Source organism: Thalia democratica, chromosome 9 (assembly GCF_965202585.1).
Source record: "Thalia democratica chromosome 9, ktThaDemo2.hap1.1, whole genome shotgun sequence".
In the NCBI taxonomy this organism is placed as follows: Eukaryota; Metazoa; Chordata; class Thaliacea; order Salpida; family Salpidae; genus Thalia; species Thalia democratica.
In genome coordinates this window covers 28120822-28192910 of record NC_139173.1, presented here as the reverse complement: position 1 = coordinate 28192910, position 72089 = coordinate 28120822, and the positions used below count along the sequence as shown (strand labels likewise).

Sequence of the window (72089 nt, the reverse complement as noted above, 5' to 3'; positions counted from 1 at the left end):
TAAACTTCTAAATTTTTAGCGGTTGTAAATTCTTAAGTTGCTTGCTTTTTTTATCATAAACTAAACACATATATGAAAAAAAACAATTCATTCAGCAAATTACATTACAAATATTTAATAAACTTAAAGTTAAAAAATATATAAAACAGTTTATTTTAACAAAATTTGATTTTTATACAGTCAGTTTTAATCTCAAGTCGATTAAAATTTTCCAACGTTTTTTTAACATCACATTTTATATTTGATAATAAACAATGAACTTTACCGCAAGATCAACAACAACAGCATCCGAGACAATCCTACGACCGGTTTCGTCCTTTTATATTTGTTTAGACATTTCAAATAAAAGTTAGCCACAACCCAAGAGAGCATGGACATTTTAAAATGAAAACTTTATGGATCTACTTATCATGCAAAACAAACAAACAAAAAGTTTTTTTTTGAAACATATCATTCTCAATAGCTTTTAAAGACCGTCTACATACCTTTATCATTAGACTAGTGTACCCTTTAAATGAGGTTTAATCTATTGTACTTAAACCAGCATTACAAAAATTTTTGCATACCTCATTATTACTCCAATTAACATAAGACATTTATTCTGCATGATTTAAATTATACTTGCCTTATACAAACTTTAGATTTAAAGTTAAAACAACTACCTATACGCGTTCCACTTATGGAATTCTTTAAAATATTTTTGAACTCAATAAACTTCTACTGTGCTAGTAGTATGAAAGCACTTGTGGTCGTTTTAAGTAATTTTTAACATTTTTTTGCCTTATGACAAAAAATCATATACAAAACACTGTTACTTTAAAATTTAAATTAGTTTTTAAACAAAACCTGTGTGTTTACTTTTAGTTAGTTCAAAACTAAACTTTGCTATATCGTTTTGTTTTAAATTCTTGAATTAGTTCTTTAATGAATTCTTTATAAGCTTTACAAACTAAACTAAGACTTTAAAAAAAAAAAGTTTCTTTTAATTAGATTAGATCCAATTTATAAATCAAAGTTTAAGATAACAATTTATGCTTTTTGTGGCAGAAATCTTGACAAAACAAAACAAAGTTTTTATGTTATTTTAGTTTTGTTGATTATCATAAGTTAGAAAATATATGCATACTGAAAATTAAACAATCATAAACAACTATTGTCATTCCGTTTAACTGTAATATCAGGTATTAGTTAGTTTATGTAAGAAAAAATGCACTTATACTTTCACAGTAAAACGAAAACAAACAACAGCAAGATACAGAATATCTCAAAACTTTTATATTATACTGTCAAGAAATTAACAATACTTTGATTGTGTGTAAAACATTTATAGGTAGTGAAAGTTAATAAAAACTTTTTAATTAACGTTCAAGGTTATAATAAAGTTTATTCATTAACAAAAAAGCAGCATAGGGAACTATTTATTAAAACTTAATATAAATTAAAAATATTCAATAAAGGCTATTGCAATTTACAATCGTTTCGGTTTTGTCACGTCGACATTAGGCATTGTGGTCGGTCTGGTGGTTTGGTCAGGCATTTTCGTGACTCCTACAGTTGAAATGTCACTAGTTGTACTTACAGTACCTGAAGCAGTAGTTTCTTCAATTGAACTGTCATTTGAGACAGGTTGAGTTGTGACTGCTTCAGTTGAATTGTCGCTTGAGACAGGTTGAGTTGTAACTTCTACAGTTGATATGTCACTTGTGACAGGTGAAGTTGTAACTGCTTCAGTTGAACTGTCGCTTGTTACAGGTGAAGTTGTGACACCAACAATTGCATCATTTGTAGCGTCATTAGGCCTTCTTGTTAATCCAACACTGAGCCCAACAACAAGAGATACCAACAAAATAGTCGTGGCTCCAATTATAATTTTCTTCCTTTTCTCCATTTATTTTGATAAATATTAATTTGTCTGTTTCCAATAAATAAAACTTTATTTTTCAAAGTTATAGTTAATGTTTGTGAAAGTTCAAAAGTTTAACATTTAATAAAGGTTAATTTAAATCAGTATTATTCAAAACCTTTTTATATTTTTATAAGTTTTGAAGAAACATTTCATACATTAAAAAAATTAAGTTAGGTTATACATTTTTTCAAAAGAAAAACACAAGTATTTAATAAAAGTAATCGTTTGAGTTATTAAGTACTTAAATTTATATTTATCTTTATATTTATAAACTAGTTTTAAATTTTTTATTTGTTTTTTATTTATTTAATATTACAACTTTATAGTAATTCATAAATTAGTTTACTTATTCTTTTTTAATATTAATCATTTTAAATTAAATAAATTGTATTAAACAATAAATTTTACAATAGAATATCAAAATGTATTACTTTATATTTGTTTTAAGAACTAGTTTAATAGGTTTAATACAAATCTGTCAACTATGCACAATTTAACTTTTTTTTTAATAACTAAGCTACCTAACATCTAAGAGAGTTGTTTTTAACTGACAGTAAAGTTTATATAAATTTATTTATATACCGTTTCAGTTTAACACAGCTTAAAAGTGATTTTTTCGTATAGGAAATTTTTTCTTACCACCAATTACGTGTCACGAAAAAGGAAAAAAAAATCAAGTTCATTCTGTCCTGCAGTAAACTATTTAAAGACGAAGTGTATTAATAATTTTCCAGTGAGCAACACAAAGCTTTATTCGCTGCTAATTTTCTCAAAATAGACCGCAAACGGGTGCCACTAAGTTGACTGTGAATGGAAACCTATAATTAGCGCCGCAAAAAGAGAAATCTGAGTGATTATTAAGCTGATGAATATTCACTTTCAGACATATTTTGAGTGTTTTATTTGTTTTTTTTACAGTCATAGTACAATTTTTAAGCTCTTCGTGTGCTTTATCTTTTGAGAAAATGAACGTCAACTTGAGTCATTGCCAGCTAATTTTTTTGTTCGTAATTCAACCGTACATTTGTCTAACTGACCTTTTGTAAATCAACTCTGAATGTATTTTTCTAACCTTTTTCAAAATTAGTATTATTGTTTATTTGAACGATTTTCTAGCTAAATACTTTTTCAATAAGTTTGACTTTAAAAAATTATCAATTTTTTAGCTAAAACACCATTTTTATAAGTTTTTGCGCGATTATTACTCTTTGTTTGATTGCTTAAACAAATTTTAAAGCAAAGTTATTATCAACTAAACTAAACTGTTTTTATGTTTCAGTTGTTCTCATCGCTTTCAATATACTCCAACTTTTTAGTTTAGCTTAAATTTTAGTAATGTTATTTTATATCTAATAAGGTCTTATTCTAAACTTTGATTTTGTTAAACATAAAGACAAACAAATTTTTATGTATGTAGTTCAATTTGAAACTAATCAAGTTTTTAACCAGATTTTTAGCACCACAGATGCTATGTATGAAAATTAAGTTTTTCAATTTTTTACACCGTCTAACATCAACTAGAACTAACTTCCATAACTGATAGTAAACCTTAATAAACACGACTTATATACAATTTATTTTAGTTCTGTTTCTATAAATAGAGCTTTTAATTGTCAGGTTCGCACAAGAATTAAATACATTTAAAATTTCGAAAACTTCTCAAAAATTAGAACTACTTTCTTTTAAGGTAACCCATTTAATTTTTTTTTAATCTTCTTGGGAACTTTTTTTTAGAAAAAGCGAATATAAATTTATATCGGTAAAATTTTCTCTATAAAGCTTTTGTGAATAGTTTGGCTGTGAAAGTGATTTCTTTGAAAACAACAAGCCCCAAGCATGTTTTACCAAGTATATGCAAGAACACCTATTATTCTATAATTAGCAGCACGAAAATACGGTAGTGACAATCGTGTAAAAATAAACAAAAGATTATGTACAAAAATAGCTGGGCGGTTCTGTTCGGCGAAGGTCTTATACGTCATAAAACCTTAAAAAGAAAGTCTTTTTAATTGACAAAAACGTTTATGTTTAGTTTCTTTTTACTATATATATTTCTTTAAGACTATATTTATTTATGTTTTGTAAAGTAAACAACAATGTACAGTTTTTAATTTTTTTCATAAAAACATATACCTATATGCGCGAAAAATTGTCGTCAAGTTTTTAATCTGAGTATAAAGTTATTTTTGAATTTACAAGTGCAGTTTTTTAAAAGAATATGAGCTATATTTGAAAAAATTAATTAATTTTAACTTTTTTTCTCTTAAATAAACAAAATAAAACTTTTTTTTCTCATAGTTGTTTTTTATCTACTTATCATAGTAAATCTAAAACTGAGAAGCTTTTTATTGTGCTGATTTAGGAATTTTGATTTACTACGCTTTGTTCACTAAATTGCTTTAACAAAATATTTCGTAATAGTTTACGAAAACGACTATTTAAATAAGTAATTTCAAACAAGCCTTGATTAGTATTGTTTATTAAACGATAAAAAAATGTTTGGTCTAAGGACCTGGTGTACAAAGGAACATTTCGGTTAACGAGTCGTACACCACATACTTATAAAGCTTCTTACGAGCTATTACACATAGTTTTTTATCATTTAAATACTTAATTCTCTAGTAATAAAATAATCAATTAAACGAAATGATTAAGTAGCTATATCATGCTTAACTTTTTTATTTTAAAGCTTAACATTTATTTATTTAATTTATTTAGAAAAAGCATATCTATTACTTTGCTTTATGCTACTAATAAGTCTTGAATATGTATCAAAACTTTTAAACATACTTTTTAGGTCGTTTTTTTGGGTTCTAGTAATTGCTATCACAACTATACGTAAATGTAAAGTTTTAGAAAAATTTACTCTTTTTTGTACAAATTTTTGTCTCTACCTTTCTTTTTCAAATTATTTTTTTCAAGTTTTTGGTTGTTTTTATTAAAAAAAGTCATATTGTGCTTCTAATTTTTAGTTTCAAAAGTTTACAAAGGTTATTTTCGTGTTTTAAGAAATTTTTTTTTTTCTTTAGAATCTGTTTTGATTAAAACAAACTAAAGTTATTTAAAATAACTTTCACGCTATTTCAAATAAATTTCATGCTATTTTCATCAGTGGGTACATAGCAGTAAATTAAAGATAAACTTAACTTACATAATTTACTAATACGTTTGAAACTTATAATAAATACTGTAAAAAGATTCCACATGCAAAAATATTTAAGATAAGTAATAACAACTAATAACAACCTTACCTACTTTATTTGTAACATTTTTCTTGGAATTTGAGAATGTTTTTATACCGTAAAATTAAAACTAAAATTTATATCTAAAGTTTAAATACCCAATTTATGTTAAACATAGTTGTTGTAAGTATTGAAAAAAAAGTTATTGAAATTCTATACTGAAGCATTTTTTATATTTAATATGATTACTTAAAGTCTTATTTTTTATAAATTTTGGCTACAGTTAAATACAAGACTTCTTTTTTATAATAAAAACATTTTTTAAATATAACAAGCTGTAATGTACAGCGTACAATAGTATTTTAGGTTAAAAAAGCATCTGTACTGGTTCATTTGACCCAAACTTACTTGTCTTTCGGTTATGATTAAATTATAGTTTTAAAATATTTTTATTTATGAACTGAAAAAAAGTGCTAATCTCTAACATTTGTAAGCATTATTTTAGAATTTCGCATAAGAAACTAAATAAAGCTAAAATAAATTTAAAACCTAAAGCTAGTTTTTAAAAATAGTTTGAGTACAAGTTAAATAAACTTCAAACGTTTGGTTGGTCTTTTGCTAAAATCATATATAGTAAATGTAAGTAGTTTTTTTCATTAGTACATTAAAAAATAATAGTACGTTTATAAAGTAAAAACTTTCAGATTCAAAACCTCGACTGTTCATATAGAATAGTTTGGGTGTTTTCCAAAGTTAAGTACTTTAACAATTAAATCTAATATATGCTTGCATTGATTATTTTAACCAAGTTTTAATAGAATATTATATGTCTTTCTAATCTAGTTGTAGAAAAGAAATAGATATTCTTAGCAAAAGCAACCATAGTGACTTGTTTATAAACGAAATCAAAACTTAGTGAAATATAAACAAAAGATCAATATTGTTATTGAAAGTACATCAACAAAAGTAAAAGTTTACACTAAATGTTTATACTGCTTTTTTTATTTGCTAAAGATTTAAACAAAAAAGTATGAAAGTTTAAAGTTTTTATCTGTAGTTTCAGTAAGAAACTAAAGTAAAAGTAAAAACATTTTTATCAAAGATTTTAAACTATAAATTACAATTGTTGTGTAAAAATAACAAAATACATTGTTAACATGCTTCTTTAATGTAAAATTGTGCACAAATAATTTAAATATTTTTTATTATTTCTTATTGAACGAAAAAAAAAGCGCTCAAAAATTTAGGTCTAAGGACCTGGTGTACAAAGGAACCTTTCGGTTATCGAGTCCTACACCACCTTAAGTCAAAAGTTATATCATAAAAAGAAGTTTTTGAGATTTTTTAAAGTAAAATAAAAAGATTAATAAAATATTAAACAACTAAATGTCTTCTACGTTTGTTTTATTCCTATAAAAAATTATTACTATTCTCTTTATACAAAACTAATTTAAATTTTGTAATTAGTAGTAGTTTTTACTTCAGTAAAGCCGAATGAGTAATACTACTCTAGTATTGCATATTTAGAAATATAGAACTAAAAGTTTTCAATTTACATGATTTTTTAAGACACCTTTTATGATTAATAAAAAAACAAATAAGAAAAACTTTCACCTTTGACTTTTAAAAAACCAAAGTCAAATATATTCTGTAAAAGTTACAGTTATGTACAAAATTTAGAAAGAAAAAACTTAGCTTCAAATAATTAGACAAAAATATTCAACAAAATCAATAAATTATTTCAACCAGATAAAATTTTAACTTACTTATAATTATTAGACGTAAATTATTCTAATTAATTACTAAAAAGAGTTAAAACTAACGTAGTTACAAAAATAAAGTTAAGCTTTTGTACAAACAAAATATTCAATTAGTTAGCAACCTTTACTTAAAACACGTTTTTGTTTTTTAAGTACCTTTTCTTAATATTATAAAATCTTACTTAAAACAAAAGTTAAAAGTATAAAAATAGCAGTTAAAATGGTGAACGAAAAGTAAGAGTTGCTGATTATAAAATTTAACTTGTACTTTTCATAATTGTCGTTCTTGTAAAAACTCATCTGCGTTTTTGTGGCCAGGAGTCGTAATTTGTTCCATCTGTTAATAAAAAATATATTTTAATTTTTTTTTTTATTATAAACCAATAATATTTTCTTTTGTAACGTCTTTCAGCTTTTAAACTTTTTATTTTCTAATATTCATTTGTAATATTATTTAAATTGTTGAATAGCATGAAGTATACACAAATAGATTATTTAGAATTTTAGAATTTTAAGTTTAAACTTTAACAAAAAACTAACATACTTTACAAAAAATAAGTACAGTTTATTTTTAGTTCAACATACAACTTTAATTATATTTCAAATATGCATTTAGCTTGTTAATAAGAATCACTTAAGCAACAAACATATCTAATTTGTTCTTGTATTACAAATAGTCGCCACAAAGTATTGTTAAAAAAAGTGTTTTTGATTCGAATTGTTTAAAGCATTTTAACGTTAGAATTTGTTTTATTTTATTTTAAGCCATATCTAAAATAATTAGTTTTGGTGGAAAACAAGAAATACTTTTACACACTATGTTACAAACTTAGTTTTAATTAATTTAATTTATTATCTTTTACAAACCCTCCCTTATTTTCTATCCACTTGAAGACGCCCTCGGTTTTGCACATGTAAACGCAACTATCTATTATGGGGGTGACCAGGTCGAAATTCCCCTGTTTCGTAACTTCCAACGACAGGTCTGTTATCAAGTTTCAACAATACAAATTTACATTGTTGCTTACAAATGTTGTAGCTCAAAATAAGTAAAAGTTTTTTTAAATGAAACCTCATACTTGAAAATACAAAGTATACAGATAGGAACATGATAAATGTTCAAATGATAATATTTAATAAAACAAACTAATATCAAGATGAAGTTTATTCTTATTATTATTATTATATAACATTAATATATATCCTATCTCGGTCTAGTTTAAAAATTGTTTTGTGATTAAAATAGGTAACAATTTATAACAAGAAAAATAAATGAGTTGTAATAAAAAAAAGCTTACAAACTTTTAGTACGTGAAATATTGATACGTGCATAGAATTTTTTTCTATGGTCAATCAAGTGCAGTTGCTTTTAAATTTTAAAAACACCAGCCTTATTTAAGGCAACAATACTTCTATCAAAAACTTAATAAATAAAAACTAGCAAACGTATGTACGGCAACGTTTTAATAACTGAGTATTGAAAAAAGTTGCAGAAAAAATATACGGTTACTAGTAGAAACGAAGAAATTTAAAAGCTCGGTACCAACTGACTTCGAAGCGAAAGCAAAGAACAGCGTTTGATTTTAATCATTTAAATAAACTTAGTGTTCAGGAGTTTTATTAATTTACAATTTTAAAAAATATGTATTTACATTCAATTTTACTGACTGATAGTAACGGCGACAATGGCGCATATTCTTCCCCACGTAATCTCGATGAACCGCTTCTGGTCCGGATGATCGAACTTGAGCTTCTTCATCGACTTCTTTCTCTTCAGCATCCTCCTTTCTTCGTCGTTTCGCGCACTGTCCTCGGGTTTATCCTCACTGTTCTGTGTTTTTAACAAAAATTTTACCGCTTGGTGGCTCTGCGAAACCGTAAAATTTTAATTGTATTAACTAAAATTTGTAATCACAAAAACTGTAAAACAGTCTTCTTAGGTTTTTCTTCGCTTTTCTGTAAGAAAATATAGTGCTACAACAAAATGTATATAACCGCTAGGTAGCTCTAAAGAACCGTAAAACTAAGATTTGTTTGAAGATATTACTGTAAAAGTGTAAACCATAAAAGTTATATGTAAGCAAACATTTTTAGTACGTTATTTTTTAATATAGTCAGTAACCAAAGAGTTACATATACTAAATTTGTTTTACAAAACAAAATTTATAAAAACTTAAAGTGTTTTGTAGAAAAATTTCGCCTTTACAAATATTAAGTTGTAAAAAGATAACCGCTAGGTGGCTTAAATAGACCATAAAATGAGCACAGCAACATAAACTTCAAATGCAAACTAATTGACATGCTAGTTACAAACACATTTAGTAAGAAAAATGTTACATAAATTTAGCTTATTTTACACAAAAAAGTACTATAGAAAATTTTTTAAGCTATCAATAGTTTATTAGTAAGCAAGTTAGACTTTATGAATGAATGTTTCAAAAAGTACAAACAACCGCGTGGTGAAGCTAAACTACTATTTTTAAATATTTTTGTAAATTTTGGTTAGTAAAATTCCTTGTATAACTTTATTGTATAAAGTGCTCAAAGTTAAATAATCAAAAAAAAAATTTTTTTTTCTGTTTTTAAAACAAATCTATTCAACTTCTTATACTCTTACATACTATAAGCTTATAATAAGCTGATTTAAAAAGATATAATTTTTTCAATAACTTACTTTAGTCAAATCTGTCATCAATATTTCTGAACACAGTTCGCACATTGTTTTCCTGCAAAGCTCTTCCGATTTCAATGTTACTCCGAGCTGTAAATAAAATTCTACACTGTTTTAATTAGAAAACATTACATTTAGTTTTATTGAAACCCAGGTAAAAACTGTTTAAAAAAAAATTCAACTCTTACTGTAAGCATTTAACTAGGAATGGGTTATTTTTCTAGACAGTGAACTAGATTTAACAAAAAATTATTTCGCGTAAGATTAAAAACACTTTAAAAGCAAAGTGTAATGAAGCTATCATTATATAAGTTTTAATATTTTCTAAGAATAGAAATAAAAGCACAATTTAAAAAACAATACAATTTTTTTTTTCTTTTGTTGTAAACAAGTTTTTTACAAGCTAAAAAACGCGTTGCGAGCTAGAAATATCTGTTTGGCAGACCGGAAATTAAGCTTAATCAAATACTGAATAAATAAAAATTACTTAAAAGCTAAACTGAAAAAGTTTTGAACATTTCAATCGATAAGAAATGCATTAGTAGGCAATGACATTTAATAGTTTAGATAAACCTAATGAGGCTTGAAAAGTAAGTTAAATATTTTTTCGCGAATTTAGTAAAACTTATCACTATTAAGATTAGGTCAACGACACTTTTGTTTAGATAACTACTTTTAAATAATTTTCACATTTAAGTTATTAAAAAGCTGTATGTAAATGTAATTGAATCAGTTGAACTTTAGAAAGATATATTACTCAGGAATTTGCTTATATTTAGCAGATGCATTTTTTATAAAAAAATAAACAAAAAGTAGTCTAAATGCTTTAAAAAAAATTGATACTAAGTATGCTTTTTTGAATATTCCTTACTTTTTGCAAGCCTAGCCCAAAATTATTACAAGTTTTTAAAATCTTCAAACAAAACAAACAAAACGTTCCAAATAAAGATTATTAACACAATATATCTTCTTACTTGTTTAGATATGTTGGTGTAAACAGATTCATGTTTGACTTCAATTTTCTGAAGAACGAACATCAAATCTCGCATCAACCACCTTTCTATCTTCTCCTTCGGTTTCTCCAACTCTTTTCTCATTACACTGTTGTTAAAAATGTTAGAAATCAATTACTTTTATCACAACCTATGTTTAAATTAAGACTATTTTATTAAAAATAAGTATTAGCAATGATCACTTTAGTTGTTAAAACTTTTTTAAACTGTCAATTAATTCACACAGATAGCGCATATTTTAGAACATTTTGTTCGCAATTTCAAACAGTTAGCTTGTTAAATAAACTTCAACTTTGTTTTTCCAACATTGCAACTTTTAAGAACTGTAAAGTGTAAAAGTTCTGCCAAACGACTAAATTTACAAACAACAAACTTAAACTACAATTTAACCTCTGTAAGCCGATATTGCATCTCTTCAGTCTGTACAGAGTGTAATACCTGCATAGTTGACCCAGTTGATTCTCTATTTTCAGCTCTAAGTCGCTAGATCCTTTCCGCCTAGAAAAAATATATTTGCAACTTGAATTTTTTATCAAAAAAAATGCTCACAAGCTAATGCAAATTATATTTGTGTTTATAGTAAAAAATTTCTTATGATTTTAATTTAAACGTAGTTTTAGTGTGCTTGCAATACAACAAGTAACAAATACTGTGACAACAAAAGTATCTACGATGCAATTATCTCTTTCTTTAACTTCAGTTTTTTTTAGTTTTGCATGCAGTACTTACTTTAAAAAAAAATATTGTAACAAAATCAATAAAAGCTACATGTAACACATTATACCAGCAACATTGTTCTTAACTAAACAATTAATCAAGATGTAAAAATAAAAACTAAACATGATTTATGTGTATTTAACAGTTAAAAATATAATATATCATGTTACTGCGAATTCTAAGAAAACTTTCATTAGACTGCCTTCATTTTAAGAACGGAAGTAATAAAGTTTAATTGGAACCTTTTTACTTGCAAGTAATAACCAGCTTAAACTAATAGCTTTTTTTTTTATCTAAACTTGACAACAGGGTTATTGGTATTAAAGAATTGTTTTTAAATTTTAACTAAAAAGTTTAAGACAATATCTACAATAATGCAATATCATCAATAACCTTGTTTTTATAAATTTTGTTATATTTAAAAAATTATTTTCGGTTAGTAAAAAAATTATTAAACTAAAGTGAAATTAAAGTACATTTAATGCTTGAGGTTTTTTTTGATTTAAGCTTTTAGAACTGATGCTATTTCTACTGTACATAAAAAAGTAAAAGTACTTCTAAATAATAAACTAATATAGGTTATATAAGTTCTGTTTACCATATCTTACTAGTTTTTCATTTTATCCAACTCTTAACAATACTATAAACCTAGAGACTTTAAATAAACCTGCCTCCTTGAAAGCCGCAAGTACTTTATTTTTATTTTATCCTAATAACAAACTAAACTTAGTTGCAAACTAAATGTGCAAGCTTTATACCCATTTTTTCAAATAAACGTATGTTAAAAAACATGTTGACCGTAAGAGACACAATTTTTAAAATCACCGTACGTTTATAAAAAAATCTCAAAGAAAGCTCACAGGAAGCTGAAGTTAATAAATTTTACATAATCAAATTTTAACATACCTTATCTGGGAACGGGTCTAAATTGCACGAAGAAAAAATTGCACGAGGGGACTAAATTGAACGGGAATAAAATTGCGCGAGTGCAAAAAATTGCACGAAGTTAAATTTGCACCAAGCCAAATTTGCACGAGGGCACTAAATTGCACGAGGGAACAAAATTGTACGAAGACCATTTTGCACCAAGGGTCAGTTTTCCACGAGTAACATTTTTGCACGAGAGTAAAAAAATACAGAAAAAGTAAAAAATATATAAATAAAAACAAAAAAAAATATTTAAAAAAAAGAGAAAAAAAAGTTACTGGCCGAGGGTAAGGGTTAGGGGTATCAGTGGTAGTAAAAATAAAAATATAAAAACAACTAATAAAAATTATTATTAAAACAAAAAAGAAAAATATTTAAAAAAAAGCTACCAACCGAGGGTAAGGGTTAGGGGTAACAGTGATAGTAAAAAAAAGTTAAAAATATGAAAAATAAAAAAGATTAAAATAAATACAGAAATTTAAAGCAAACAACATAACAAATTTAACCCGTGCAAAAATGTCTCCGTGCAAAGTACCTTTGTGCAATTTTGTCTTCTCTTGCAATTTTACACGCTCGTGCAAATTATACAGTCACCCACCTGATCTAGCTCAAAGATTAGTACAACATAAATAGGGCGCAGATTTTTTAAATACAAAAATAATTTTGCTGACAAAGTACGTCAAGCGTATAAATCACAGAAGCTGAAACTATTAATTCACCTTACGGGGAGTTGTAGCCCCCCAGCGGAGAAATGAACCGTCGACCTCCTCCCGGTCCTTCCCCTCGGAACGGCTCCACCTAGCGGACGGAACTTGCTCTCCTTCTTGAAACTTGCCAGCCCTGGATTTATGTTTAGTAGCTTGCTGATGTCGGGGGCGGAGTTTTTCCTCTTCAGCCTGGGAGCCGTCGGCAGAGGCGCCAGAGTGTTCTCCTTCTCGGTATCTTCCCCGTCTTGGTCTTCCTTCGTCTCGGTTTTAACGTTCTTCACCTTCTTCATGACGATGTCGGCCATACGGACACTTTTCTGCCGCCCGATTTGCTTAAGTGGTCGGTTTTTCGCCTCCCTTATTGGGTTTAGTTGGTCCATTTTTGTTTTTTGTGTGTTTGAAGTAATTTATTTAAGAAAAAAGTTTTTTATTTTTGTATATTTGAGCAAACCTAAAGTATTTTTTCTGTCTTTAGGAAAGTTTATATGCACAAAAAAAACTTAGATTTTTATAGATATCCATACTTTGTCAACTTTACAATTAAATTAACTTAATAATTTTGATATTCTATACCAAGTGAATATAAATTCGTATTTATTGAACATTCTTAATTTAATGAAATTAAAATCAATAAAACAAAGTAAATTTAATTAATTAAAGTTATATTACATTACAACTGTTTGTTTTTTTTTTTTTGTAAATAAATATGTATCTTTAACTTCAAGAAAGTTACACTTTAGGCTGTGGAAACTCTGAAACAATATTTAAAAAACATTATCAAAACGCTTTTTTTTAAGAAGTGAGTGTTGAAAAAAGCTGTAATAAAAGTTTTCATTACTTTTTTCAAATCTTAAAGTACTTTGAACACATTTTAAAAAATTAAATGTTTTTGCTTTTATGAACGCATTATTATTTTATTCATTTACTCTAAGTATTTGTAAGACATAACCAACAAACATGGTAAAAAACTACCTCTTTGCTAACTCTTTTTTTAACTGTTTCAAAAGTACATAAGTAGATTTCAAAGAACAAAAACATAAAAAAGTAAACTAGTTACTTTTGTAAGTCAATGAATGTTTGTTGTAAACATTTTAAAGTTTTAAGTTTTTATATAACTTGTTTTTTCCGTAACTTACATAACAAATCGCATGATTTTTTTCACTCCTTGAAGTTTTTTGTTTTTATGCAAAAGCGTTTTTAATAAAAAATGATTTTCAATTTCAAAGAAACGCCAGTCAAAATAATATACGTAAACAGTCTTTGAAGTAATCTAAACACATGCGAATCGATATTACGCTAAAAAATCAATTATATGTATTGTTTCATAAGTAAACGTATTCCCGGGGGAATTTGATTAAGAAAATGTTTATATTTTTTATAAACATAACATAAAAATATATTTAAATTTTTTTTTTTTGTATTCTAGCTCTGAAGATCCTTTTAGGGTGAGTATAAATCTGTTGAACAAATTTTTGACTTAAAAAAATATTTTATATTTCCCTTTATTTCTACGTTTCTAATTTTTTATGAATGTTCAAAATGTTATTTCTTAAAGAGATCCGAAAGAATCAATTTTGTTAGAGTATAACAATAACAACAATTTACGAAGTACTTGCATTATTGAAAATGACATACTTTTTTCTAAGTAAAAAAACTATGAGACTAGTGTTAAGTTTCAATACTCAAAAAGCTTCATAGAAGTTTGTTTTTATTTTATTTATTTAATCATTGACCTGTTTTAAACTGTTTTCAAATTATATCGTTCTGAACATTACACGTAGTTACTTTAAGTTATATTACGTTACACATTTTTAAAGAGCTATAATTGAAGCTTAACAATTAACGTTTATCAACTAACACTTTATATGATTATTATATCTTCTAACTATTGTTAGTTAGAAATACGTTGTAATTGTTATTAACTAATAATTGTTTACTTGTACCTATAGTTTGTTTTTAAGAAATATACATACAATTTTTTTTTTATCTCATATTTTTTTGAAGTACTTATTTTTTCAGAACTACTTTACTAGTTTAACACAAAAAACGTCGGTTTCAATAAAGCAAGTAGTTTGCAAATTTTTGTTACTGTAGATTTAATTCTAATTTTTATCGGTAAAATTATATTTAGTTATAGATAAATTAGAAGCTTTTTTATCTTTCAAAGGGAAACTCGAAGTGATTAATTGCACAGTATGAAGTCTTATAGTTTAAATAATTTTATTTATTTTATATATTTAGTTAAACATTTATAACTTTTATTTAATTTTTGCAACATTATTTAATAAAAAACTTAAACTATAAATGGTTTGTTATATAATCTTTATTTAAAAACTAAGTTTATTATTAGGTTTTGTGCGAAACTTAAAACTTCTAATAAACTATTATTTGTAAAACTTGAAAAAGTGTATTTTTTGCATAAAAACTAAACTTTTTTAATTTGTAAACTTTATACTTATGAATAAAAATTTGAGCTGTCCTTGTACACAAACAAAAACTGAATAAACACTTATGAAACAAAATCTTAAAACGGTTTGTTTTCATAAAAGTTTTATATAATGTATAATATTTCTGCACCAGCTAAAACTTCACCACTTAAATCAAACTTTTGAGAGAATTTCTTTTGTTTGTAAGTAACAAATATTTTTTAGAGAATTTTTATACTTTCATTCATTTTAATGCAAAAGGTTTCTTTTTCTACTTTATAAAAACCAAATCGTGTTTTAAATTGTAACTTTTTTTTGTCATTAGTTTAAATAATGCTACAATTAAAATACCAATCTGTTTAAACTTACATGAGTTTTTTAAATGAATAATTGTAAAAATTGTGTTGTAGTTTTGTTTATCTTTGTTTGTATTTATAAATATTCTTTTAATTTAAGATTGTACTTTTAACATTGTTCAGAGTATTACTTGCAAACAACCTAGTGCTTTTTCAACTGTGAAAATACAACTGTGTGGAAATAAATTTTATTTATGATGCTTAACTTATCTCGTATTTTAAGTGGCTTTTAAGTAAAGCAATGAAAAGAAAACTAGTTGATATCTGCTGAGCGATCGGTGCTCGTTTTAAATGTTGACACTGAAATCGATAAATCGAACAGTAAAGTACATAACGTCTTAAGTGTCGCCTTTCAAGTCGAACCTTTCAAAACTAGTTCAACAAAAATTACTTTTTACGTAAAGTAAGTTAAGCTTTTGGGTTGTTGTGTTATTACGAAATTTTTATCTCTTTTTCAACAAAAAACTAAACTTAAATGTAAAACTACTTTTAACGTCTCAAATACTAGCTATATCTCTTAGGTAATTCAAATTTAACTTTTCAAGTGTATAATAATTGTACTTTTTCTCTGTAACAAATACTTAAAACCTCTCGAATTTTATTTTTAGTTTAAATAATTCTTTTTTTAATTTGTAAAAATAAAACATTCCTGTTTCTTTAATATAACTATTTTTCTTATAAAGCACTGTACTTTTTACTATTTGAAAATCAAAAAAGAACAAAAAATTAAAAACTTTTCAAACACATGCTAAAACTAGATTAGGTGTATTTCAAAATGAAGTTTACGAGTTTGTTTATGACCATACTATGTTACGCTACATCACATCAAGGTAAACAATTGAAAAGTTTATTGGAAACATTTTATTGTTTGTTTGAAAAATTTATGAGTGCTCATTGGTTCTTTAACTTTAACAACAAATGCCTGCCAAATTTAAATACGAAAAAAGCTTCGTGCACATTCTAAATTATCTTATAAGCATTTTTAGAAGAACTGGTAAAACTCAGTATATATATATAAAGTTTGTAAGAAGTTTCTTTTTTAAGTTTACTTTTTTTTTGCATTCTCTATCACCTTATCAAAAACAAAAATTTATAAATAGCTAACTGACTTTTATCACATAAAGTATATAAATTGTTTAATAAATTTTGAATAATTTCTATTTTTTTTGTTTTTTATTTTGCTAATGTTTACCTGCATAGTGTTTTAAATGTTCACTATTTTTTCTTTTAAACAAAAATAAAAAACAACTGCATCTTCAAATAAAGCTTGTTCACTTTAAAAATTGTTTTTTGACAAACATGTACAAACTTCAGATAAAAAACTGTTCACTTCCACTAAAAAATTGCTGTGAAAGAAATATTTAATATAGAGCAACGTTATCAATAGTGCGTAGTGTGAGAAATTATTGAAGCTTATATAAGCGCCAGCATTATGGCAATATTGTTGGCTAAATAGGAAAAAGGAAATTTAACAATTTCATATAAGCACTTTTATTCACTGTTTTTATTTTTCATTTTTTCGTTGCCGTATCATTCAGATTTTGTTTATAACTTTTTCAGAATAGTTATTTTTATGTCTACTATGGTGTTTTAAAATATATATTAATCTTTTGTAAACAGCTAGTGTAAAATTTATATTTAGTTTGTAAACAAATTAAAAATTTTAATTTTAATTCACATGAAATAATTTGTGCTCAGTTATAAAAATTGCTGAACTTTTGTTAATTGTATGATCATGTATGTTTTGAAATGATGAATTTAAATTTATCATTAGGTTTGGGGAAACACATTTTTACTAAGTTACTGAATTTTTTTACAAGTAAAAAATAAATAAACATATAAAAAGTTACATCTTATCTATAAATTTCTATGGCTTCTCACTATAAGCATAACTGATATCAAAATTTTAAAACTTTATAAGATAGAACTACTGTATTTAAAAAGTTTAATTTATTTTAACATTTTGAATTTTATAATATAACAATGTAAAAAAGCGGAAATAAATATGATTAATGCATTTTTTATTTAAAATAGCGTCTGCATAAAGAATACACAAAAAACTAAAAAAACAGAAAACATTTGCTACGCAGAATTTGGTAATTTATGTAAAATAGAAAAAGTATAATTTATTTCAGTTAAAGTTAGTTATGGCTAATTATCTTTTAAAACAAATTGTGTGGTAAATAGTAAGTTTATTTACTTTTAATGGCTAATATAAACACAAGTACATTACATAAATTGACAATTTTAAGCAGACATTATTAGTTATAGTAATTAATTGATACATTCATACTAATTAAGGAAATCAATCAAAATAATTGACTAAATAAAAATTCAATGCTCAGTTAAAGTTTATGATGAATTAGTGGTGAAACATAATACTCTCATTTCATTTTCTAGATATCAGTTTGGCTGTATTTCACACGCAAGCGCATCTTTCGGAAGTTTGAATTTGTCTCATAATAACTTTGTTATTACACCTAATCGGTACTGATATCTGCAAAAAAAAATATTTTAGTTAAAATTGCTTTTAAAATATTTATGTAAAATGACAAACAATTCTAACTAAAATTATAGAAGTTTTGTTTTAGTTCCATGTATGGTACTTGTTAGAATTCCAAAAGGATTTGGGTAATCTTAAAAAAGCCAACTTTAAAGGTATTAAGTCACCTGTTATTTTAGGCGACTCTGTGATGTATTGAATAATTTTCATTGCCAAGCTCTTTTAAACATTATTTGTTGTTATACCGTGTTAAAGAACCAGTTGAAACCTTTTAAATGAGTTCAATCCAATTTAAGCTGTGTGTTTAGCTAAAGGATAAATCAACTCAACCATTACATATTTAAACTTTGTCAGTTTTTAAAAAATTCTGTTTTTGAACCTTAAAGGATAAAAGTGTTTATCTAACTTTTGGTACAACTTTTTTTATTTTTTTATAAACAGACCTTACAATTTTGTAAAATTTATCTAAAGGAAAACTAAACCTTTATAACAGTTTTTATAAATTTTTCAAATACTTTTGACAACTGAATACCAATGGCTAAAAGTGAATCAGAGTAAAAGTCATTACTGTTTTTCATATATGCTTAGTTTTTTACAAAATAATTGTTTCTTTAACATAACAAGACAAGATCTTACATTTCGGTTAAGTTGATTTAAAAATGTGAGTTTTTTTTGGAATAAAAAAACTATATAAAAATTTTTTTTTGTTAAAAATTTATTTTGTTTACATCAATATTATTATTAAAATGGAAATTAATTCGGTAGTCCTTTTTAAGTCACGGGCCGGACAAAGTTTTCATTGATTCGTGATACTTATGTAATTTAATATTGAAAAGTTTAAACGTCTTCAACTAAAAACTTCAATATAATAATCTTGTAATTTAATTAGTACTTACAAACAAATTTATAACATGTTTGTAAGCTTTTTAAAAAATTATTTTAGCTTGCTTAGCACAATTTTTAAACTCAAATCAAGGAAGTTTTTGATCCTAATTTATTTAGACATAACTAATGCCACTAAACTTCAATATACACTAAAATAACTTTATTTTTTTGTGTAAGACAAGCTTAGAATAGCATGAGCTAAATAAATGAAAGAGATTAAAACAAATCATTTACTAGAACTAAAAAAATATATTTCAGTCAGAATCAAATTACTTATTAGGTTAAAATTAAAAAATTCAAAGAAAAAACTGTTTAAAATTACTATTAGTACTTTATTTTTAAATCTAATACAAAAACAAAGTTTACATGAAAAACTTACAGTTTTATGTTTTCTTGATTTACATCGCCTGGCTTCTGATTTGTAAAAGAACAAATTGTGTCTATAAAAAAATATTTGCACTAAAAACATTTTATACTAAAACTAACGTATCTACATAAGTATGCTTACAACTAAATTCAGACAAAAAACAATTTCGTTTTAAACACTTATTTCAAAATAAGTTTTTTTTTTCAAATTAAGCTACTATTCTTTAATTGTAATCATTGCAATAAAGACAAACTTTGGTTTATAGTTTGAGTGTTTTTTTTTAGTTCGGGCTTTTTTTGAAAAAATCATATTTTCTTAAGTTAGTGTGGGCGCAAACTAGTAAACATAAGTAAGTTTTTTTATACATTTTTTTAAGTAAAAAATTTTTCAACAATAATTAAGTAACTAAGTTATAATAACAGTATATTTATTATAAATTATTTACATAAAATTTATTAGGATTACATATTTTTGATTTTTGTTATCATTTGAAAAAACTGTTTTATTTTTTTAAAACTAGTGGCATAGAGATTAGACTGCTAGGCTAGTACATAATATAAAATATAGTTTCTTATGCACTAAACTACAAATTAAAGCTGACAACTGCTATAGTCCATAGATAAGAGCTAAGATAATTTTTATAATATACAAATTATATGCTTTTTTAAATATAACTTTTGTTTTGTACAACTTTCAAAACTTAAAATGAAATTTTTATTTCTGTTACATTGTCGTAAAACCAGGCTCAAGGTAAATTTTCAGTTTAAAATAGAATATTTTGTTTAGTAATTTGTTTACAATTTTTTAAATACTTTAATAGATAATAGCTAAAAAATATTTTGAACGCAAAAAAAAAGTCTATACAATCAAAAGCGTTCTTTTGGTTTTAAGTTTATCGTTTTATTTTAGCAAAACATCAGGCTAGATTAAAAAATATATAAACGTTATTTTTCAACAACTATTTTTTAAATAATCTTTTTAACTTCTTCCTATCACATTTTTAAAAAACTGTATTATCACATTATCTAAAGTTAGGTTTCATGATGATGTTATAAACTTAACTTAAACAAATCAAGTTTTTGTAACAATAAACTAACCTAGAGTTGAAATAATATCTCAGGTAGTTCGTACAACACCCAGAACAGATGTTTATTCGCATCAGCGTTTCGTGGCAACCGTGCAAACTGATCCTCTCATAGTGAACTGTTAAAATAAATCATTAACAAAAACTGTGCTGAGCTGTTTCAGTAGAAAAAAGTGTCTTTTTTTTTTACTCTAACAAAGGTTGGAAAAAAGCAGCCCACAAATCAAAACCTCTGGCCCGCGACGTAGTTTTAAGCTTTAAAGCAACTTTTTATAAAAAATATCTAAAAATTGATTCTTATTTTAATTGTAAATTAACTTTAGTGCTTGAAAAATTATCATTTCATTAAAGTTTTATTTTCAAAAATTTTGTTTTTAGTTTTTGATATAAGTTTTCAAAATAAGGGTGGCCCGCGAAACACTTTTTGTAGAAAGTTTGTCCCTTTTACATATAAAAAACTGCAATATGCATAATGATTAGTAAGTACTAAAACAAAAATTTCTTATATAACTTCGTAAATTTATATAAAGAGCTATAAAATTATATTTTGGATTTTATTGTTTCATTTTTGCCTTGTTTTCTTAGAATTTATTGAAAGTTTTACTTTACTAATGCACATTTATATCTTTTTATTTTCATATCTAACTGTTTTAATTATTTTTTATTACTATACTTTTACATTTAACATACTTTTAAATGCTAATTCGTAATTTTTGCACAAAAATTATAAACTAATTACCTTATGTAAGTTTTTATCTACAAAACAAAATACTTGATAAAAAAAAAAGTTAAATTGAAAAGAATATTAAAGGCAGAAAAATTTTGATACTTTTTTCTTCATTGTTTTTTTAGTTTCGTCATCTAATCGAAATTCTATAAAAATTTAATTTATGTTATTAGTTACAAACTAACTGTCGTTTTCTTACTAAAATTATTGCAGACGATGTTTTATACGGATCTAAAAAAGTTACAATAAATATGTAAAGATAAACTAATATACCTTTCAATCCACAAAATAGTATATTTGAAGACGAAATTGTTGTGAACACTATTATCAAAAAACAAAACCTCAAACATTTTCTCATTGTTAGCATCTAGTTTTTCTTTCATGTTTTTATGCATCACAGTACACGAAACTTGCTCTGTTTAACCGAAAAGATAAAGTTATTCTCGTTAATGAACAAAAAGCGTCATGTAGAATCAATGACGTTAAAAATACATGCGTCATCAAAAATCAATTCGTTCTATTTAAATAACTATAATAAAGCTTTTTCTTAAAGTTAGGTGTCTTCTTTATTAATTTTTATTAAGAATATAGGTTAATCATTGAAAAAATAAGCAAATATTTTAACTTATTTTCTTACCATATTTTCTTATCTTAAAACTCATTGAAACTGTTCACTGTTATATCAGATTATACTTTAGACAAGTTTAATATAAAAACTTATGGGATTTATGTTTTATTTTACTACTTTATACATACCATTATACAAATTCTAAAGCTCTTTATTTTAGTTTTAGGGAAACAGCAAAACAAAAGTTATGTTTTATTTTATAGAACAATTGGGTTTGAATTTAACAAGAAGAAACAAATGTTATCTATATTCCTGTTTAGGAATAAAATAAAGTTTGTGTATTATTGGTACTAATAAAATTTAACGAACACTGGCTTTATTAGTATAACAAGTAGTGTTTAAATTAGCTTAGTTTAAGCAGTTTAGTATTGCATTTGTTTATTTATCAAACATAAAAAAAATAAACTTGATGTTTTTTTTTAATAAGTTATTAGTTATTACTTAAAATAATTATCAATCACTTCGTACACAACGTTTTCATATATTTTATTCGCCGTATTTTTTAATTTCGTGTTGGTTTAAACAAACAAAGTGTTTTAAAGTATCAATTCTGAGTTAAAAAACGTTTATACTGCAAAGCTTTGTAGCTTGTGGTCATTAAGTTTGTTTTCAAAACCGATAAAGAGTAAATTGCTTTGAATACACGTAATAACAAATTTTTTGATTACTATTAAGTTAATAATTAATATTGATGCTATTAATGTACTAAGCTGCTATTATCAGCATTATTATTTAGTTGTTGTAACTATCTTCACGAAGTTCTTAGTGTTCTTAGTAATAAAATGAAGTAAGCAATCTATTCTGTATATTGTTTTCATTTAGCTAAAGAAAATTTTTGTTAATTTTTGTAATGTTTCTTTTATACTGCTAGGCACATTTGAATTTTTGTTTAAATTAAAATATTTTTGCTTTTTTGCATAAAACAATTTATCATATAGTGTGCACTTTATTGCATATTTCTTAAAAAGCTTGTCTATAAATAGCCAAGCAACTACCTTTATATTGGTTTATTTTTACAAGTTTATACTAACTTCTTACATGAAACTTAAAAACGTACTCTATAAAATTGTTACAAATTCGCAATATAAAATAAAATTGTTCGTTAAAATGTAATTTTAAAGAAGCAATTTTTTTTATGGTTATTACCTGGGGCGTAGCGTGGGGAGGGACACTGGCGCATGCGTGCCACTCAAAAAAAGAAAAGAAGAAAACAAAATAATATAATATCTTTATCCTTTATAGTTTATTTTTTGTGCTTAATTTGCCTTTTTTCAATTATGTTTATCTAGTATTCAAAAAGTTAAACGAAATTTTGAATACCAACTAGTGACAAGTTAGGAAAATTGCCCAATATACTGATTCGGTGCGTAATTGCAAATGCGCTCCGATGTTGATGAAAAACTCCATAAGGAAAAAATTTATTACTTCATTAACTTCATAAGAATTCAGACTCAAAAAGCACGCAATTAATGTAATGCACCGCTGTAGTATAACCTTATGGAAGATTTTTCTACAAAAAGTTTACAAAAATACGTCACGCTTAAAGAAAAATTAAACAATTTTACAAGTTTTTTTTTATGCTACAATAAATGTTAAGACTACTGCTAGTTTTTGTTTTTGTACAAATGCAAGAAAAAGCGTGTCGGCCTATGAGAAATAAACTTTGTTTGCGATTTTTATTTTAAACAAATACAATCAGATAAATTAAATTTAAAAAGTATACATTTAACTATTTTACAAAGTTGTAATTAATTGTAATAACAGTTATAAATTTGGTCTATTTTAACTTCTGTGTAACTTAATTAAATTATGTGCAATGAGGTGTTGTTATCACTGTTGTATTGTATATTAAAGAGACTGATATATTGTTCGTAAATAAAACAGATACTTTCGTTTTATTGAATATATTCATTTCTAAAGATATAAAGTTTACTGTAAGTAGTAAAAACAACTTTTATTTAGTAAGTTTACATTTAGGCAAGTATAAGTAATTCTTAAAAAATTATACTTTTTTTTTAAATTAAATAATTTTGTAATATAAAAGTATTTTTTAAAACAGTAACTTCAAATTTGATTTACTTAATGAATTTATTTAAATTATATTACTTATAAAAAGATCTTTTTATCGCTAATTACAAAAGTTTTAATTTAGAGGATTTTTCGAGAAAAAAAATTGCGCACCCCCTGACCAAAATACCACTCTACGCCACTGGTTAATACCACATTTATAGTATTTGGTTTAAAGCCGTAGTTTACTAATCAACAACGTAATCACGTTCGTTCATTATTTACATTACTATAGAAATTAATATAAATGTTCTGAATAATGGTTACAGCTATTGTTTTTGTTCCTTGACACAGTTTTTAAATTTTTTTCAACTAATTTCTAAAAAATCAATGCTAACATTATATATTTATATATAAAACTTAACCATGATGTTTCGAAAGTTAATGAGTAATAAAAATAGGAAGTTAATTTTATTAACAAATTTGACGCAAACCTTATTTTTAATACAAAACATAATATTCTATATATAAATTTATTTACATTTAACTGCTGGACTTTACTACCTTTTTTAGGAATTCAAAAAAAACTTTACTTAAAACGTAACTAGTTTTATTAAATTAAATCTAAGACATGAAAAAAGATATTTTAACTAGAGAAGAGTTTTTTTTTTTTTGTTATTGCTTCAAATATTCTATATACAAAAATTTTCGAAAACTATAGATACTTCATTTATTTAGAAAACTAAAAAATTTTATTGCATCATAAGAAGCTATTTTTTTCTAAATTTAAGCTAATTTTTATTAATATCATAAAGCTTAATATAAAATATTGAACACAATTTATTAAACCCAAAATATTTAAAGAAAGTAAAACTAAAAACAAACGAACAACAAGTTAAAATATACAACCTTATTAACATACTAAACACTTTAATTTATTTCTTTTTCATAACTTAAAACTTATTTACCTTTTAAGAATGTCATACAAAAATTACTAGGGACGAAAATGATATATACAACAAAGTTAAAAACAAAACAAAGTAAATGTAAATTTAGGTTAATAACAAATCCAGTTATGGTTTGTCGAACTACTTCATATTTTTTTTAAATGAATAAAACTTTTAATAGTTGAAATAAGTTTAACAAATCAAAATAAAGTAATGCAAAAAGAGCAAAACTATTTTCTTATTCGACCTTTTGTACAAATAATAAACTTTTGTATTATAATATTGCTCTTATTAAATGACTGTAAAAATGAAAATCATGAAACACACTGTTTAACTTTAATAATTAATAGTGTATAATTTAATAAAAAAATGTTAAAATAAACTAAGTACAATTAGATAAAACCAAAACATAAAACGAAAGTATAAACTTACAAAAAGATTCTCATCGTATACTTTACCTAGTTACTCAACTAAAAACTATCTTAACTGTTTCTAACAATATTTAAATGCTTAACAGCTAAATACAAACAATTACATGATAAAATCTTAAAAAATTTGAAAATCAATTTTCAATTGAAAACAACTTACAACATTTATGAACAGCTGCTTCAACAAGTTTATAAAGAACTTACTTGAAGCAGGGGCTTCTCCGGTTACCTTCTCATTATTTCATCATACTGACCAGTTTGTTTGTAGTACTCTATCTGCTCCGGAGCCCAGAACAAATCTCTGGGAAGCCTTTCTCTCGGAGCGGGCAGTTGATCGGGAGAAAGGGGCTTCGCGTTTTTCCTCTCTCTTCCGGGAAATTTTTTGGGAGCAGATATTTCGGGACGATCATTGGGAGAAAGGGGCTTTGCGTTTTTCCTCTCGGTTCCGGGAAGTTTTTTGGGAGCAGACAACTTTGGACTATTGTTGGGAAAAAGAAGTTTTGCAGTTTTCCTCTTGTTTTCTTCTTGCAGCTCATCTTCGTAGAACTGTCGGCAAGCTGAGGTAGTTTCCAGTACGTCCACCGAATGACGAGTGAGGAAAAACGACATCAAAAATATCACCACCAACTCGAAGCGGTGAAAGTTTTCAAAAAGGGGATTCACCCCTCGTAAAACAGGTTGGTCGGAGAAAATTTTCAAAATCCAGTAAGAAAGGAAGGTAGTGAGAACCGGAACGCAGAACCTCATGAGAGGGTAGAAGACGCCATCTAGTGTTCGAACCTGCTTGCTGCGAATCCTCTTCACACATCTGCCGAACGCCTCTTTGTAGTTTTCTCCAAACAGCACGTTCGGTATTATGACGTCAGTGCCGATCCTGTACGTGTACAAAAAATCAGGGACTTTCCACAAGCTAAAACCCATTTTCTTCCAAGGCACGTAGTTCGCCACCTCGAAAACCAAACAGAACGGAGCGGTGAGTGCGTGCTTGAACGGCGAGTCGAAAAAAATATCGAACAATATCGCATCCGGGTCCGACTCGGTATGTTTGCGCGCCAGCCTCGGCTGCATGATTTTATGGTAAACGCGTCTGGTGATGACGTAGTTGTGATGCAACCTAAAGGAGTGAGCGAACAGGAACGCGGCGGATACCGTGGAAACCGCGTTCAGTAAGCACAAAACTTTTAGAACTTTGGTTGACAAAAAATTTCCCGCGGTTTGTGCTAAAATGTGATGATAGTTGTAAAACAGCATGGCTATTGGAACCCACACGCAAGCGTTGACAAGCGACAAAACGTAAGCCCGCAACAGCGTTTTAGCGAGTTGGAAGATCTCAGAAGCCACCTTGAAAGTTTTATCCGCTTCTTTTGCAGTGGGTTTCTCCTTGAAGTACGTCACAGCCAGAAAAATATAATGAGCGTTCGCCATCAACCAAAAATAAGACACCAAACAGACAAAGGCGATTTGACCGTTTGAAAAATAGGGTGCGATCAAGGGGGTGTCCCCGTTGAAAAACAAATCCGACCACTTTTTCTCGTAACAATAAGCTGACAGGTTGGAGCAGGCAAAGTACAAACTGGCGAACGTGGAAACGGTCAGTGACGTCACAATCATCGCTGCTTTCGATTTTCTCCCGCGCGACACCAAGCTGTGCGACACAATTCCGAAGGTGACGAAAATGACGGCGAGCGTGCAGAAGATTTGGCACGGGTGGGAGGAGAAAACGACCGCAATTTGCTCGAGAACCTGGTAAATTTTGTCGTCTTCAGGAGCGGAACAGGCACCTTCCTCTTTGAACCTTCCTAAGAAGTTCTGGTTATGAAAAAAAATTGAGTTTAGTTAAACCAAAAAAAGTGCAGAGAAAGTTTTTAATAAGGAAAAGTTAAAATTATAAAACAAAGCTATATGTAATTGTTATAAACAAAAAATTTATTTCAAGTTGGCAGCATAAAACATATGTTGCTCATTATATACTATTGATCTTTATTAGAGCTGTAGTTTGAATCTTTTGCTCTAAATATTCAACTTTTAAAGACAACACCTTATTATATGATAAAAATTTAAAACTACCTTAAAAAAAAAGTGTATGATGAACAGGGGCGTCGCGTGGGGTGTTGCACTGCCGCAACTGCACCATCTTAAAATTTTGTAAGAAAAATAGTAAGTATCTATAACGTTTTCGTTATTTTTTAGAACGAAATCTCTTTTAAAACTCCAATTTTGAAAACGACCATTTTGCCCACTTCACTGCCGCAAACTCTTAGCTGACTGCCACAAATGAACTCAAAAAAGCAAAATTTCTTCAAGTATTACCGCAAAATCAATATCTTGCGGTAAGTAAACTAAGTTGAAAATTCCCTAAAACAGGACCAGCTTAAGTATCATCTACAACATAAAAACATGTAAACATAAAAAAAAAACAAAGCTAAGCTACTGAAAAGGATTAAACTTGAGTTTATGTACCCACATGATTTTTTTAAATATAACAGATCACTTCTATTAAAACTGGACAATAAAAGAACAAAAGTTGTCATAAATTAAAGATTTTGAAAAAAAAGATAAAAGCCTTAAGTCACTAAAGTCTAAGAATTTTGATTTTTTATTTTAATCTGCATACTTAACTTAACTACAACTGATTATTTTTATCATAAAGTTAATAAAATATTTTAATAAAATTATATTTAAATGTAAACTTTAAGTTCTGAAAAAACAAATTAAGAAGTTTGTTATAAACTTCCAGTTCACTCATACAGAAAAATAATTTAAATTTATATTAAATGAAATTTAGTATTATTAAACAGTCACATATTTAAAAAAAAGTAATTAGCCTTAACTTAGAAACTTTGATTACTTAAAGTAGTTTAATATTTTAGGAAAATTTATTCTATTATATATGACTTTTGGTTTAATTTTTTCATCAACAAAGAAAAAATTTTAGATAAAATTGTTGAAATATTGTTCCCTTGCCTCATAATCAGGATAACTTAGAAATGTTAAAAACTCAAGATGACAACAGATAAATTAAAACAGACCAAATAATAAAAATATTCAGGCTGACTAAAGCAGTTTTAGTTTTTTACTCTGAAAATAACAAGCTTACTTATAATTAAAAAATAAGTGTTTTACCCCTATGGCCACATGAAAACTAACTAACCAATTTTTTACTGCTATAATGGTTACATATTTATAACTTATCTTTAAAATTCTTGAAAAGTGTTCAACAGCCTCACCAACTAAACTTTAAAAAATTGAGCTCCTGAGAAAAACACTGTCATCAAAATTAAAAAAAATATTAAAATCAAATAAAGAAAAGATACCTATAAAAAACATATTAAAAAACTAAACCTCCAACAAAAAGGCATTAAAATTAGAAAAAAAGTTAATAAAATCTTAATGTTTGTGAAAAGAATTGTGCAAAATAGTGAGGGTAAGGGGGGGGGGGGGAGGGTGAATAGGCACTTATTTACATGTTGTTCTTATTTTAACTTTTTCAGAAAGCTAATAAGTACTCTTTAATTAACTTGAAATTTCCAATTAAACTTTTAGTTACATCTGGTCAAAGCCAGAGAGTACAATGATTTATTATACAAGGAGCAAACTTTTTAATTTTACTGAAAAAACAATTTTACTGAAAACCTATATTCTCTATCATTCTTAAAGCAAATGTTATTAAACTTTTTCATCCTATGTTTTATAAAATTTTATACTTTTGTTGAAGAGAAGTTTTAAATTTTTAAGTATCAATATATATTTTTATATATACAAAAAAAATACTTTTGTTATAACTTTTTTTTTCTTAGTGTTTTAAATTTCTATTTTAGCAAATTGTTTTGTTTTATAAAAGAATCATGTAAAGACTTTGAGGCCAACTTATAAAAAATTTGTAAAATTTCTTTTTTAAGTAATGTAAGTTATTCTTTGGAAAAAAAAACTTGTACACAACATTTTATTTTTTTGTAGACATTTTAGTTTATTGCCAAGTGAAATTAGATTTTTTTTAAGTTAAATATTAGTAAAATAGTTATTAATAGTTTAATGTTTTATTACTCCAATATTTTTTAACTAAAGTTTAGGCTAAAAGAAATATTATTGCATTTGCTGTATTTTCTTATTATAATATTAGTCTGTTTAATCTAAATTGTAAGTTAGAGACTTCGTAAAATTTATTCATGAGCTTGCTTGTTTTACTTTTGTGTTTTTTACTTAGTATTCAAGCTGTTTTTTTTCAAACATCAACAGTTTTAATTAGTTATAAGTTGATACTCGTTTATTGTTTTCAATATTCATCAGTAAATAAGCAATTATTTTCTACTTAGTAAAACATATTTTACTTTAAATAAACTTGCAGTTTGTAAATAACTTTTTTTTTGGTTGTAGACTTTTTAATTTCCTTGCCAAGTCTAATAAAACATTAATTTTTTTGTTAAGTTAAATATTAATAAAATAACCATTCTTAGTATGATGTTTAATCAAACATTTTTTAAATAAAGTTGAGGCAAAATAAAGAACTATTAAAGTTGCTGTATTTTTCAATATAATAAAAATTTGTTTTGTCTAAATTTTTTCTACTGTTTAATATTTTCTTTTTCTTAATAATTAATACTGATAAGTAAGCTAACATTTTTTGAGTCTTTTAAATTACTTTTTTTTTTTTTTTTTTCTATATTTGCTTTAATTTTTTAAAGTGTTTACCTTTTTTTTAATGTTATTTTCTTAATATTTTTTTTTTGAAAAATAAATATTCATTTTTAAATAAAATTTCCGAAGTTACATTAGCAATTTAATGTAATTGTTATAGAAAAAAGTCTAAAAAAGAGTTTTAAAGTAGGGTTTTTTTTTTTTAATTCTGCACCACCGAAAAAAAATACCACGCGACGCCACTGATGATGAACATTTAAGGTGCACAATAGCAATGGACAAACTTGTGTAAACGTAAAATTGGTCAGTTTAGTAAAACAATTATCAACTTTACATCATTGCGATAACTTAACATTTTAATAAGAAAAATCTTAAAAAACAATATGATTTGTTAAAACACTTTCATGGTACTTTAAACATACTTAACTCACATGAAAGAAATAGATAACGAAAATAACGGAATAAATACCAACAGAAAAACAAATCATATGTGTGCTGACAGCTTTTAAACAAGTAATAAAAATAACTGAAAGTGGTAATAAAAAAATAAACAATAACATCATAAATATACAGTTTTAGGGTTTATTCATAATAACGCAGATAACCGCACAACTTTAAATAATATTTTTTTTCTAAGTCTTAATTCAAAATCTACTTTATGCCAAAGAAGAATAAATGTAAGATTAAATGCTCAGATTAATATTTAAAATCAAAAGTAAAATCGAAAAAAAAGTTTAGGGAATTCCTAAATAAACTTTATTTTTAACTAAAAGGCAGTAAACAAAATAACATAAAAGTTAAGTAAATGATATGTATGGTTCTTCTATATAGCACATATTAAAAATTAGCACAAGTAGAAATATTTGAAAGACTAAGTAAGATACTCAACACAAAACAAATTTTGAAAAAATTAGGTAGTACTGACATTTAAACCAAGGAGAATACCAAGAAAAACTTTTCAACAAGAAGCTATAAGAAAATTCAACTATTATTTATGATTTATTTCAAAAAGTTAAAACTTTCCAAATAAAAATTTAAAGTGTACTAAGTTATATTAGCTTCAATAATTATTCTATTATATCTAACTGTTTATAATTTTACTTTTAAACTGAGTTCCTCACTCGAAAACTTAATTTGAAATTTCCAGTTATACATATAACAAAAAGATATATTTTTTGTTTAATTTATAGTCATGTGAACAATATTAAAAGATTAAATAAAAATGATAAAGTCACTGTGAGAAATTTTAGTTTAAAATATAAAACAGGTAGTCTTGGGAATTTTTTTTTTCATTTAGAATATAAAATAAGAGTTTAGATAAGTACAAAGCTTAGCATGTATAGTATTACTAAACAAAATTGATTTTAGAAACACTTTTTAACTGCATGTTGCAAATAATTAATTATTAAACATGAGAGTTTTTCTCAATACAACCTGTTTTAATCTTGTTATATTCAAACACATAAGTTATCATCAAACTTAGTTTATTACTCAACTGCTTGATAATTAAATCGCTAATTGAAAAGTAAATTATGTTTTTAAAAATACGAATCAAATTTAACTAGACTTATCATTTACATCATACAAAGCAACAAACAACTCACACTTTCTTTGTAGAAAGAAGCTTCTTCTGCTGAGAAGCGATCTTCCAACATTCCTGCCGGACTGCACCTCCCTCCTTCCAACTGGTACGGTCCGATGTGATCAGGTAATTCCCCGCAAACAAAACCACCTTCTGAATCAAACAGGCGCCCGTACCCGCTTCCGACGAGCAAATCGGTCGTGTTCTCGCGGTAGGGACACTCGGGAACACAAACAGACAGCTTGGGCAGTTTTAAAAACTCCAAAAGTTTCGAATTAAATTTGTTGAGGTTATAGCTTTTTGGCTTGTAGGGAATTCTCAATTCAAAGCTTCCCTTGCCCTGTTTGAAACCGCACGGGCTGTTTTCAAAGTCGTGTCCGTGGGTCAGACCGTCCAGGTCTCCGTTCCAAACCGACCAGATGCTACCAAAAACAAAAAAACAAAACGAGACTGCTGTCACAAATAAAAATACATAAAAAGCAACATCAGCACATGTGCAAGACATCTTTGATGAAACCATCTTATTTCTTGCCATACTTTTGAGCAGTAAACGTACTCAACTCTTCGCATTTAGCTCGAATAATGATAAATGTACAATGCAGTTTGCAAAGCCTTATCAGTCTTGAAACTTTGATTAATACGTCATAATTAGAATCATTTGAAAAATTAAAATAAAATTTCCAAGTTACTCCTTTAGCTATCAAACTCTTTCTTTTCTCATAAATAAATAAACCATAATACAGTGATAAAGAGATAAGATAATGAGGAAATAAGAAATGCTTTGTATAAAATTACAATACTAGAACTGTAAACTAAATTTTCTAAAAACTTGTATAACATATTTTCTTAACCAAAAACAACAAGCAAATTTTGCAGCTGTTTGCAAAATATTATTGATGGTATTTTTAGCTTAAAAACAAAAAAAAATTTTTAATTAGGATGCTTTTCAAAGCTACAAATAATAATTATTTTATCGGTTGCTTACCTTAAATTAGAAACTGTTTCATAGATAAACTAAAATTCAAAGCACTACAACTTCTTGTAGAAGCTTTAAAAGTTTTAAATTCCTGTAAAAACTTTAAAAGGGCCGTATCTCAAAGAGTTACTTGAAATTCGAAAAAGTAAAAAAAAACAAATAATATTATGCTGGTAGAAAACAATTTTGAAAATTTTCATATTGAAAGTAAACAATAACTCACAATTATTCGAGTTTGAAATGTCGGAATTTCAATGGTTGTTAATCGACCAAATTTAAAGGCAATGTGTTTGTAAGGACTTATAAAATGGTTCGGTATTAGTATAACTACAAATGGCGAATATTAAAACACCGAAGCCTTAAGCAACTAAGTGTCAAATACAGATAGTGAATACTACATAAAATAAATAACCAGTACCAAACTACTGTTTGTAAATTTTTGGTATTTTTTGAAATATATATTCAAGTACATAATATTTTATGAATGTATGTTACGAAATACATTTAGCCCGCCATGCAGAAATATCTGAACCGCAAAATATTTATTAAGTGGAAAACAACTTGAGCGAAACAAATAAGAATAAGTTTTTCAATAAGTTTTGTCCTGGACAAGACGTTAAAAGGTATCCAAGTGGTGTGCGACTCGATAACCGAAAGGTATTTTCGTGCACCAGGTCTTAGGACCAAATATTTTGAGCGCTTTTTTTTGTCGTTCAATAAACAACACTGAAAACAATTTAAAATAGGCTCTCAAATTAGTTTAAGTACACTTTGAACCTGTACATTTTAGTTCTTTTGTATATTTGTTCAGCATTAGGGAATGTTATTAGTTTTAGTCATACTTGAATGTTTTCTGATTTTTAATTAATTATTTCTTAATGTTTTGCATTAAATATTTTCTTCTTTAAATCACTACTGAATTTTCCGTAAGTAGCTCAATTTTAGCTCAAACGAACTCACTGCAATTAACTATAAATTTATTTCCTTAGTATGTAGAATCCGTTGCCTTATTATTTAAAATTCGATAACGCCATACGTTTTAAATAGAACCTATAGCAGTATATTCTTAAGTTTTACTTCCTATTGTAACTTAGAAGTCAACTAATTTAAAACGAAGTTTTATTTTTTATATTGATATGCTGACAATAAAATTTTACAACTGCTTGTTGTGAAATAATTTTTGTCTTGCTTAATACTCAGGCACAGACTAATTTTTTTATTCAACTTTAATTGAATGCATTAAAAAATCTAGTTAATAACTAGAGCACTGCTTTATATATGACATTTTATAAATAATGTGTGATTAATTAACACAAATAATGTTTTGAGATATTGCGCTAAAAGTATCTTGACTGATAAAAAATTTTTTTTAGCTTCCAAATCAATTAAATGAAAAAATTGAAGACTGAGGAAAATTGCAATTGTAATAAAATATTCCTTCTTTTTTAAACTAACAAACTTGCATTTAATAGAACGTTGTATCAGCAATTTTTTACTTTTAATTAGTTTAGAAACCTTGGCATTGGAAAAGCATTTTGAAAAATTATAAATGTTGAGTTCAAGTAAGGTAATAATTGTTTCTGCAAAGATTTAAAAAAGATATTTTGTTCACTTCAACAGAAAAAAACTTAAATTATACATATATTACTTCGTCTATCTTTTTTAAAGCGCTTATAACCAAAAGTGTGTATTGTAAAAAACTAATCATGAAAACTACCTCGTAGTTAAACAAACTTACAAAATTCTACTTTACACGAAAAATTTATCCCCAAAAAGTTATTAAAAAACCAGGAAAATAACATTTTTGTGTAACTGTTTGTAACTTGAAAGTTTGTTTTAGTTCTAGACTTTATTGTAAAAATCTTTGTTGAACTTATGTTTTAGTAAAGATCGTTTTTCGTTGTAGCAACCCAAACCACCAATTGCTTTTTTTGTTCTTCATTTGTTACTTAATAAAAATCATCATCAAACCAACTACGTTTTTGATCTAAACAAACTTCTACTATAATAAAGTTACATACATAAAGAATTTAAACCTACTTAATTTAATTAAAAAAAACAAACTCAACTTATCAAATTTTCAAAAAAATAAAAAAGCTGTAATTGCAAAATAAGAACTATACAATCGCTGCTAATCATAAAAAATTGAATACGCTTAAATTTAAAGCAATTTTTAAACAATAAAAATTTTGCTGACTTATATTTATGTTTTAAAAACCTGGCATCAAAACAGAAGTTTGTCTTTAGTAAAGGTGTACTTTGCTATAACTACTTATGAAAAAATTCTATTACCACACAAGCCAGTTTCCCACTAGTTTTCTCTTTTTAATTGTAAAAATATCTTATTTATAATTTTTATTTTTGTATAACTTTATTTTGCAATCAAAATTATGGCCTAATGTTTAAACTTAGTTATTAACAATTTTAAAACTATCCTATTTCAGCCTTTTTAAAACAGTGATCAAGTTTGCTGTAAGTTATTAGTAGATTCTTTTTTAGAGAAGGACAAAACTAGTTCTGTTCAATAGTTGTTAGTAAAACTACTAAAAGCTTGCATAGTTTTTTTTCAGCAAATATAATGGGTTTACCAAAAGTAAGTACGTTCAAAAGTAGTTTAAAACTATGATGAAATTATTTTTTAAATATACCAGCTTAAATGATCAGAGGCAGTTGTTTTTTTGCAAACAGTCCTAAATTGTAGTAGCCGTTGAAAAACATCTGAACACCTGTTTCTAGAGACATAACAAATACATTGTTGAATCCGAAACTTTTATAAGTAACAGTTTGTTGGTGATGCAATTACACGATCGGTTATTTTACGCGCTTTGATTTAAAAATATATATAACTTCATAGTATAACTTAGATTGTGGGTGGACATCAGGTCCGTAAACAGAAACCTGTGAGCCACCACGTGTTTCAAAGATCATAAACAACTTTTGTGAAACAAAAAGAATCGAGTTTTTTGTAACAGGTTTTGAAGAAGGCTCTTAACCTGATTTTTAAGTAAACGGTAGGCCTTAATTAGATGATCAGTCCATTTTATTTTTTCTATCAAAGAGTGTACTTTCTGTTTTTATAGTGCAATTGTTTTAATTTTGTGGTGGTAGAGGCTTTTAATCGTTTCTGGATAGTATAGGCGTAAAGAAAAAATAAAAGAACATAAAACTACAAAGATTAAAAAAGTAATACAAGGTGTTGCAACAATTAGTGTAATGAAGTGAGGTAGATATTTCAACTTTATTTTATAGTAAAATAAAAACATCTCAAGCACTACTATTTGCAACGATAAACGGTTTTCAGCAAAAACGATTTATTAATACTCGACTATCAATTAACTATAACAAGAAATAAAAACTATCTTTTTAACAAAAAACCATTGGTGGCACGCCATTTGGATAGCACTAACAAAGCTGAAATATCAACAATAAAAACCACAAAGTGGAAAAAAAATTATGAAGCTCAAGCCCCTGAGCAAGTGTTGACCAGCGCTACAACAAACAATTGCAACAACAATCCAACCGAGTGATCACTGCCACCAGAGTGAATCCACGATCAGTTGTTGACAAAGCGCATTTAAACTTTTACTAGAACAGTAAACTACATTAAATAATAACTAACTTCTTAAAGTTATAAAATTGGTTATTTTCAAACAAAAGGCTCTTCTCTGTATGTGAACCTGATCGGAAAAATTCATATGAATTTCAATTTTATCTTAGTTAAGATTTAAAAAAAAAGTATCAAGTTTTTATGGTTGTGAGTTTGTTTTTTGGATCAACACTAAATTAAGCTTTAAAAAATTAAGTACAGATAAGAAAAACCCTTTTTATTACATATACAAAGTTATTCATTATTAAACCGAAGAAATATAAGATTAAGTAAGTAATATTTTAGTCGGTTAGAAAAACAAAAAGTACGTCTAAAAAATATTTGCATGCTTGTTTGACTATACTATTTTAAATACTTATACTGTATTGTTAGTATATGCAAACTTGAAAAACAAATGTTTAAAGCAGTTGTCTTCACGGCAAACATAAAAATTATTTACTGTGCTCAGAAAATTTATTAAGGTTAAAAAATGTATTTAAATGACTTTTGTAAGAATTTAAAAAAAAAAAGTTACAACATGTTAACACGTTGATTATATATTAATACAGTCATGAAATAAAAAAAAGTGATTTTTAAAAAATAGTTAGTATTTATTATATTCTAGTGTGCAGAAGATTTATTTTCAATACTTTACTGTGCACAACTTTTAACAAGGTTGAATACCACTGGTAAAGTATGGGTATAGTTTTAGTGTCAGTAACCCATATATAGTTTTGCCACAGATTGAGCGGAAAAACTTTCCAAATTTTTCTAAATCAGATTTAAGTTAAAACTTATACGTAGAATGTTAGTTTTTAGTACAAGTAATTCTAATTACACATCTTAAAGCAAAATATAAACTCACTCTAACACATAATATATACACATGTGATATAATGAAGTATTTCAATTTATTCAAAAAATTCAATTAGACCCTTTAAAAAAAAATGATTGCAAAGTATATTTTTTTAGAAAGTTGCTTTAGGAAAATGCAGTTTTTAGTAAAGATCAATTTCCTTATTAAGAGCATGTTTTTATCAAGTTTTTTGACTTTTTTCGAAAATCCCCATACTTTCCTGACTTTGGCAACCCTGCACTGCATATTTACAAGAAGTAACTTTCATGGATGCAGACTTGTAAGAAAAGAATATTCGCATGTAACAGAATATTAAAAGACTTTAGACTATAAAACCCAGAAAAATTAATAAAGTTTCAAATTGTGCAGGTACAATCCTACAATAAGCCAAAACCTTTTTTGATCATAACGAAATAACCAAAGTGTATCAAAAATAGATTAAAGTAACTTTTAAAAACTCGTTTTTAATGAAGTTGATTATTATACATTACGGGATGGAGAAGGCCCGTACGTTGCACACCTTCAAAGTTAAGGATTATAATTGATGCATGGCCCCTTAATTTAATAATGACAAAAAAATTTATCTATGATGACTTTTTGTGTCTAATCAAAACTTTTTATACTTTACATGTAAAAATTGTTTACAATCCCAGGTTTTTTTTAGTTTCCCAAATTCCAGACTTATGAACCTAAATTGTCAAAGTACAGGTTTTGATGCAACCAAGTGTGTTATATTGTTATCTTCTAATTGTTTTTTGATTAAGCCACATACAAAAATGATAAATTCTGTTTAAAATCGTGAATTGGGCTTATCATAAATACAATAGAATAATAACAATTTTAAGATATATTTTTACTTGTAGCGATCAGAATAATTACATGCCGAAAAAGTCAAACTAGTCAAGGGGCCCTGCATCAATAATCTAAACCCAATTCAATGAAATTGTTTAAAAAATAAACAGAGGAACTTTCTTTAGAATAAGAATTTTAGTCAGCTTTAGAGAAAACAAAATTATAGTTTAAAAGATTGGAGTTTATGTTGAATTCCAAAAATAGCTATTACACTAGAGTAGAGCTAACGCTCGTCTGTGTTTATCAAACGTAGATATGCAAGTAGTCTTTTATGCCAACTAGTATTCATATAATATAATAACAGTGGCGGTACTAACTTTCAGTAATAAGCTAGTATAATTATTTCTATGCGGTTACGGGTAAACCTTTAAAATAATAATAAAATTAATTCAGAGCAGAGTTTCACATAATTGGTGACCCTTCCATGGGCGATTTCGGTTATTTGTGGGGAATAAACTAGCAAACGGGCGACAGTTAATACGGAAAGAGATTATTTAATAATTCTGTTTAGTGGGTGATCATAATAATGAGTTTGCAAACCCCAGACTAAACAGATAAAGCTATTAACAAAGACATTTAAGCAAGGTTACACTCAACTGGGGAACCTCTCAGGGGCAATTTTTATAATTAGAGGGAATTGACTAGCATATTGGCGACATTATGTACGAGGGGGAGCGTTTATTTTATAAAACTATTTGGTAGGCGATCGTGAATATTAGTTTGGAATCCCTAGACTAAGTCTTAAACAGAGGTACACCATTTATTCTTTTAACGTAATGGGTTAATCTTAAGACTTTCGCGGGCCACACTATCCGTTATTTAGAACATTAACTGCATCAAATGGCGCATTGGAGTTAGGTCAACACCAGAAGTTATTTAACCAATAAAACTTAAGTTCCATGATAAAAGTCATTTAATTTACCTTAATTTAGATTTTTTATACTTTCTTTTCATTAACTTTTAACTTAGGTGGTAGTTTCAAGAAGCTCTTCTAGTAATGAAGCAATTTTATATTTAATATATATTATGTTTTAAATGACAGTACAAATTAATAACATAAGTTAATTTCAGTGTTTAAGCTTTATTAAAGATAAAAAAGCGACATAAAGTGTTACAAAAAATTTTAAAACATGCGAAAGTTAATATTAAAATAAAAAATATTTAATTTGTCTAGTAACTTCAAAAAAAATGTATACAAACACACATTTAATTCGAACTTAAAATAATCTAAAAACTTATATTAATTTACGACTCCGGCCCTGTTCGCTAAAAAATGTTCACTGGAATGACTTTCTCTCCTCTGCTCACATGTTGTACTGCCCGTTCCAGTTGTTCTGCGGTGGCTGGGGGTAAGACTGCTGCTGTGGGGGCATGGGCGGCTGCTGAGCTCCGTAGTATCCGCTGGAAGCGCCGTACCCGCCGTACTGCTGCGCCGCGGGCTGAGCTGTCGATCCGTAGCTCTGCGGCTTGTAGCTGTTGGCCTGCGGGGTTCCGTACGAGTTGGTGGGCTGAGCCGGTTTGGAGCTGTACGAGTTGGAAGACTGGTACGAAGGTTTGGGTGCGGAGTTGTACGAGGGCTTGGAGCCATAGCTGGACTTTTGCTGGTAGCCGCCACCCTGGTGCCTGCTTCCGTAGCTGTTGCCGTTACCCCTGTTGTTGTAGGAACCGCGGCCGTTGCGCCCTTTGCCGTAGGAATAGCTGTTGTTGGCCAGCTCCTGCAGCCTGGGATTTACCTGCTGGTTGGCTCCCTGCAATATTTCAACCAACGGTTTAGCCTGCTTGCTGTTTCCGGTTGTGAAGAAAGTGTAGGCGGTTCCGGTCTGACCCGCCCTTCCGGTTCTGCCAATTCTGTGCACGTAGTCCTCAACTTGGTTGGGGAAATCGTAGTTGATGACAAACTTGACGCCTTTCACGTCAATACCACGAGAAGCTACATCAGTGGCTACCATGATAGGTGATTTACCTGACCTGAACTCGTTCAAGACCCAGTCTCTTTCAGGTTGTGACTTGTCACCGTGGATGCACATTGCGGGCCAGCCGTCTCTTCTCATGTCCCTGGTGATCTGGTCACACTTTCTCTTGGTTTCAGTGAAAATGATGGTTTTGTTCTGGCTTTCTCCCATTATTTCCTCCATCAAACGCATCAGCTTGCTGTGCTTCTGGTTCTCGTCGCAAACGTCAACTATCTGCAAGATGTTCTTGTTGGCAGTCAGCTCCGTTGATCCCACCTGCAAGTGAATGGGATCTGTTAAGAAGTCGTTTGCCATCTTTTGCACTTCCTTAGGCCACGTGGCGGACCACATAAGAGTTTGTCTGTCTGGACGGATCTGACCTATGATTTTTCTGATCTGGGGCTCAAAACCCATGTCCAACATTCTGTCGGCTTCATCAAGAACCAAGTAGGTGCATCTCCTCAAGTTCGTCTTGCCAGTGTCCAAGAAATCAATGAGCCTTCCCGGGGTGGCAATGACAATCTCGCATCCTCTTTCAAGGTCTCTGATCTGAGGTCCTTTTGATGCTCCTCCATAGACGCAAGTATTTCTAACGTGGCACAATGGACCGTAGATGTTTGCCACCTGCTGAACTTGCTGTGCCAATTCTCTGGTGGGCAGAAGAACCAATGCAATTGGTCCGTCACCTCTTTCAAGGTAAGGCTGGGCGTTTATGTGGATGAAGGAAGGCAGGAGAAAGGAAAGAGTCTTTCCAGAACCAGTCTGGGCAATACCAACAGTGTCTCTACCGCTCAGTGAGTTAGGCCACCCCACAGACTGAATTGCAGTGGGCGACGTGAAGCCCATGCTCAACAGTTTGTCAGTCATGTACTTGGGGAAGTTGGGCTCAGTGAAGGTGAAAACTGGCTTCTTGACATCTCTTCCGGTGACAGCTATCTCTTTTGATCTGTAGAACTGCTTTATTTGCTCATCAGACCTTCCTGAAACTGTTGGGTTTTCCTGATAAAAGTTCTTTTGGAAGGGGGTAAGTTTTGACAGGTCCCACCTTATTTTCTTGGTCTCTTCAAACTTGTTGCCCCCCTTCCTCTTGTCATGGTAACCGCCGCTGCTTCCTCCGTACCTGCTTCCGCCATGACGGTCACCTGAACCCCTACTCCTGTCGTCGTAGCGACCACCCCCTCTGCTTCCTCCGCTCCTGTAGTCATCGCGCCTGTCACTGTATCTTCCGCTTGAACCTCTCATCTTCTTCTTTGTTGAATTTGTTATAAGTTAACTGTAAAAGAAAGTGTGAAAACTATGCTAATAGGGTCACATAGGGTAAATATAAGTTCTAGTTTTAATTCTTTACTGATTAAAAAAAATACATGCAAATTGTTTGTAATTTGAAGAAAATAACCCTTCAATAAGGAACAAGAACTTTTTTCAAGTTAAGAATATAAAAGTTTTAGAATAGTTCAAAGAAAGGTCTCCTGAGATTTGAGTTTCCAGGTGAAAAATAAAAAATTAGACAAACTTTCAGACGAGCTTTCATAGATTGGAGGAAAATTTAATAAAAATACATTAACAAATTTTATAACCTAAAACCCTTTCATTTATAAAATTTTTATGAAAGTTCTACAAAATTTGAAACCAGCTTTAGTAAAACAGCTAATAAAAATTATTGTGATAAATTTCACCCCATGGTCTTATTACTATTAGTCATTGTAAGATCATTTAGGGGTTTTTGAACTAAATCAAAACAAAATAATAAATTTGACAGGGTAAGTCAATTTAAGTCCTAGATAATTTGTATAAACTTATTATAGCTGGTCATGTTACACATGAATTCTAAAAGATAAGTATAAAATGAATATATTTTTTTTTATTTAACTTGATTTTTAAAAAAGAATTAAGCATTTGAAATAAATAATATTTTTATGAATTAGCTGGTACAAAACACTATCCTGTACTCTTATCTCCAAATGTTACATTTGGCAGTTAAGTTATACTAGTTCATTGTTGCAATAAAGCTATTTACCAATTTAATTATTACATTGTAGATCATACACTAGAATTCAAATTCATATTATGTGACAGGTTAACAATTATTACATCTAACTAAAAAGATACATTAAATTAAACAACTAAATAACTATATCTCTATAATTAGAAGCTATTTTCAAATATATCTTCTAATTTCAAAACAAGATAAAAATATAGTTAGTCATATGTTGCTTAATTGTATTATGAAATGTACACCAATATTACTTATAAAGTAATTTAAGCTTTATTACTTAAGCAAATTATTAAAATTTAACACTTAATTATTTATTTATTTTCTACAATAAAATCTAGGTTTACTTTTTTTTTCAGTCAATATATAACAACTGCCTAAATGCATTTAATCAAGTATTAGGGTCTAAAATCTAAATGGAACTACCTTTGAGATAACTTAAGAACTAACTTAAAATTTAAAACTAAAAAGTGGATTTAACTCATTAAAAACTAATTAACATGACATAACTTATAGTCTAGGATGCAAAATTACAAATAATAAAGATGCAAAAAAACAATATTAAATTGTAACATTGCAACTGACCACAAAATAATAGATATTGGTTAAAATGGAATGCAGAGTTAATTCAAGTTTTCAAGTTGATCTTCATAAGGAAAATTTTGTCCTTAATAAAAAATTCAAGGTTAAATAACAGCAAGCTCCCATAAGTTTTTTAGCATGATGATCACTGACCAATTCATTTAAATTATTTATTTTTTATTGGCCACAAAACAGAAGTACCAATTAAGAAGCAAAACAGCCAGCTTAAGAACAAACAAAAACTAGCTTGAGCCAGCATTTGTAATATTAGTAAGAACCAAACTATCATTAAAGCTTTTAAATCTTTGATGGATTTAAGTATCTAAAACAGATTTAAAAGCCAATAATTAGCTTGATATTTTGAAAGTGTGCTTTATTCTTAAAAATTTTATGTACTAGGCAGAAAAATTAACTGGGAAAATTGGAGATTATATTTAATGATAATAATGAACATTTATTTTAGCTACTTATTTAGAAATTTGGGATTATACTAAATTTGAATAAAAAAAATTACCCTAAATCACTTTCAAAATAAGTAGCTACATTTTAATTACAACTAATTTTATTGAACACCTTTTACAGGGTTGCTATTTTTAAAGTTAATAAAAAACAATCAAGTGACCAAAAGTAATTTAAGTAACCTTAAAATGGCTAGTCATCCTAAGCAATTTTATAATAGTTTTGTCATCAGAGTTGCCATTAAATTCCAGGTTTTTTTTTCAAAATTTCTCAAATTCTAGGTTTTTCTAGCCTAAATTGTCAAATTCTAGTTTTTCCGGGATTTCAGGTTTTCTAGCAACCCTAAATAATGCAATTTGGGCAAAAAAAAACCTGTGCATATATTATTTCAGTGTACACAAAAAATTTTGCAATAAAAATATTTTATAATTCACTCAAAATTAGTCTTATATTCATTATTATAAGATGTTTTTTATATGCTAAGGCTCCCATAGTAAAATATTAATCAGTGTCATCTCTACTCAAATATAAAAATTTTAGCTATTCTAAAATTAAAAATTATTATTTTAACTTTTTTTTCTTTATAGAACAAATCACTATGAGTTAAAAATTGTGTGGCCTGAAGGTATAAGTCCTATTTACAGCTTAAAAATTATGTATTCAATGGGCTAAACAAATTAAAAAAGACTTGTTACAGAGTTTGTCACTCTTGTATGCAAAAAGTAGGGTCCGGTTGACCAAAAAATTAACCCGAGTTAGATTAAGTCAGCATTATCAGCTTGGGTTGATGGAAAAATTAAAAACAAACTAATTTAAGCCAAAAAGAGAAAACATGTTTTACAAGGAATTAACAAAAAAAATATTTCTAAGAGAATTAAGTAAAAAAACCAGCCTGAGATTTTAAAAAACGTCCAACAAGCTTGATTTCTACAGAAAAAATGTTTCACAAAAAAAAATCAAACTATTCTGAGTTTGGCAGAGTCAGCCTGAGTTATCTGTGTGTGGCATCCTTGTAGTAAGTAAATTTGAAAAGCCATGGAGTAGTGTTGTGGTCAAGAAAATTTAATTTTAGAAATAATTATCAGATTTTAATGAAATACTTAAGTAGTAAAATACAAGAAAAACTTCACTAACTTGTATAATTATATAGCAAAACTTGTATACCAAAATGCATGCTGGAATCTGCATTTATATACAGGATTTCAAAGTGTTTTTTTGCAAATTGTCTCCAGGTTTTTAAAATTTTGTCTAGGTTTTTAAAAGTACACATTTTTGCTTCTATTTTTAGTTTAAATAAGGTAAGAAAGTGTAATAAATAGTATAAAAACATTGAAAAGATATTGTGAAGTTCCTTTAAATGTGTTATTAAATAAAAAAAAACTTGATGATGACAAGGAAATTTTATCTATAGGATAGATAATTGAAATTTTACTACTTACATGTTAAAATTCCTGGCTTTTCCAGATTTTTTAGCCTAAATTGTCAAAATCCAGGATTTCAGGTTTTTGTTGCAAGTCTGTATAACATAAGATTTTTGGAATTTTTTAACCTGGCATGTATGGTGTTTAAAATAATTTTAAAATTAAAGTGAAAAATATTTAAACAAAGATGTCCATACATATATTACTTTTGTACCATTTTTATGACCAATATTACAACAGTTACACTTACAAAATTTAATCCATAGACTAATAATTCATTCAGAATGAAACATTCTTGCCCTTTTTCTAGTAAGGAAAATTTATAGCATTATAAAGTTATTACAGGGTTGCCACTTGTTTTTTCAAAATTGTTTCCAGGTTTTTCAAGTTTCTTCCAGGTTTTTAAAAGTAGACATTTTTGGATCTATTTTTTGCTTAAAGTTAAATTTAAGGTAAGAAACTGTGTTAAATGGTATAAAAAGATAGAAAAGGTACTGTTAACCTACTAAAAATGTGTTTTTTAATAAAAAAATTTTTAGTGATGACAAAGTTTTTTTTATCTATATGATTATTAATTAAGCTCAACAGTACCTTTTTTGAGTCAAACTGAAATTTAACTACTGTACATGTTAAAATTCTAAAAAATTCAAGGTTTTTCCAGGTTTTTTGTTAAAAACTCCAGGTTTTTTAGGTTTTTTCAAAATTTCGTTAATTCCAGGTTTTTCCAGGTTATTTTTGCCTAAATTGTCAAATTCCAGGTTTTTCCAGGAAAAGTGGCAACCCTGTTATTAGTAAAATAAATATTTTTTTTAGTGTCTAAGGTATAAAAACATGTTCTTTGTAAAATATAAAATAATGAAGAAAAATATTTAATGTGGGACTTAAGACTTATTTATTTAACACTTGAGCTAGCTGTACTGATGTGTAACATCTTATCATTTTAATTGAGGATGATTTTATAAACAAATGGTTACATGCAGAAAATATTACAACTAGTTGTACATTTAAAATAAATCTATATCAATAAAATTCAATTAATATGTTAATCTGTAATGAACACATAATTTTTAATTGGTAAAACAAAATTGCCATGGATAAGTCTAAATAGTGCCAAACTAAGCCTGCTGGCTGGAGGGAGAGCTAATTTTTAAATACTTAATTAGTTGAAATTTTAAATCACCTGAGTTATTGATTACCATTAAGAAATAGAAAATTAGCAAACTATGACCCTCATATAATATGAAAACTGTGTTAACTTTTCACTACAGATCAACTTATAAAAAAAACTTGAGTCAAACACTTGCATTACACTTTTCCAACATCTGTATTTTCAAGCTTTTGAAATATACTATAAAATTTTATAGCCTTTTAATCAGATTTAAGAAAAAGTTACTATATATAATAGATCACAGGTCATACACCATATTCATAAATACAGCATAAGTTTAATATACAAATAATAAAACATTAATTATTGGCATAGGCTTACTAAATATTTCAATTAAGTTAGTTATGTACAACTTGACAGCTATATATTATTACAAAAAAAATTTATTTCATTTAATTGATTATTTTAGAGAAAAAGTAAAATAAATTAAGATCTTTGAGCTATTATAGGTTCTTTATTTTGTCAACTTAAAAATAGCAAATTTAGAACAAAATTCACAAAAAGGCACTTATAACATTAAAATTTATACAATTGCCTAGAAACACCATTTTTAAAACATCTTTATAATAAAAAATTAAAAAAACAGCTAATAACAATTAAATAATGTTAAATTCCATTGATGGAAATTTAAAAAGCTGCCAAGCAATTTAGTAATGCATGATTACAATTTTATTGTAGTAAGAAGAGCCAAATAATCTGTAACATAAAAACTAATAAAAATAAAGTATCAGTATAAAATTTATTAATATATTAATATATTATTATTTCATTTAAGTATAAAAAAAACTATTGTTTCATCTTCTAAAACTAATACAAGATTATATATTATCTTTCCAGGTTTTCCTTCTAATAAAATTGATGTAATGTCTGCAAAACTTTTTGATTAAACAACTTTTTTATTAAATTTGCAAACACTACACTATTAAAAAAGCAAAAATACCTGGATAGTCTTTCTAGGCTAGGGGCAGAAGAGTCATATGTCCTCAGAAGTTCACCTCATCTGGATTCTCTTAAAGCCCAGATGAAGAACTTCTAATAATTGATCCAAGCTTAGCCAATCTAAGTGATGACTAAAGTACAACACCAACATTAAATTCTTTAATTAATGAACAAATAAAAACTATTAAAATGGTGCTGACGGTTTGAATCTGGACATACATCTCCTCTAGATAATAATATTTATATATTTAAATTAACCACACCTGAATTTTCAGCAAAAAGCAGTATGTGGGTTTTGAATTTTAGAAATCGAGTAATCACGTGATCAAACTGACCTAAGCAGTAGAGTTTTTTTCTAGAAAACTTCACAAAATGGAACTTTTATAGTACCTAAGAGAGATAAACGGTTTTTCTGCATTTAAGTTTACATGTTATAACTAAAATTTTTAACAAAACAGAAGCGGTATTTAAATTAGATATTGCTTACTAAGATACATAAAATTATACATATACTGTTTTAAAACAAATTTTAACAAATTTATAAAACGTACCGTTTAAAAAATATTTTTTTGTTTTAGACAAATTGTTGGAAACTATCTGAAACAAAAAAAAAACATTTTCTTAGTACTTTAAATACATTACAATATAAATATAGTACACTATAAAAAGCTTTAGTTTAAATTTTCAAATTATTACTTAAGTTTAATATTTTTTCTTATATCCAAAATGAAAAGTGGTGTGAATTTAAAAAGTCAGTACAGTAGTTTTCTTTTAATTTTCAAAAAATTCTTTTAAGGGTACAAAATGTTTAGTTTTTTAATAACCAAAGTTCAGTTTTAAATGTTTTCAATATATTATAATACATGAATAAGCAACAATAAATTAAGGTTTTGTTACAGTAAATTAAAATTTAATAGATTATTATACCAAATAATAACTTAATTGTTGACTTAAAATTAATGTTTAAGTAAGCTGAAGTAAAGTTTTTATGTCTGTAAAATCTACCTTAGATAGAAAATAATTTATCGAATAAATTTTCTGTAGTTATTACTATGTTATTATAATTGTAACTTTACTTAAAAAAATATAATATGAGTTGTATTTATACTTAAAGATTTAAACTTATTTAGGCAAAAAAACTTGTGTTAATTAATTTCTAGAAGTCTTCCTATGTGACATAATCTCTATTGTTTTAAACACCTACAAACACAACAAAAAAGGTAAAAAGTATATTCTAGCTTTCTTTACACAATCAATTTATTTACCAAGCACTCGAATTTATTTGTTTATTTACTTTCTCAAAACAACACAAGTTCCAGGAGCTAGAGTCATTCATAGTTAATTTTTCAAGTATTCTTTTGAATTATTTTGAACCCATATATCATTGTTTGCATTTTTTAAAAGAATCAATTTACTCATACTTAAAAACAATGTACTACTTAGTCTATTAATTTAATATACAATTTTTTTTTTGGTTTTTGATCTAGAATTATAAGTAGTTCTGACATTTTATTACTTTAATAAGCACATGCAAGAATGCTAAAATTTGTAAAAATCTACTATTAAGATATAATATTCTTTAAAAAAACTTTGTGTTTAAATAATAAAACGGAATAAGCAGGCAACTTTTTTCTATAAACAACAACAAGTAACAATGTAAAGTTTATTTTTCAAATCATAAACTGCTGTAATGAACAGTTTAAGTAACATATTTAGTAAAGAGTATATATTTTTATTGAACGACAAAATAAAAGCGCACATAATAATTGGCTTTAAGGCCTGGTGTAAGAAAAAGCCTTTTAGTTTTTGAGTCTTACACCCCTTGAAAACAGTTTAACGTCTTGTCCGGTAATTGATATGTTTATGTTAGAGTAGTTAAATACTTAATCATCAAAAGATGAATTCTGTTAATCTTTTCTTACTATAAAAATGTTTCTATAATGTATCAAAAAGTTAGTAATTTTTTGATACTCTGAGCAGATAGTAGACAAAGGGATGTATTTCCATCGTTGTTAATATAAAAAGTACTATGGGATAACTGTGCACTTGAAAATAAACTAACATGTGCTTATTCTTTAATCTATAAACTATAATCGATTTTCATAGGGTATTTTTTAAGTTATTATGCAGTAATTTTCTTTTAAAATAAATATTTAGAAATTTTTGGCACAAGATTATATAACAAAATATTTACAAACAGGGCCCTTGCAAACTAAACAAAATTAATAAAAGCTAAACAACAATAAAAGTTCTTATAACTTTGGTTTTAAAATTAGTTCAATGATTCTTTTTTTTATGTAAAAATGCTTAATGTTAGATTTTGCACAAGAAAAAAACAACACGAAAAAATATATTATAAGAACTTCAATGAAAATTTTAAAAATATGATGCAAGTGGAGATTCTATTAATTTAAAAGAGCAATTTAAATTAGAAAAAAAGCCTATACATAATTTAAAAATGTAATAACAAAACTAGATCTATGAAAGTTCTTTAAGAAGACATTTTTGTAGCAGTTATACCACAGTATTAGGATTAGGACTTTTCCGAATTGTAATAATGTTCACTGTAGTAGGTATATGAAAGTTTATAAGCATTTCTATAAAAAAGGGGTTGGCAAACTGCTGCCCGCAAAAGGTTGAAAAGTTGCGGCTTGCTATGCCAGAAGTTTTCAAAACATGCACTAGATTTTCCAGTAATTAAATGTGCTAAAGATTAAACAAAATATCTACGGTATAATTGACAGGAGATTTTAAATTTATATTGGATGTTCTGTGGTTTGTAAGAAAAAGTAAAAAAAGGTCGTTTTAAAAGAAAAAAAATGCAGAAACTTTTAATTTAGAAATTTGGAACGCGACCACCAAATAGCTACGGTTCTTGTAATTTACGAACAAAGATAAAATTCATAGTTTATTTTAACATAAAAAGTTTAATTTACTGGATCCAGATCCTGCCGCATGTTGATTTAAAGATAAGATCTGGATCTTGCCGAATCTTTAACTTGTTTATCGGGTAGGCTACTAGCTTTAAGCTTTACATAAGTTAAATGTTGGTATGATCCTATTTCTAATTTTTAAGTAAAATCGAAGTTTTATAACGCTATGTTACATATGATTTTTAAGCTTTTATTAAAAGAAAAGTTAAATCAAATAAGCTTTTCATAAGCAAGCTAATAACTTATTGCTTAACAAAAAACTATTGTGAGAAATAATTTCTAGACAACTAATAAAAAAGAATAAGACTTCTTCGTTTATTTGACAAATTGTTCCAAATATCTTTTTAAAATTCTAATAGATTTATTATACTTACGCGGAACCTCTTTAGCCTAGTTATTTGTTGAACCTAATTATTTAAATACTAATACTACTAAATACTTAAAACTATTACATGTGCTTGTTATACAAACTAGGCATGACAATAAAATACTATATTCTGTATTAAAAAACAATTTGAAACACAAAAACATATAAAGACCATTACAAGATAAAAAACTTTTTTCAGAAACACCTCAAATATTATTAAAACCTTAAAACTTTTTTAGTTCTGAGAAAAAGATATTTAACAATCTATAAAATAGTATCACATTGAACTACTTAAAATTTAAATCAAAAACCACTTACAAGAAATAACATTTATTAATAAAGAAATTTACAATAAACATCAATTATTACAAATAATTTATTAAACTACATGTTAGCAGCAGCAGCAAGATGGCATGGAATGATTTCACTGCCCAAAACCAATTGTGCATATAGCTAAACATAGCCTAAGAAACATTTCATCGGACTCATTTTTTCCTAACTGTAACTCTCTTTTATATAGTTCAATATTCAACTAAATGGAACAACCAGTGAAATTAGGACCTGGTGCACGAAGAATCTTTCGGATAACGAGTCGTACACCACGGATACCTTTTAACATCTTGTCCATCTAGTCCATCTTGATAACTATTTTTCGTTACTTAGCCTTGATAAAAACCTTTTTTAATTGCTAACATTTTAACGACAAGATTTAGTGCGCATTCAGATTTGCACTGAAGTTTTTGAACAGTCTGTTCTGTGCTGTGCAATTTGCACATTTGCAGCCCATTAATCTAACGGTTAAAATATATTTATGATTAAAGTAAAACTACTTTTTCAGTATTTAAGCTTTATCCAAATTCAAACCTTGCAAATCAAGCTATTGGAATAGTTAAAATATTTTTAGTTTACTCATTAAGTTTTAATACAACATCTATACTCGTTCAATTGAATGAAAAAACCTTAATAAAACATGCATTTGTGAAAACAATTACTTGCTTGTGATAAATAGTTTACCACAGTTTGTACACAAAACTTTAAATTATTTTTTCAAATAAATAGTTTTATTTTAATTTTTTAAAACTAGTTTTTGTACAGTTTGTACACAAAAAATTTAATTGATTGTTCAAAATAAATAGTTGTACTTTAAGAAAAATTTTTTTTTTACAAACAAGTTAACAGCCAAATTTTACAGTTGCAAGGCTTTATTTCAAAACGTTTTTGTAGATCTAAGTTTTCAATTGATCTTGGTATCACTTAGACCCATTTACATAAAGGATAATTTTGTACATGGTACTATTCATTTCGCATTTAAATTAAAAAAGTTTCATCATTATTTTTATATAAGGAGACAAGATCGATTTATAGTTTCTAAAAGTAGTTTATAATGCTAATTTGACTGTAAAACAAGCTTTTATTGAAGAGTTTTTTGTTAACCAAATTTACTCAATTGTGCGAATTGAGATTATTTTTAAAATCATTTTTCAGTGACTCAGTTAGTAATAGAAATATTTTAAGAACTTTAAAGCATTCTTGTTTCATTTTACTAGATATAATGATGAACTGTTGTAAATTAAGTTCCGTGAGCTAAATTGGAAATTATGTAAATTAATCTAGCTGCTACCATGATCATTTTATAAAGTAGAATTTACAAAATTTTTAAAATGGAGCCTTGCAACTGTAAATGTTAATTGTTAACTTTTTTTTGTAAAAAAAGATATTTCATTATCGTTGCTTTCATTTATCTAAATACTTGAAAATTTGTATTTCTTTATTAAGTGTTATATATCTTATACATGCTTCAATTTATCTTACTCACAAACTGTAAACAAAAGTTACGAATAACATGGCAATTTATTTTATTGTTTATTTATAGCCAGATAACTTTGTTGTATTCAGTTTTTTATTTGGTTAACATTGTTCAACTTAAGTATAATTAATATTGCTCAATAATACAAGTATACTTGTATTCGTTAATTTAGTTAAGATAAATTATTTATACTAACTTAAATTATTAAAAATACTTGTATAAAAAAACTATACTTAAATTAAGTTACTCTTAATTTATTACTAAAAATATATTTTAACCGACTCTGAAACGGCCTGCAGATGTGCAACTTGAGCAGAATATTTAAATTGCAAATGCAAATCTGACTGTGTCTGTACTAAATCTTGCTATTAAAATGTTAATTTATTTACACTTTCTTTCTATGTTGTAGACATTAATAAATTAATTCTAAGGTACTAAAGTAAACTTTATTATTTAAGAACGAATTACCTTTAGCGAATCTGATGATTTCTTTATAATCCTACTAGTAGAATGAAAAAAGTTCACGTGGAACATTACAATTTACACTAATACAAATTGATATGATTTAGAGAAATTATACATAGACTTTTTATGATATATAGATATAATATGATATAGAGAACTTGTACAAAAAGAAATTTTACAATAACTTTTTTACGAAATTAAGTATGAAGTATGTACACATTTAGGTGTAAGCTTTCATAAAAATTTTATCTGTTATTTCATATCAATAAATTTAACAAAAGTTTCAGGTTTTTCAGCTAATACCACCAGATAGCAGTAAGTTGATTTTAATCATGAATTTTTTGCTTCAACATGATTTGTGCTGTATATTTAGTGTTTAAATATAAGAACCATTTTAAAAATGTATTTTATTTTCTAGATAGTATGAGCTCATAGCATGAAATAAATTTATGTCATAAGAATTAAATTTATAAGTTTAGTGATATGCCAGTTTAATTGGAAACATATTTTGCAAGCATTTCAATGTTTATAATAAAATATACAACACAAAGTTATATTCATAGATTTTTAAGTTAAATTTATCATTTGAACTGAGAGTAGTTACTTATATACACATGTTGTGTTTTGATCATATCTTTAATTTGAAAATTAAAATTTGCAACACTATATTAAATAAATATGTTCTATAACTTTTTAAATGCATCTTAGAATCTTAATTTTCAAAGTAAATAAAAAAGTATATTTTAAGTATGTTTTTATAATGTTAAATAAAATTCCATATATAAACCATGCTCTAGTTTTTTATTTATAAATTTATATGCATTACAATAAAGTTGACTCAAATTGATCTGTGCCTGAATATTAAGTTAAATAAGAAGTTGTATAACAAGCAGAATAAATTGTAAAATTTTGTTAGCAGAATATTAATATGAAAAATAAAACTTTGTTTTAAAGTAGTTAACTAAGTTACTAAAAAAACAAAACAGAAGAATATACAGTAGACTACCGCTTAAGTACGCAAATTGAACCAGACCAAAAAGTGCGTACTTAGCAAGGGTAGTGCGTACTTTTTGACGACAATGTATAATATGAAATTTAGTTGTTTGATTTCTTTCTTACAACTAGCCAACAAATATGTAAGCCAAACAAACAATTCGTTTTATTTTAAATAACATTTATACAAAATTCTAATATACAAAATTGTTTAGTAGATTTTAAAATGATTTATTTTTTCTATAAATAGTTTCTACATAATTAATGAATACATTTAATATAGAAGTCAATGTCAGTCAATGATATAAAAAAGAATATTAAGCCACATTTTCCATATTTTGCTTTGTTAGAGGGAAAGTAACAAACTAAATTTTGTGTTTACCAAACATTTTCATAGCATCAATGTGTGTACATTTAAATTAAAATATGACTTAACTATGCTGTATTTGTAGTTTTTTTTAACTTTGTCATCTAGATTTATTTATTTTATAGCATTACAGCTCAAATATCATTATTCTTCTCACTTTTCTGCAACCACTACATAAGTATTTAGTTTATTAACATTTAATAACAAGACTGTCACGATCTCAGGCCACTTAGACTACTCAGGATTACTCACCCTAGTTTAAAAGTTGTGAAAGTCTCAGGCTAACTCAGCAAGTTGGCCATTTTTGTCTTTTTGGATAAGTGCATACTTAAGGCGGGGTGCGTACCAAAAAACGTGCGTACTTAAGCGGTAGTCTACTGTACTAATATAGGTTCCATTTAAAATGTACTGCGTTACCAAAACTTTTTTACAAGGCAAAATATTTTACATACTAAGGAAATAAGTTTATAGTCAATTGCAATAAGCTTGTTTGGTTAAGGTCATTCACGGATAGCTCAGTCGTGATGTTAAAGAAAATATTAAATGTAAAACATTTAGAAACAAAATATTACAAATTAGAAAATATTCGAGAATGACTAAAACTAATAACATTCCCTAATGCTGAAAAAATATACTAAAGAACTAAAATTTACAGATTTAAAGTATACTGAAATCAATTTAAGAGTCCATTTGAAATTATTTTTTTTTGAAAAACTTATTCTTATTTGTTTCGCTCAAGTTGTTTTCCACTTAATAAATATTTGGCGGTTCAGATACTTCTGCATGGCGGGCTAAATGTATTTCATAACACACATTCGTAACACATTATGTACTTGAATATATTTTACGAAATTACAAAAAAATTACTAACAGTAGTTTGGTATTGACTATTTCTTTTACTTAGTATTCACTATATGTATTTGGCACGCTTAAGTCTGAGGTATTTTTAATACTCGCAAAATTTTCTTTCTAGTTATACTAATACCAAACCATTTTATAAGTCATTATACGCGCATTTCCTTTAAATTTTTAAACAACGATTCAAATTCCGACATTTGAAGCTCGGATAATTGTTAGTTATTGTAGCACTTTATTTTTTTTTTCATAATTGTTTTCCACTAGCATAATATTATAAGTTTTTTTTTACTTTTTTAAATTTCAAGTAACTTTTTGAGATATGGCCATTTTAAAGTTTCTATAACAATTTAAAACTTCTAAAGTTTCAAGGAAGTTGTAGTTATTTGAACTGTAGTCAATCTATGGAACAATTTATTTATTAAAGGTTAGCAACCGATTAAAAAAAAAGTAAATTGTCACTTTAAAAAGCTTCCTAAATCTAAAACAAAAAGTTTATATTATTTTGTGTTAACAATACCATCAAAATATTTTGCTTACAAAAGAGCTGCAAAATTTGCTTGTTTTTTTGATTAAGAAAATCTGTTATATAAGTTTTTAGAAAATTTAGTTTACAGTTCTAGTATTGTAAGTTAATGCAAAACATTTCTTATCTCACTTTATCTATGAATGAGAAAAGGTAAAGGATGATAGCTAAAGGAGTTACTTGTAAATTTAGTTTAATTTTCAAACGATTTTCATTATGACGTGTTAATCGAAGTTTCAAGATTGATAAGACTTTGCAAACTGCATTGTACATTTATAATCATTGGAACTAAATGCGAAGAGTTGAGTGCTTTTACAGCTCAAACAACTGAGTATGGCAAGTAAAAAGATGGTTTCATCAAACATATCTTGCAATTGTGCTGATGTTGCTTTTTATGCATTTTTACTTGTGACAGCAATCTTGTTTTGTCTGTTTGTTTTTGTTAGCGTTTGGGCAGTTTGCAACGGAAATCTGGACGTTCTGACCCACGGAAAAGACTTTGAAAGCAACCCCTGCGGTTTCACAGAGGACAAACAGCGCTTTGAAATGAAGATATCCTACAAGCCAAAAAACTATCACCTCAGCAAACAGAGTTCAAAACTTTTGGAGTTTTTAAAACTGCCTAAGCTGTCTGTTTGCGTGTCTGAATGTCCCTTCCGTGAGAACACGACCGATTTTCTCGTTGAAAGCGGGTACGGGCGCTTGTTTGATTCAGAAGGTGGTTTCGTTTGCGGGGAATTACCCGATTACATCGGACCGTACCGGCTAGAAGGAGGCAGGTGCAATCCGGCAGGAACGTTGGAAGATCGCTTCTCAGCAGAAGAAGCTGCTTTCTTTAGAGAAAATGTTAGTTGTTTGTTGCTTTGTGTGATGTAAACAATAAGTTTAGTTAAATTTGATTTGTACTTTTTTAACTCATAATTTACTTTTTAATAATTGATTTAATTGTGAAACATTTAAGTAATAAACTACGTTCAATGATGATTTCTGTGTTAAAGTATTATAAAATTAAAACAGGTTTTATTAAGTAAAGTTATCATGTTTAATAATTAATTATTTGCAATATTTATTTTAAGCTTGCCACTAAAATCAATTTAATTTATTATAAATTAACTTTTTATGCTTTGTACTGATCAAAAGTAATACTAAAAAACAATGAAAACACATATGAGTATAATTCTAAATGAATAAACTTTGCCCAAGGCTATTTGTTTTGCATTTTAAACTTAAAAATCTCACAGTAACTTTATCATTTTTATTTGGCCTTTTAATTTGTACACAAAACAATAAATTAAAATAAAATTATATAGGTTCCTTAATTTTTTATTAAATGCTTAACTGAAAACCTAAAATAAGTTTTCAAGTGAACACAGTTTAAGAGTAAAATTATAGAAATAAATATAAAACAGTTAGAAATAGTAGAATAATTATTGTAGTTAGTATACCTTAGTACACTTTAAATTTTTGTTTAGAAAGTTGAAACTTTTTGTATTTAAACCATAAATAATAATTTAATTTAGTTTTAGCTTCATTTTAAAAACTTTTTCTTGGTATTTTCCTTGTTTTAAATGTTAGTACTATCTACTTTTTTCAAAACTTGTTTTGTGTTGAGTTTTTTAGTTGAACTTTCAAATGTTTCTAGTTTTGCCTTTTTAATATGTTCTTTCTAGAGAATCACACTGTTATTTTAATTAAATCTTTTTATTTTTTTTACTGCCTTTTAATTAAAAATAAAGTTTGTTGAGGATTTCTTTATAGTTTTTATTTTATTTATTTTTTGATTATAAGTATTTATCTGAGCATTTAATCTTACATCTATTCTTCCATAGCATAAAAGTTAGTTTTGAATAAACTATAAAAAGTAAAAATTTGAAATTAAACAAAATAAAAGAAAATTGAAAATTGTGTGGTAATCTGCTCTGTTATAAATAATTTCTTCAATTGTATAAATATTATGTTGTATTTTAATCTTAAATATAACTGTTCAAAAATTTTCAGCACACAGATGATTTGTTTTTCTCTTTTTTATTTGTTCCGTTATTTTCGTTATTTATTTCCTTCATGAGAGTTAAGTATGTTTAAAGTATGATGAGAGTGTTTTAACAAATCATATTGATTTTAAATATATTTTGTTATGAAAGTGTAAAGTTATCGCTATGATGTTCAGTTGATAATAGTTATACAAAGCTGCCCAGTTTTACCTTTTCATAAATTTTACCAATTGCTTTTGTACACGTCAAATACTCTTGTACATTTGTAAATCATTGTACATTTTTTCTTTTAGTGTTACAAAATAATTTAAAAAAAGTAGTTTCTTTAATACGGTAAGATATTTTTCAGTTTTAAACTTATAATAAGGTATAAGGTGTTGTCATTAAATTTTAAATATTTAGAGCAAATTATTTAAACTACAGCTCTTACAAGATCAATAGTAAACAAATAGAGCAGCATTTTAGACCAACTTCAAATAAATTGTGGTTCTAAACAAACAGCTTTGTTTTATATTTTTAACTTTTCAAAGTTAAAGACTTTCTTTGCACTTTTTTATTTTATTTTAAAATTTAACTTAATCCAAAAATTTTTCAACACCAGGAGTTCTTAGGAAGGTTGAAAAAGGAGGAAGCCTGTTCCGCTTCTGAAGACGACAAAATTTACCAGATTCTCGAGCAAATTGCGGTCGTTTTCTCCTCCCACCCGTGCCAAATCTTCTGCACGTTCGTCGTCGTTTTTGTCACCTTCGGAGTTGTGTCGCACAGCTTGGTGTCGCGCGGGAGAAAGTCGAAAGCAGCGATGATTGTGACGTCACTGAGCGTTTCCACGCTCGCCAGTTTGTACTTTGCCTGCTCCAACCTGTCAGCTTATTATTACGAGAAAAAAAGGTCGGATTTGTTTTTCAACGGGGACACCCCCTTGATCGCACCCTATTTTTCAGACGGTCAAATTGCCTTTGTCTGCTTGGCGTCTTATTTTTGGTTGATGGCGAACGCTCATTATATTTTGCTGGCTGTGACGTACTTCAAGGAGAAACCCTCTGCAAAAGAAGCGGATAAAACTTTCAAGGCGGTTTCTGAAAACTTCAAGTTCGTTAAACCGCTGTTGCGGGCTTACATTTTGTCGTTTGTCAACATTTGCGTGAGGTGTTTAACAGCCATGGTGTATTACAACGGTTATCACACTCTGTCAGCATCCGACGGAAATTTTGTCTTGACCGTTAAAATTTTGTGTTTACCAATCGCGTTTACCACGGCACACACCACGTTCTTACTCGCTCACTCCTTCAGGTTGCATCACAACTACGTCATCACCAGACGCGTTTACCATAAAATCGAGCAGCCGAGGTTGGCGCGCAAACACACCGAGTCGGACCCGGATGCGATATTCTTCGATATTTTTTTCGACTCGCCGTTCAAGCACGCACTCACGGCTCCGTTCTGTTTGGTTTTCGAGGCGGTGAACTACGTGCCTTGGAAGAAAATGGGTTTCAGTTTGTGGAAAGTCCCTGATTTTTTGTACACATACAGGATCGGCACTGACGTCATAATACCGAACGTGCTGTTCGGAGAAAACTACAAAGAGGCGTTCGGCAGGTGTGTGAAGAGGATTCGCAGCAAGCAGGTTCGAACACTAGATGGCGTCTTCTACCCTCTCATGAGGTTCTGCGTTCCGGTTCTCACTACCTTCCTTTCTTACTTGATAATGATCGTTTTCACCGACCAACCTGTTTTACGAGGGGTGAATCCCCTTTTTGAAAACTTTCACCACATCGAGCTGGTGGTGATATTTTTGATGTCGTTTTTCCTCACTCGTCATTCAGTGGACGTACTGGAAACTACCTCAGCCTGCCGACATTTCTACGAAGAGGAGCTGCAAGAAGAAAACAAGAGGGAACGCTTACAATCCATTTCAACAAATGATCGTCCCGAAATATCTGCTCCCAAAAAACTTCCCGGAACCGAGAGGAAAAACGCAAAGCCCCTTTCTCCCAATGATCGTCCCGGAAAAGCTGTTCCCAAAAAACTTCCAGGAAGAGAGAGGCAAAACGCGAAGCCCCTTTCTCCCGTTCAATTGCCTGCTCCAAGAGAAGAGCTTCCCAACGACTTGTTCTGGGCGCCGGAGCTGAAAGAGTATTACAAGCAAACTGGTCAGTACGAGGAGATGATGATGAGGTAACTGGAGATAACGGGGAACTGCAAAGCTGTCGGTTGACAAAGAACAGAGTAAATTATTCACATCAGGAAACATACTTTTTGTAAGTGACTAATTTGTAAACTTTTTTATTGTTCTTATCACGCAAGTGGTTAAATTTTGCCTGTTTTTGTTCAGTTTAAAACAATTAGGATAATTTTTAGTTGAGAAACCAAGCATAATGTATAATATTTTTTAGATATTTCCAGTTGTAAATTGACATATAAATGTTTTATTTTAATTTCTTTCGATAAGTTTTATTCCTTTTTTGTAAATTTAACTACTCAATATGAATTATTTAAAATTCAAACTGTATATCTTATGATTTTCAATATGAAAATTATTTGAAATAAGCACACCTCCTAGTACAATATAATTAATATTAAATAGATAAAGATAGTTTTGAAAGTCAAATAAGAAAAAAAGTTTTCTGAATAAATAAATAATTTTTCTGATTTGTTAAACATAGTTCATATATTTAAATGTTACTAATTTAATATTAACTTTTGAAATAATTTAATAAAAGATTCTTGTATTAGTTTATACTTAAAGATTTGTTTACTTTTTTTTATTTTGGTTTTAGTTTTATTGTGCAAAAAATGATTAATTTTTAGTACCGTAAATTTTATATTCTTTGCTAGTTATTCTATTTTTTTTTTAAAGCATATAAAAAAAAAAAAAAAGAGTTTTAAGTATGTTTATAAATTTATATATTTTAATTTGTTGTTTGTTTGATTTTTCGTTATACCTTTTTTAAATGTTATGTATTTAATAAATTGTGTTCAAAATTTTATAATAAACTTTTTGTTTAATAGGTTCAAGATAAAATATTATCTATGATAAATTTTAATATTTTAAACTGTTCTTTTTGTAATTAAAACAAAATGAGTGATTTGTTTTAAAAGTGTAACACTTAGAAAACCGATTTATACAATATAAAAACAACCATTTTTGCTTGAAGAATTTTTTGTTTCAGACAGTATTTAAGTCTTCGTCTCGAACATTTAGCCAAATGGTTGCCTTTTATTTAAAGTTTAAAAGGCATACTTTCTAATTAGCTTCAAAAGTTTAAAAAAGCTATAAAGTACTACTAGATTCACATAAATAAAATAGTTTTAAAAATCAAACCAGTAATAAACTATTAAGTGTTGCTAGAGCAACATAGTTAAAATAGTACTACAAACAGAAGAAACTTTATAATTTATGGTTTGATAAAGTTTTGGTACAAACCAGCTTGTATGGCTTATACTGAAATAAATACAGTTTTCTACTAGACATAAGGACTCACAGAGCTCTGAATAAACCTTTTTTTTCAGCACTAAAATATCATGTTCAACATTTTTTTGAAGTTCGCTCGTATCCAATCTGGCAATTAATATCTAAAGTTTAGATTCTAAACAGTAAAGGCTCACGCTCAGACCAGGGTTTCCAGAGTAAACTTGCATAAACGCCCCTTGGCATAAAAAAAAAAACCACCCCTTTTATTAGACATCGTCCCTTTATTAATTAACTACCAATTAAACGTTCGCTGCTTTGCTATTAACGCCCCCTGATAGCGACAATCTGCTTTAAAGAGCGGTATTGCTTACTTTGGGAAGCCGTGGTGTAGAAGTTGGGTTGCTAAAATAGGTTTTTACGTTTAACAAGACTTTTTCAGCTGTTAAAAGTATAAATAAGAAACTCCAGCAAAAAGATACAAACTGACAGTTTGTGTGCACTTTCAATAAAAAAAAAAGTTTCATAAAATAATTTAAAAAAGACTTCAATGATAAAATATTAAAAAATAGAAAATAACTACCTTTCTAATTCATTATTAAAATTTTATGTTCGACACTTTTATATTTTCAACGAACAAACTCATATCTAGTAAAATTGAAACAAGTTAACTTTAAGTTAATTTTGGGTAAAAGGAACTTTAAAAACATGAGAATTTTCTTTATAACTTCTTAAGGTAGAATTTTATATAAACAAACTCATTAAATTAAAGTTTGTTTTTAAAGTTTACTAGTGAGGTTTTTAATCTCTACAAAATATAATTTTATTGTATGGAAAAAAAAGATGTACAATAAAATTAATTAACTACTAAAAAAGTCAAAGCAAACATGCCAGTTATTAGTCAACTAGTAAAACTTAAAATTTCTCAAACACTTACGTAGATTTAGATAAATTCAAAATCTTCAACTGTTTAAAATAATTTATATTTTAAATCCACTCCTTTTTAAAATTTACATTAACGACATTAGTTCAAACATTGATATTAAAAGTGATATGAGTTTATTTGCAGATGATAAAAAAATTTTAATGAGTCAAATATCTCTTTACAATCTACTCTAGATAATATCTACAAATGGTTGAAAACAAGAAAACTCGATTTATAACCTACTAAATGTAAGATTCTAAAAATTAAGAAAAACAAACCGTTTGACCCGATTGACTTATTTATTAATAAAAATAAGATACCAACAATTAAAGTTTTTAAGGATTTAAGAATATATATATATCTGAAAATTTAAAATGGAACGAACACATAAATTGTTCATACAATGTTGCACAAGTTTCATCCTATCAAATATCAAAAAGTTTCAAAAATAATTCAGCTACTATTCTGACAAAACTATTTAAAATATACATTCGTCCCAACCTTGGTTACAATTCACAAATTTGGTCACCCTTTAAAAAAAGACATTAATAAAATTGAGTCTGTGCAAAGAAATTTTACCCAGATGATATATAGTCGTTGTAACATATCCCATTCATCATACAATGATAGACTGGTTAAAGTTAAATTGAGGTCTCAAGAGTTTAGAAAATAACAATTTGATTATGCTTTATGAAATTAGTAATGGGAAGTTTAAGGCTTTTTTCAGTAAATTTTTCAGTTTTTCTCATAATAAATATCAGTTAAGAGGAAAAAAATAATTTTATCAACAGTTAGTGGCAAGGTTCATTTTTTCAAAGAGCAAAGACTATGTGGAAAAAATTACCACGTGATGTAGTATCGTGTGAGAAGGTGGAAAACTTTCGCTTAAAACTAAAAGTATCTAATTTAAATAGCATAAAAATCAGATTGATATGAGTAAATCTCAAACAATTATAGATTTGTATAGTATTTTTCTCATCTAAATTAGCTACCGATTTCTTCATTTTTCTATTTGTAATATTAATTATGTTTATTTCCCTACGCCTCCACCTTGACAGAATATAAATTTAATTCTATTATTTTTGTACAAGTAACTTTGTAAGTCTTAAGTTATCGACTTTTATATCAATCAAATAAGTCTAAACTTGCTAATGAGTTTTTATAATTTTAATTATGTTTTGTTTATGTTTATATTTTGTTGAATACAAATGTTTTTATTTTTTTCATTGTGTGTCCTGTTTAAGTGGTTCAGGTTTTGATGCCTGAGCCCAACATTGCACAATAAACAATATAATAATTAATTGATAATAATTAAATGAAGGTAATTATTGTTGTAAAGGATTTTAGGTATTATTATCACTGTTTAGGTCAGAAATAGGAAAACTGCGACCCATTTATTCTTTATGCTAATATAACATTATTTTTTTCCATTATTTTCAAAAATTGAATTCTTAGGTTTCTTACAAGAATTTAAACATTCGTTCTAATGATAATTTTTAATTGTTTTTTAAATTATACCTAATCTCGACTGAGCACTCAATATATTAAACAAAGTTGACAAATTAAATTGATTGCAATGTTGGTAGATAATGCAAAAGTTTTAGATTTGAATCTAAGTAACTATGATGACAACATTATTTCGCAGAGTATTATTTTCATCAATAAACTGACGAGGCAAAAAACTGTCATCTAAACAAAATTGTTCAAAATATTAATGTTAAGTCAAAATAGTTGTCACATTATAAGCACTTTCCAATAAAAAACTAGTTAAGTATTGACTGACTCGTGTAGGTAAAACAGAGATGTTTCGGATAATGGTAGTTTGTTTTAAAAAAAAATTGTTTTGTATAAAAAAGTTCTTCACAAAAGAGAAATTGTTTTTCAGGGTCCCAAAACAGTAATTGTTTTTTAAGTCCAACTGTTAATTACGAGACTGTTTGCATTTTGCACAGCAGAATCATTATTTTTCTTGTTCTAAAAAGTTTTACATGTTAAAAATTTATCAGTTTAAAATTTAAACCAGCCATATTCTTAGTACCTAACACATGTATAAGTACTTTTTAATTGGGTTTGATATGCGTAGTAAGTTACTGTACTTTAACACAACTAATAAATCTTTTTAACTTTGATTTATAGTTATCAAAACAATCAAATAAAAGATACTGACATTTTTTTTTAATGAATTTAAGAAAGGTCTACATATGTTAACTTTTTTTATAAAAAATGGGAACTTAACAAAACTTTTAGATAATTTTTTAATAACTTAAACGATTTAAGAAAAACAGCTTTTAACTCATATATATAATTTAGCTGTCTAACAAAGAAAGTTATTTAAACAAAAAAAGTTAATTCAATTTCTAATAAAGGTCTAAATGTAACAAGTTTACTAAAACATAACAACAATTTATAAAAGAACTTGTTAGCACTTCTATCTTAAAAAACATTATGTAGGACTATGCTAGTAAGAGTACAGTAAAAGGTCTTTTGTCTTTAAACTTTTATTGCTCATAATATTTAAAGCTTTATTTTATCTACATGGTTAAACTCCGTAAAAATTATTTAGGTATTAGCATTCAAATTGTTATTTTTATTAGGCTTTGTATTCTAGTTTTAACCTAACAATCAAAAACTTAACCTGTATAGCTTTTATTTTGTTCATTTGTATTTAGTTTAAACTTACAAGAAAATGTTTAGAAGTATCTAAAAATGTTTTCTAATCTTTTACTTAATGGATTCAAGTTTTATGAATTGTTGTGTTTTTGTTAAGGAGTTATTTGTTTGTATATTTATGATATAAAAAAAAGTTATAGTTGAACTTATTTTTTAAGTTAAATTAATTACATTTTTTATTAATTTTTCTTGAATTTTTTAAAATCTATAAAATTAAAAATTTAATTTAGTCTTTAACATACGTGCTTAAATTGAGTTGCAAAAATTATTACATGAGTTTCTTTTAACCTTTTTAGCTATTTTTGACTTTTATTATAAAAAACTTCTGAACTTTCTTTGTGATAAAAGCATTTTAACTTAAAAGTTGTAGTATTAAAATAAAGGTTTTAAATTTCATTAAGATAAGAAAAACTGCTCAAAATAAATTAAAGTCATTCTTTGGCATCATTAAGTTAAGTCGTATTACAATACATTAGGAAGACTTTGTACTCATTAAGTACAACTACGGAGAACTTTTGTATTTTTGTCCAGCAAAATCTCAATTAATACTTTAACCTCTCCCAAGAAAATACAAAAGACTTTTGCTTGAATGCCAAGTCAGTTTGTTTGGTATAAAGTTTTAAAGCACAGTTTTAATATTTGAAAAAAACTTATAAATTACTATCTGTAAGTATACAACAATAAATTTAGCCTTCACTTAGATTTTGATTAAACAAAAATGATAAGTGTCTATGAATTTATTAACTAACATACGATAAATACTACTTCAAGTAAACAGATATATAATAAAAATATACAAATATATACTGTATACTAATATACTAAAGTCAGAAGTTATAAGAAGCGATATCACTACTGTATATGAGCTTAGTAGATTATAAAAATATTTCTATTTACAGCCTATACCACTAACAATAAATAGCTAAGTAAAATTAAGTATAAACTTTTAAAGCTATTTTTTCTGCAGAAATATAATATGTAGCCTTTTTACTTCAAGCAAAAAGAGTAAAAGAAATATGGCGTTTTTAATGATATCAATTAAAAAAGTTTGGAAGTAAAAAATTGAATGTAAAATTATACCATTTGGTGCGATTCGAAAATATTTGATATAATAAAATGATCTCTTAAGATAGGCACTTAATTTAAAAACAATTTGTAATGATTCAAATTAATCTGCAAATGCTTCTTTTGTAAAAGGTAGATTTAAAAAGACACTTTTGCAACAAAATATTTTTTTTTTGACATATGTTAATCTCAAGTTAATGAAACATTTGTGTAAGTTAATAAAAAATAATTTCTAAAAAAAAAAGAAAATAGTATTTAAATGACAGCAAGCAACCTAAAATGATATAAGAATTAAAAAAAGCACCAATAAAAAAATCAAAACAAGATCTTGATGACAAGAGTCCTGAAATGATAGTTGATTTTTCCGCAGTTTCTAAAAAGTTCAATAGTTTGTTTTCAGCCTCTTTAGTTTGCAGATGTTTGTTTAGTTTAAATTTATTTAATTAAACATTATTTTCTACTTTTTTTATTATTATTTACTTAAACAATTTTTTGGTTTATGGTCAACATGTATTTTTCATTTTGTTTTCAGCTTTACATTTCTTGAAGCAATGAGTTCAAAAATATTAAAAATAACTAACAAGTTTTTTAACTAAGAGTTTTAAAAATTACAAAAAATATTTTAATAATATCTTAAAGGAAAACTAAAACTTTTTTTTTGTATTTAAAAAAAATTATGGGAGAGGAAACATACAAACAACAACTTTACAAATTTAACAAAGTTATTATTCTGTAATGTTAAACTCACTTATATAGGAGAAAGAGTTTTGATTTCCCTCTGTGTAATGTCAGGGTGCCATATATCGATGATGAATATCAACCTGGAATATCGGTATCAAATATATATGATTGAGTTTTAACTATAAATGTGTTATGAGATATACTGTTATAAGCATATACCTGAAAGCATACACCTAAAATTATAACAACGTAAAGTTAAAAAAAAAATTAAAACATAAACCTACTGTAAAATATCAAAATGAATATCTAGCATAATAAAATTTTAAAAATGTTAGTTTTTTATTACAACTTACAAATATGAACCTGAAATTTTCAGCTTATTTAATAAGTCAAACTAAAACAAATGAATATCAAAGTGAAATGAATATGAACCTGAAAGATTCGGCTTGTTTAAGTAAAATTAATATCAAAGTGAAACGAATATCAACCTGAAAGATTCGGCTTATTAAAGTAAAATGAATATCAAAGTGAAACGAATATGAACCTGAAAGATTCGGCTTGCTGCCAAACCTCGTGTTCGAACGAATCGTCGAATATCATCACTTTTCCTTCCTCCCAAGTTCTGTTGAGATGGTGAATGTTTTTTTATTAATTATTGTTGAAAAGCTAAAATTCAGCAAACTAACAAAAATTATTATTTTGGAAATAATATGAAAACTTTAAACTAGAAAGGAGTTTTATTAAGTGTATGTTAGATCTTCTAAGATTAAATATTAACATGTGTTGTTTAAAGTTTTGTTAAAAAAATGCTGTTATAATCTTCAGTCAAAAACATCAAAAGTAGTTCTAAAATAATCACAATTATATTCGTTAGGAAAAATATATAAAAAATTTTCTCAACCTGATTTCGTCTCCACACCGGAGCTTGGTTCCGTTACCAGTTTTAGGTATGACCAGTCCAAGGTGCATCCTCAGCCTGCAGTTGGTTGGTCCGGTGTGGGGCCACACGTGCGTTCCAGGCATCATTATGCTGTTGATTGTATTAATTGTATAATATAATATATATTTGGGTACTATCAAAAATTAGTTACAAATTAAATAAAACGACTGTTAAAAAAAAAAAACAATTGCTTTAAAAGTTGTACAGATCCTAAGCCACTTTACTCAACAAAGCACAACAAACAAATTTTTTTAAATTTTAGATTAATTATTACTTCTATATAATTATTTAGTTTACTATTTCGTGGCACATTGCATGTAGATTGTGCATTTTGATACAAACAATTACAAACGTTTTTCAGGCATCATAACACTGTGGGGTATAAATTAGTTAAAATCGAAAAAAAACTTTGCACTGACAAACTAATTTTAAAGACTATAAAAAATGTCTATAAATACAGTATTTCAATTTGGGTTTTAGTTTCTTTTAACTTTAATTTGTCATTGGTTTTAATACACAGAAGTATTCAAACTTTATTTAATTAAAAATGGTTTTTCATAAGTGTCAGTCATAAAAATATATGAAAGTTTTATGGATTAATATACATATAAATATTTATCTATATCCAATTGATAAACTTATCATTATTTACTATATTAAGTGTGTGGCCAATGGCCATATATGTGTTCATTATAATACTAGTAAAATTAAAATACCTTTTTACAGGGTTGCCTACTAAATTTTGTAAATTTTCTCTAGGTTTTATAAATTTATGTTTTCAAAATTTTTCCAGGTTTTTAAAATAAATCTTTTTTGGTTAATTGTAATTAAAATTTAAATTAAGATAAAAAACCGTCTTAAGTAGTATAACAATATTGAAAAGATACTGCAAAGCTACTTAAGATGGATTTTAATAAAAAACTTTTTATGATACAATTTTTTTTAAAGACATATTTTTCGTATCTAACCGAATTTAATTTCGTTACATATAAAATTCCAGGTTTTTAGCGATTATTGTTCGAAACTCATTTATTAAACCTAAATTGCCAAACTCAAAGTTTTTCAGGAATCCAGGTTATTTGGCCCACCCTGTTTTATGTGTCATAAAAGTTTGCACACTGTTTCACAGGCATCATTATAGTTTTAGAAAAAATATATGAAAAATTCACATACTGTGCAAGTTAACTTAAACTTATATAAAATCATGTCCCAGTCTGATATTCCCATGCACAGCTATACTTTGAGGACTAATTTTACTAGAACTATCTAGAAAAACATTTAAGCTATAAAAAAACATACAAAATAACAACATTTATGACAATGTAACAATTAAATGAACTTTAAAAGTACAGTTAGTATTTAATACGCACCAAAATTATTTTATATATTATAAGAATTACCTGTATTTAATCTGTCCCCTCTTGCACCCAGCTGCTTGGGTCATCTTAGAAACAAGACTGCAAGTTTTTGGTGTTCTTTGACAGTCTTTATTCTGTTTTCCTGTTAATAAATAACACATACTATATGTTATATTTACAAAAAGATTACAAGTTTTTGGTGTCTCTGGCAATATTTGCTCTGTTTTCCTCTTAATAAACAATACATACTGTATATTATATTTACAAAAAGATTACAAGTTTTTGGTGTTCTCTGAAAATCTTTACTCTGTTTTCCTAACACCAAAACTATATAAACTGTTTTTGAAAGATTGCAAATTTTTGGTGTTGTCTGGCGATCTTTGATCTACTTTCTTAATAATATTTAACTTAAAAAATTGTTGACAATTTCAGAAAAAATATTTTAAAGTCTCATAATTTGAATCAAGTCAAAAAGAGTTTATTTATTTATTTGTAATGGAATTTTCACTTATTTGTTTTTATTTAAAACTGAACTCTAAAAAAGTAGCAATACCATGGTAGGTAAGTGCGTTGGAAAACCCTAATCTGCTTACATTATCAAATCACTTACCTAACATGATATTACTACTTTTTTAGAGCTTTGCAGCTTTTACTTTTTAAGGTTTCTGAAATTGCAGGGTTTCCCAAAATTGGTCAAGTGGCTCCCTTGGGGGGAATTCAGAAACTTAGGGGGCAAAAGCTGCAAAGGGGGGACTTGAGTAGTAAAGGGACTATGAGGCCATAGTTTGAAACACTAAATACTTTTGAGTTGACGGTACAGATAAAAAAAAGGTTTTAGGCGTGGATAAGGGTAGTTTTGAAACTTATACTAGATATCAGAGGAAAATTTCTAAGCTGTAAAACAGAGGCCATAACTTGAAACTTACGCTAAATATTGTCGAGTTGACGGTGAAGAGCAAAAAAAAAGTCTTGGCGTATTAAATATTAATATTTTGAAAAATTTTGTTGAACATAGTTTTTTTTAAAATTTATTCAAAGGGTGCCTTAAGAAAAAAGTTTGGAAGACTGTGAAGTAGATAAATCTTGATACTTTTCAATTTATTAACAAAAAATTATGTTGTAAACTCTCTATGGTTAAGTTTTTCTACAATAAGTAACTAGTACTGAAAATTATCTGTCTAAAAACATTACTCAAAGTAAATTATACTGCAAAAATATAGATGGGTGTCATCTGTCTAGCTAAAAAATATTGAAGAAAAAATAATTTTTGTACATTGTAAGTTATAATATCATGTTAAATTAAATTTGAAGAATTTTATAGTTTTAAATCTTCTTTATTTTAGATTTAAAAGTCATCTATTGGCACACCATAGTTCTATAAAGCATGAAAATTCAACGAATGAAACAAAAATTTTAACGCAAGTTATTAAACGACTAACTAGTGTTTATTAGAAACTGCTACAAAGGATTTGTTTTAGACTTGAAGTTACCAAAGAGAATTACAAATTTTATCAATTAGTTCAACTGTTATTTAATATATAAATCAGTTATTCGAACCCCGTTGAAACAGCGTGAACTGCCTCCACTCTCCGGTGTTCTTCAGGCTCTCCTCCTCATGCAGGAACACGTGGCTGTTCACGTCCATCACCTGCAGCGCCTCGTCCCTGATCGTCTCCCACTTCGACTCCAGTTTCTGAAAAGGACATAAAAGCACACGAGGTTAATTCTAGCGGTTTTCGGAGGTTTCAAGACGCTAAACTATTGAGTTTTCAATTAAACTTATTTTCGCAGGCTTTTAAAAAAATAAAAAAGAAGTTCATCAACTAGAAACTTGTTTTTTACACATGTATAAAACTAGATCATTTTTTTATATACAAATTATTTATATCCAAAATCATTCAACAAAAAAGCTTTTGCCATTAATGACATAATAAAAAATGCTGTAAATAAATTGAGAAACTGCTTATTAACAAAACTTTGAAATACAAGCTAACACACTAAATAAAAATATTGAAAGAAATAATAACAATAGCTAATTGCATAATAATATTCTTGATAAAGCAATTTAAAAAACATAAAATAAAAAAAAAATCACAAACAACAGAACTTTTACAATATTAAAAATTGGTATATAAAAAATTTAAGACATAAAAATATTCTCACCTTAACAATATCGGTGACTTTGGCCTGTTGTGGCGTCCAGAAAGGCTGGGACTGGAGCCTGTCTATGTTGTACAGGGACCTCTGGTACTTGGACCTGAACAAACCCTTGTCCGCCCCACGCTGGTACCACTCCCCTGCCTGTTACCATGGTGATTTTTTGTCATATTTGTGTTAGTGGTTACTATGGTTATAATAGTTAGGTTGTAGGTCAAACTTCTTATAAAGGAAATAAAACTCCTGTATCAAATTAAGTTTTGAACAAGTAGCCAAAAGTACATTGGAACTTTATTTCTGGTTTTTTGAGACTTTTTCCAGGTTTTTTAAATTGCTCAAAAGATTTGTAATTCAACTTCATGACTTTTAAACTTCAAATTTTCTGCCTTTTTTTAGTGAAAATTTATACTTAAGACATAAAGGCGGTTTTAAATGGCTTAAAATTTCTTTGAAGAAGTATTACTGCTACTAAAATGATTTTTATTCTGCTGCAACCTTTTTTTCCGAGTCCTTGCAATAAGATTGTTTTAACATTAATACAACAAGCTATGTTTGTTATTTGGCTATACTTCAAAACCAGGAACATATATTTTTCAATTGGCACAGGAAATTACCAATTGAAAAACTACAAGTACCATTGAAAAATCATATGATTAAACAAAAAGTAATGAATTAACAAAACCGCAATAAGTTCAAGCTGCTTAACTCATAGTTTTATTTTGCCTTAAATAACAAACTCTATGGAACAAACTCTTAAAACTTTAAAATATGTCAACCCCCGTGTTAATCAAACTACTTATTAAGTAAGTAACACACAAATTCAAATGCTTTTCAAGTTTTAAGTTATGCTAGTTTAATTAATTGTTTATTTAATATTTTCAAACTTCTTCTCTGTTTCCAATCCTGTAGAGCGCGTCGCCCAGATGAAAGTAAAACTTCCCCTCTTGTGTTCCTGGCTCGTTACTCATCAGCCCCTTTTTGAACAGATCTGCCGACCTCTCCCAGTCACCCTCCGCCTTCAGTATAAACGCGAGGTGGACTTGCGCGAACGCGTTGTTCGGCTCCTTTGATAAGATCTGTTGATTTTTATTGTTTTTATAAATTTATTGGTCAAATATTAGTTTTTTATTTTATGTTGTTCGGCTCTTTTGATAAGATCTGTTAAAATTTTATTGTTTTTATAAATTTATTGGTCAAATATTAGTTTTTTATTTTGCGTTGTTCGGCTCCTTTGACAAGATCTGTTGATTTTTATTGTTTTTAAAAATTTGTTGGTCAAATATTAGTTTTTTATTTTGCGTTGTTCGGCTCCTTTGACAAGATCTGTTGAAACGTTGGTGTTGCATGAGTTTTCTGTTTATATAGCAAGCTTAGCAAAAATGTTAGACCTTTATTTTATATTGCTCTTTGATAAGATCTATTTAAAAGGTGCTGATACAAGTTTTTTTTGACTGTGAAATTTGAAAACATCTGTTGATTTGAAAAACATCTTAGTTTGTATTGTCATTCATTATAAATTATCTAAAGTAGTTAAAATTTTGAAACGAAACGTTGTACAGATGTAATTTAAACATTTGATTTGGTTTTTGTTTGGCTATCGGGGTAGAAAAAACATCATATAATTCAATACAGGTTATCATATATTTGTAAAACTTTAAAGCTGAGCATTAAAAATAAATATTATATCCTTCAGTTTGAATAGCTTTTCAAGTTTTGATGACAGAAGACTAAAAAATATATTGTATTAGGCATGCTTGAATATGTAGGTACTACAGGTTGTCTGAAAAGTTTAACAATTCGAGTTAAACTTCAGTATTTTTATTATCATTAGTTTGTCACTACATACGTTCAAACTGTATATAAGAATTTCAACTAACCCTCTCATAAACTGGCTTGGCTTTGTCGTTCTTTCCAACAGTGAGCATTATGACGCCATACTGGTTCATTACGTCACAATCGTCGTTGAATTCGCGCATCATTCTGCCGAACATCCTCAAACTGTCCTTGTACTTTCCTGTTTGTTTATTTAAATTATTTTTTAAATACTTTATTATTAAAATTCCTATTTATTTTGCTTACTATTTTAAATAATCATTTGACTAAAAATCAGCAAAACTTCCTTGTGTTTTTTATTTTGTTTAATTTTGTGTTTGTTTTTATTTGGAAACACCTTTTTATATGGTAATTTTGATTTTTTTTAAATTAGTAAAAAAAGATTCTGCTTGATATGAATTCATAATTTATTATAGTAATTAACGTATTGGCTTTGAACTTAGACTTCATGTTACTACTTTTTATATACCCGCTTTTTCTTGTCTTTTTTAAACTTGAGAACTTT

At 27.2% G+C, this 72089-nt stretch overlaps 3 protein-coding genes across 4 annotated transcripts in view; all 3 read right to left on the bottom strand.

Annotated features, from left to right (window-relative positions):
* Window positions 1–7016: 7016 nt before the first annotated feature.
* Window positions 7017–13263, bottom strand: LOC145845151 (uncharacterized). Its single transcript, XM_082952573.1, has 7 exons — window positions 12896–13263; window positions 10923–11030; window positions 10494–10620; window positions 9523–9609; window positions 8517–8679; window positions 7716–7833; window positions 7017–7185 (listed from the first exon to the last, which is right to left on the bottom strand). Exons 1-7 carry the CDS (start codon window positions 13261–13263, stop codon window positions 7017–7019), a joined length of 1140 nt encoding a protein of 379 aa, XP_082808699.1.
* A 25536-nt stretch (window positions 13264–38799) lies between these two features.
* LOC145844591 (uncharacterized) lies at window positions 38800–46502 on the bottom strand. Its single transcript, XM_082951990.1, has 2 exons — window positions 46244–46502; window positions 38800–40953 (listed from the first exon to the last, which is right to left on the bottom strand). The coding sequence occupies exon 2, from the start codon at window positions 40920–40922 to the stop codon at window positions 39033–39035; it is 1890 nt and encodes a 629-aa protein (XP_082808116.1). The 5' UTR covers window positions 40923–40953; window positions 46244–46502; the 3' UTR covers window positions 38800–39032.
* Window positions 46503–64384: 17882 nt separating this feature from the next.
* The window catches only part of LOC145844019 (aspartyl/asparaginyl beta-hydroxylase-like), a 12956-nt gene continuing 5251 nt past the window's right edge, over window positions 64385–72089 (bottom strand). Inside the window, exons 11-19 of one of the 2 annotated variants that reach the window (XM_082951331.1) lie at window positions 71629–71765; window positions 70636–70827; window positions 69758–69895; window positions 69152–69287; window positions 67637–67736; window positions 66198–66326; window positions 65841–65918; window positions 65364–65436; window positions 64385–65018 (exon numbers count right to left, since the gene is read on the bottom strand). In XM_082951331.1, the coding sequence (XP_082807457.1) occupies window positions 65364–65436; window positions 65841–65918; window positions 66198–66326; window positions 67637–67736; window positions 69152–69287; window positions 69758–69895; window positions 70636–70827; window positions 71629–71765 (983 nt within the window). In that variant the 3' untranslated portion in view covers window positions 64385–65018. The remainder of the gene's footprint in view (window positions 65019–65363; window positions 65437–65840; window positions 65919–66197; window positions 66327–67636; window positions 67737–69151; window positions 69288–69757; window positions 69896–70635; window positions 70828–71628; window positions 71766–72089) is intronic. The other variant, XM_082951330.1, reaches the window with a different exon arrangement.

What these genes read in the sequence shown, in the direction of transcription:
- LOC145845151 (XM_082952573.1), bottom strand. Translation starts at nt 13,263, where the DNA reads ATGGACCAACTAAACCCAATAAGGGAGGCGAAAAACCGACCACTTAAG. An exon ending in GGGCTACAACTCCCCGTAAG is followed by an intron (nt 11,031 to 12,895) that starts GTGAATTAATAG and finishes TATTTTTTCTAG; the next exon opens with GCGGAAAGGATCTAGCGACT. An exon ending in CATTGTCGCCGTTACTATCA is followed by an intron (nt 7,834 to 8,516) that starts GTCAGTAAAATT and finishes ACTTGATAACAG; the next exon opens with ACCTGTCGTTGGAAGTTACG.
- LOC145844591 (XM_082951990.1), bottom strand. Translation starts at nt 40,922, where the DNA reads ATGAGAGGTTCAAGCGGAAGATACAGTGACAGGCGCGATGACTACAGG.